Genomic DNA, 60,948 nt, shown 5'->3' on the forward strand with positions numbered 1-60,948 from the left:
GCCAGGCGTCTGCTTGGTGTTAAGGCATGGCAGATCTGCTGAGAGGGCAAAAGAAAACTGCTGTCACTGTGGCACAAGAGGGTGTCTGTGACTTAAGGACAATGGCATCCTAAAAGCTATTGCTGAGTGACTGTAGAGAAAAGTGTTGGAAGTGGGGCAAGAGCAACTCCTTGAAAAAATTAAATTTAGGACCACCCCGTTTTAGATCCTCAATCAGCTTTTTAAAAAAAGAGATTTCATTCATTCATTCATTCATTTATTTAAAAGCATTTCTCAGCTGCTTAATATATTTTAAAGATCCTTAAGCAGTAAACAACTCCCTGCTGAGTTTCAGACTCCTGTTTAAAAGCATTTTATTCCAAGAGGCGTTTGCATCATGAATGCTTCTCTGAAGTTTTAATTTTTAAAAAGAAACAAATAAATAAAAATAAACAAGCATGAAAAACAATAAAACAGTATCATAAAAATAGACACAAAATGGAACTATTAATCCACTGGCAGGAGTATATTGGTGATTTTCTTTTTGTCCAGATGTGCTGATGGCCACCAACTTGGCTTTAAGAGTACAAATTCATGGAGGGTACAACTATCAATCACCCTGTGCTTTATAGATTACAGCAAAGCCTTTGATTTGTATATCATGAACAACTATGAAATGCTTTAAAAGACATAGGGGACCCACAGCATCTGATTGTCCTGATGTGCAACCTATACTCTGGAGAAGAGGCTACTGTAAGGACAGAATATGGAGAAACCGATTGGTTCCCAATTGGAAAGGGTGTGAGACAGGGCTGTATTTTATCACCCTGTTTGTTTAATCTGTACTCAGAACATATCATATCAAAAGCGGGATTGGACCAAGATGAAGAAGGTGTGAAACTTGGAGGGAGAAATAGCAATAATTTAAGATGTGCAGATGATACCATACTCTTAGCAGGAACCAGTAATGATTTGAAATGAATGCTGATGAAAGTTAAAGAGGAAAGCACAAAAGCAGGACTATAGCTGACCGTCAAGTAGACTAAAGTAATGACAACAGAAAGTTTATGTAACTTTAAAGTTGACAGTGAAGACATTGAACTTGTCAAGGATTATCAATACCTTGGCACAGTCATTAACCAAAATGGAGACAATAGTCAAGAAATCAGAAGAAGGCTAGGACTGGGGAGGGCAGCTATGAGAGAACTAGAAAAGGTCCTCAAATGCAAAGATTTATCACTGAACACTAAAGTCTGGATCACTCAGACCATGCTATTCCCCCATCTCTATGTATGGGTGTGAAAGTTGGACAATAAAAAAAGCGGATAAGAGAAAAACCAACTTTTATCTTTCAAAAAGCCTTTTAAGTTGACACCTATCCCAGTCTGCATCTGTGTTAGAATTGCTTTTAATATGTTTTCTTTAATAATATGTTTTTAACTCTTTTAAAAAACAAATGTTTTTAAAGCTTTTTTAAAAAATATATTTTTAATGTTGTTTTGTTTTAATGTATTTTAAGGTTTTTTTATGATGTTTTAAAGTGTTTTTAGCATTTTTGTTTGCCGCCCTGGGCTCCTGCTGGGAGGAAGGGTGGGATATAAATCAAATAAATAAATAAATAAATAAATAAATAAATTTGAAATGTGGTGCTGGAGGAGAGCTTTGCGCATACCATGGTCTGCAAAAAAGACAAATAATTGGGTGTTAAAATAAATTAAACCAGAACGATCACTAGAAGCTAAAATGATGAAACTAAGGTTATCATACTTCGGACACATAATGAGAAGACATGATACATTAGACAAGACAATAATGCTGGGAAAAACAGAAGGGTGTAAAGAAAGAGGAAGGTCAAACAAGAGATGGATTGATTCCATAAAAGAAGCCACAGACCTGATCTTACAAGATCTGAACAGGGTGGTTCATGACAGATGCTCTTGGAGGTCACTGATTCATAGGGTTGCCATAAGTCGTAATCGACTTGAAGGCACATAACAACAACAACAAGGCTATCAGTGGCTACTAGCCACAATGGCTATGTTCTACCTCCACTGTCAGAGACAGTATACCTCTGAATGCAAGTTGCTTTCAGTGCTCTTGTGCTCAGTGCCTGCTTGTGGGCTTCCCATAATGGGCATCTGGTTTGCCACTGTGAGAGCAGGATGATGGACTAGGTGGGCCACTGGCCTGATCCAGCAGGGTCATTCTTAATACATGCTTGGGGAGCGGGAAGAGGCATGCAATCGTCGTTGCTGATCGTGAGAGAAGAACCAGAAGGGGAGGCGGGCAGCAGAGTTGTTTGAGATTAAATGACTCTCAAGCAGGGCATGATTAAGAAGAATCAGACCAAGATCCATCTAACCCACCCATGGGTGCAGTTAAGTAAATTTAGACTCTGGACTTAATGGCCTGTCTCTTGCCTCCCTTCTTTAGATGGCCATTTGTATTTCTTCACTTACTTCAAAATGTGGGAAGCCAGCCCTGCTGATTTGGGGGCCCCTTCTGCTCAGTGGGGCCCTGGACATCTGTGCCCAAGGCCTGTCTTGGCAGCATCGCCATACTTTTTTCCAGCACTGGCTGGGCAGATGCTTCTGGGAAGCTCATAAGCAGGGCACAAAGAGAGATATGAAATCCCAGGAGAATTTTCTTAAAAAAACACCACCATTTTTTTTCTCCTTTTTCTCCAATTTTTTTTTGGAAAAGCAAAACCCCACAAAGGCTTTAGGGGGAAAAGTGGGGCTGTTTAAAAAAAAAATCAATTTTTTTCTGGGCCTTCAGACTTCTAGGCATGAAAGCAATGGACTTCTCCTGGATTTTTGTCCCTTGCACCTAGTATTCAAAGGTATACTGCCACTGTGCCATGGAGGTTCCATTTATGGCAGCCCCCCTTTTTTAAAAAAATGAAGCTTCTGAGGCAGTGGTAATTGCAACATCTTGTGGAGTTCAGCTCCATGAGTTAATTATGCAGAAGTACTAAAAGTTTTTCCTGTTGTTGCTGTTGCTATGCCATTGGGATGCATGGTGCCTTACAGAATATGAGGGCACATCCCTGCCCCAAGGAGCATACAATCTAAAATCTGACACAGTGAATGAAGGCAGAGGTTAACTGGGGTAGAATGTGTTGGAATGTATGAAGTTCAACTCCAACTTGTGGGTTGAGGGTGCATGGGGTTAAAAAGGGTAGCTAGAGAGGAGACCTCTTGGTTGCTAGGCTATACCTATCACTTTGATCTCCTGCTGTCTCTTTCTTCCTGCTAGGCTGATATGCAAAGGATGTTGATCCCAGTTCCTTCCCTCCATCCCAGTCTTCTTCTTTCCCGAGAGGGGAGTTTGTTGCTTCAACTTAGCTAGTTAGCTAGATAGAGGACTCTTTCCTATCAAGCATGTACTTCCAGAATAAAGTAGTTATTTCTTATTTTAAAGCTTAAAGCCTCCGTCTGACTAATTTGCAGGGAAGGTAGAATCTTAGCAAAGATTCAAACACACACATAAGCTCGCTCAAAACTCTCAGTTCCACTACGCAACGCTGCAGGGTCCTGCAGGACATTGGGCCCAGAGTCCTATAGAATGTGAGGTGATTGCAGCAGCCTCGGATTTCAATCGGCTTGGGCTCTGAGACTAAAGGACAGGCCCTTCTTGCTATTCCGTTGCTGGGTGCACCCTGCTGGTCGGGTCCTTCTCTGTCACGGCACCACAAGTCATGAATTCTCTCCCTCTGGAGGCACCGTTGGCCCTTACACTATTGGGCTTCTGACATCTTGTAACAACCCATCTGTTCACCCAAGAGTTCAGAGGAAATGGACCGTACAGTGTCCTAGTTAAATTACGGAGCGCTGCTTTTAGACAGAAAGGGTTGCAGCTCAGTGATAGAGCATCTGCTTTGCACAGAGATGGTCCCGGGTTCAATCCCCAGCATCCCATGGTAGGGATGGGAAAGGCTCCTGGTTTGCAATCCCCGTGAGCCGCTGCCAGTCAATGCAGACTATGGGTCGAGGGCCTATTTCAGCCCAAGGGCCACATTGCCTGATGGACAACCTTCCAGGGGCCGCACGCCAGCTGTGGGTGGAGTCAGGGGCAAATGTGGGTGGAGCAACAGATGCTTTGCATTCCTGCCATGCAAAGGTTTCTGCAGGCGCCTCTTTCCGTGTAGGAAAAGAAGACGCGTTTATGTCCAAGGCACATTCCAGCGGGGGGGGGGGCACTGAAGGAGAGCAAGGGCCAGGGCGGATTGTGTCACGGGAAAGAGCATCGCTGGGAGAGCATCGCCGAGGGCCAGATAGAAAAGTCTGGAGTCTGAAGCTCCACAGCCCCGGTGGACCCAAACCTGGGCCTGCTGGGCTAGCTGCCTGACTGGGTACAAGGCCGTTCCTCCCTGCCTTCGCATCGGCATGTAGGGCTTTTAACTTTCAACCTGGGCTGTTGTGTCATTGTTCCTGTTAAAACTGCGTTTGAGGGACGGCGGTATATTTGCAACTGTGGTGTTTTCAACCCCGTTTTGTAGGCCGTCTCCTGGAGGATACGGGGGCAAGGCGGTTCACAACGTGGAACGAAAGAAGAAAGCTGTTGAGCCCAACCAGCGCTGAAGAAGACGCCCAAAGCGCCCGGCCCCCGCCGACCCGGAGCTCTCTTCGGCAGCCCCCTCCTCCCAATTCCGGAGCTGCCCACTCTCTTCCCCCGAGCTGGGCGGGGCGGGGCGGGGCCGCCGCCTTCTTTGCGCCTGGCCCCTCCCCGGGGGCAGCTCCCTTCTTCTCCTTCGACGGAGGACGCGGAGGCGCCCCTGGACGCGCGGGGCTTTCCTTGCGCACAGCGCGGCGTCGCGAGTGGCCGCGCTCGGAGCATTGGTGGGGGACTGGAGGGAGCAGCAGCGTCCGCCTTTTGTCCGGGACTCCGCCGGGATGGCTCTGCTGTACCCCTCCCCAGCAGCGCCGCAGCCCGCCGGGCCGCCCACCGCTCTTAGCCGCTCGCTCCTGCTGCTGCCGCTGCTCTCCGAGAAGCTGCTGAGCCCTGACCTGACCGAGGGGAAGAGCCGCCCGCAGGGCTGCGACAACGGGGCGCTCCTCGACCGCTTCGGCGTCCTCGTCCAGGCGCTGCTAGCGGTGGTGGCTTTCAGCACCCTTATGCGTAAGTGGCGCCCCGGCCCCCCTCGGCTGTCTGTCTTTCCCCTTTTGTTTTCTCCCTCTGGTCCCTCTTTCCTTCCCTTTTTCCTCTTCCCTCCTTTTTACTTTCTCCCTTTGTCTTAGTTCTTCCTCCCCCCCCATTTAATTCTTTTCCTCTTCCCTTTAACTTTCTTTCTCGTCTTCCTCTTTCCTTCCTCCTTTCTGCAGCTTTTCCTTTCTGTTTCTTCCATTCCTTTTCCCCTTCTCCCCCCCCCCCGCGCCTGTCCCGCCACCCTATTTGGTGGTGTTCAGTGTTTGTCCTCCTCTGAGTAGACCCATTGAAGTGAATAGATGGGGCTAGTTGAGATTCATTCATTTCAGTGGGTCTGCGTTGAGCAGGGCTTAGCTGCATGTAGCCCGTTTAGTTTGTCACCCGATCACAGTAGAGACCAGACTGCTAGGATCCTGATCTCCATTAGCCAGGAATGCTCCTTTGAGGAAAAGCCAGATGTAGCATGGGGTGGCACTAAACTTCCACGGGCTTTCAAAAGCATCTTCTGTACCAAGAGGGATTATTTATTTATTTAAAATATTTCTATCCCGCCTTTCTACCCTACAACAGGGCACTTACGGCGGCTCCCAATGAAATCATAATGAAAATGCAAAAAACATTAAAATAGATGAAAGTGCGTAAAACAGGTGAGAAATGCAGGGGAGTAAAGAGGTAAAACTAAAAAAGGAGTGGGTGGGAATAAAATCATGGCTGCAAGTTTCTTGTTTCTGCGCATGCACTGTGACTGCGCCCAGGTTATGGCATCCGATCTGATCTTTCCACTACAACCCTTGTAGGGCTTTCCTCTCTCTGCCCCATCATCTCAGTTCTTCCTAGCTATTGGCTGCCCCAGACTGACTCTCTTTTGCAACCCTCCCTCCCTCCTGCCATCTTGCAGCTCAGGCTCTGGGACAGGTACTCACCCCCTCAGTGTCTGGTCAGTTGTCTCAAAGCTTGGGTCTTGCCTCCTTTCTTAGGGATTGAAGGAGCTTCATAAATAAACTGCCAGAAACAATTTTTCTTATGTAAAACAACCTCCAAGTAAAACCACAAGTGACTAAAACGCAGAAATCATTCTGCCATAACCAAGCATCCTAGCCAAAAACTAATCATCCAAAGGCTGGAGAGCTACCTGAAGCCATGTAGCGAAAGGGCTTGGAGCACCTTGCTTGGGAATGTAGGACCTGCCTTATCGTGAATTGGATCATTGGCCTATCCAGTTCAGTATCATATACAGAGACTGGCAGCAGCTGTCCAGGATTTCAGACGGGGGGTCTCTCGTAGCCCTACCTGGAGATGCCAGGAATGGAATCTGAGACCTTGGGGTATGGTCCTTCCCCTTGCTTGGCAAGGCATTCCACAGAGTGGGTGCTACCAGAGAGGATGCCATCACCCTGGTTGCTTTCTGCTGTACAGCATCAGCGTGAAGGATCTGGAGCAGGGTCTCGGATGATGTTTGGAGTATGTGGCGAGGAATGTATTGTAATGGTACAGGAGCCAGTAAAAAAGTTGGCAACCCATTATGGTTTTACTGACTGGCTGAGGATGTCACTTGCACCAGGTATGAACAGCAAGATCCCCTCCATCCTGTGCTCATTCTTCTCTTATTAAAGAACTGGGCATGTTTAGCCTTGAGAAGAGAAGACTGAGGGGAGATATGAAAGCTCTCTTCAAGCCTTTTGAGAGGTTGTCACACAGAGGAGGGCCAGGATCTCTTCTCAATCATCCCAGAATGCAGGACACAGTAATGGCCCGGATTTCAGCTGAACATCAGGAAAAACTTCCTAACTGTTAGAGTGGTACGACAATGGAACCAGTGACATATGGAGGTGGTGGGCTCTTCAACACTGGAGGCCTCCAAGAGGCAGCTGGACAGCCACCTGTTGGATATGCTTTAATTTGGATTCCTGCATTGAGCAGGGGGCTGGACTCAATAGCCTTATAGACCCCTTCCAACTCTATGATTCCCTGATTGAAGTCATAGGGAGTTGCTCGTACTCAAAGACTCCCTATACTCTGAGCTTGACCATCTTTCAGATCTGTTTGGTCTGCCTTGAGATTAGACTGGCAGAGGACTGAAGGTTTTATATTGCATTTTAGTCTGACTGAATTTTAGGATGGCTTAATTCTGTTTTAATGGGCTTTTAAAAAAATGTTCTTTCTTTCTTTCTTTCTTTCTTTCTTTCTTTCTTTCTTTCTTTCTTTCTTTCTTTCTTTACGTGACTGATTGACTACAAAAAAGTCTCTAAGCAACTTACCCTTTACCTTTAGAAAAGGCAAACTGTAAAACATCATTTGGGCTTGTTGCAACTCCACCCCAAGCGTGAATGTTTTACCTTCTGCTCCTGTTTGAAAACAGAGGAGCATTGTGGAATCTTTTGTGGCATCCCTTTCTCAGTTCTGTCGCTAATCAAGAGGGCTAGACACTTAATTGCTTACACGATCTTCCACAGTTCTGGGGACCTGTGGCTTCCTTGGGGGGTCAAATGGGGCCTCTGAGGGAATGGGTTACCCACTCTGAAACTTGTGTGGGTTTCGGGGGAAAAGCTAATAGAAAATCTGAATGGTGAACTTTGCCTATTATCCTAGGTTCTCTTCTCCTAAAACATCTCTCCACACCCGGCACCCCCTTCGTTATATTATTCCTTGCTCTGCAAAGGCCTCTTGCCAGATGCACAGTCTTGGCTTGGGAAGCCCAGCGACTGTTTGTTTTGCCATGTGCTCTCCCCTAGGCTCTGCCACACAGCTGTTTGGTCCTTCGCCTTGCATTGTTTTACAAAACTGAGCCATCTGGATAAGCAGCGTTGGTGAGGCTAAGAATGTGAGGAGGGGAGTGAAGGGGTGCTAGCTCATTGGCTGAGTTGGACAGGCCCCTGCAGGCAAGCCCTGGTGTCTGGATCTGTTTTCCCCACCACCCATCCCCAACTGAGGACTGTGTTTTGAGCCGGAGGTCTGGATAAATGGAGAAACGAAGCCTTTGTGCCTTTTCCTTTCATGCATCCCCAGCAGGAAGATGTAGAGCCTGTTCTCTTCCTCCACAAAAGAGTTGTGCAAAGTGGCTTAGGAGTAAAAAAGCAAGCATTTAAAAACAATCATAATCCAGTCATTGATCTGCAAACTATGGAAATGGACTGCCTTCAAGTCGATCCGACTTATGGCTACTCTATGAATAGAGTTTTCATGGTAAGCGGTATTCAGGAGGGTTTACCATTGCCTCTCTCTGAGGCTAGTCCTCCCCAGCTGGCTAGGGCCTGCTCACCACAGCTGCGCAAGCCAGCCCCTTCCTTGTCGCAACTGCTAGCTGGGGGGCAGCTGGGCTCCTTGGGACTCTGCAGCTTGCCCACGGCTGCACAGGTGGCAGGGCACGTAACCCCTGAGCCACTCACTGTAGGGGTGATCTTTAGCTGGCCCTTGACACCCAGGAGACACGAGCGGGGATTTGAACTCACAGACTCTGGACTCCCAGCCCGGCTCCGGTGGCAAAACAAAAGCAGATTACGAACAGCACTAATGACTGATAAATTAAGCAGCATTAAACTTGCCACAGTCCTCTAATGTTCCAGCGCCCTCTGCATTAGTGTGTGCGCACACGGACGCACACAAGCATGGGGAGCTCTCCACCTTTCTGTCTGAATCCTTCCATAGGATTGCCCAGTCTCAACGCTGCAGTGATGGCAGAAGCCAGAGCTGGAAGATGTCTCCTCTCTGCAAAAATTCGTAAGTGTGCAGGACCTCCCTTGGGTTCTGTTAAAATGGAAATGGTCTGCCTTCAAGTCAGTCTGACCCTGTGAATAGGGCTTTCATGGTAAGCGGTATTCAGAGGTGGTTTACCGTTTCCTTCCTCTGACGCTGAGAGGCAGTGACTGGCCCAAGGTCAAGGCCCAAGTGAGCTTCATGGCTGTGTGGATTCAAACCCTGGTCTCCCAGGTCCTAGTCCAACACTCTAACCACTACACCACACTGAGATGATGTCAAAACAAAGGGGAAGGGCAGTAGCTCAGTGCTGGAGTAGCATCTGCTTTGCGTGCAGGAGGTATGAAGTTCAATCCCAGCATCTCCAGGTAGAGCTTGGAATGTCCCCTGTCTGAAACCCTGGAGAGCCGCAGCCAGTCAGTGTAGACAGTACTGATGTAGGTGGACCCATGGTCTGACTCTGTATAAAGTAACCTCCTGTGTTTCTCTGTCCCCTTGTCCTCAGGCTTCTGTCTGTTCCACTTGTCTTTTGCTTAGAAGACTTCCCTGTTCCCTTGATTAGAACACTGAAAGCTGCTTCAGACCCTTGGTTCATCTCTTTCCCTCAACTCTTTCTTCCTAGGTTTGTTGTTGGCTTACAAATCTTCTTTTGTTTTCACCAAGGCTTGGTGTCAGGTGCAGATTGAGCACTCTTCCTTATCCATGATGCCTTTTGCCATCCCACCCCAGATGCTCACCAGGCTACAAAAGGCACGAGCAGCTGGAAAACCAACCCGATTTTGGAGAAAGAAGCCATGGTTTACTTGACCTTCTGGGAGATAACTTGTAACTTCTTAAACAAACCATGGCTTAGGGTTATGTGTGAACAAGGTGCTGTGGGGCAAACAGTCCTTTTCTGAATCAGTAGTAAGGTACCCACAAACTCAAGAGTGTAACTGAAATGTGTTTAAATGGTTCACGGAAGGACAATGCTCAGTTTCAGGGAGAGGAGAAAACTAAAATAAGACTAAATGGCAGTGGGGAAGCTTCTCATGTGAATATAATGGCTAATAATGTTACTAAATAAAACAAAACACCTGTTGGGAAATAAAACAAACTACAAATTCAATGTGGAATGTTCTGCCCTTAGAAATAAGGCATGCACCAACGATCAGATGTTTTTGGCTTCTGCTTTTTTGTTTACCCAAGCATTATTGGAATATTGATATTGGTCACCTATAATTGTATTTTTTATTTTTATACAGAGCTACAATTCCCAGAGTGAACAGTCAGTCTCTCTTCCCAGGGAATTCTTTGAATTCTGTAGGGGGAGTAGGGGTCTCCTAACAACTTTCAGCACCTTTAACCAACTACAGCTCCCAGGATTCTTTGGAGGAAGCCATGACTGTTGAAAGTGGAATAATACTGCTTTAAATGTGTAGTGCAGATGGGACCTAAGTAGCTAAGATAGCCTTATCCTCCATGAACTTGTCTGTCCCCCTTTTAAAGCCATCCAGGTTGATGGCCATCATTGCCTCTTGTGGGAGCAAACTCCATAGTTTTAACTGTTGTGCGAAGAAGTGCTTTTTTTTGTCTGTCCTGAATATTCCAACATTCGGCTTCATTGGATGGCCACGAGTAATGAGGGAGACAAACACACCCCACCAGGGACGGCATTCCACAAATGGGGAACCACCACCGAGAAGGCGTCGACATGGGGCAGCACCAACCAGGCAGTTCCACCAACAGCCTCCTCTGCCTTCTGTAGGGCCCAAGATGATTGGCATTGAGGGAGGCGTATGACGTCCCTGTAGTTAAAAACTGTTGCCACTTTGGTTTTCAGTGGGGAACAGTGAGCAGTTATTTCTCCCTTCTGTTCTCTGATACTCTTGGAATGATTTAGAAATGGCTGACGGTGTCGCCCGGGGGAGTTGTAAATAGCATAAAAGAGAAATATATTTGAAGCGTAGATGCAGCCTTTGAATCTTTTGTTCTGTTGTGCATGGTCACGTACCATTCCGTTGGGAATAGGCTGTTGGGAGGCGTCGATTGTTTTGCTTTAAACTTGTTCACAGCACGGTCTTGAAAGCCACTTTCTTCCCTTGGTGTGCGACCCCTTTCCCCTCTCTTGCTCCCCTTCCTGCAATGTCTGGGATCCATATTTAGATTCCCACGCCTCTTCCTTCCTCTGAACTTGTCTCAGCAATGGCTATTCTTGGCAAGCCTCTAACTTCAGTGGAACTGGACTTGGGGGGGGGACCATGAATTCTTTGATGTGTGCTTCCTGATGTTGTGCCTCCCTTACATCAAAGATCAGACCAGTCCTGCATGTCCAGTGTGTGTGTATGAGCATATGTACGAGTGTGCTGACAGCATGTAGACTGACCTTATTGTATGGTGTTTTGGTGTTTTAACTTGTTGTAAACTACTTTGATGTTTTTAATGAAAAAGCGGTATACAAATGTATTTATAAATAAATAAATACGAGTGAGGAAGGGAAAGAGGTCTGTGTGCCTGATGTCCAATGTATATGTGTGTGGTTGTGACAGTGGTGGAGAAACAGATGTACATGCATTTTTCTCTGTGTGTGTGTGCGGGGGTGCATGTGTGTGTTTTGTTTTGCCTCACCCACCACGAGGGACGGAGGAAAAATTCGATTCGGAAGGCGAGCCTATCGAATTTGCCCTTTCTGAAGCCATGTGTGGACCGAAATCCAGCTATCCTACCAAATTTGCACTTCTCTGAATTTTTGCAATGTAGTCCTGCAGCCAAGTCATTTATTTGCTTGTTTATTAAATTTATACACCACCCTTCCTCCCAAAGGAGCCTTGGGCAACAAATGTGAATGAAAATGCATATCCAAGGGCAAGGTGAGCATAAAAGTACATGTGTGTATGTTATGTGCCTTCAAGACTATTATGACTTATGGCAACCCTATGAATCGGGGACCTCCAGTAGCATCTCTTGTAAACCACCCTGTTCAGATCTCTTAAGTTCAGGTCTGTGGCTTCCTTTATGGAATCAATCCATCTCTTGTTTGGCCTTCCTCCTTTTCTACTCCCTTCTGTTTTCCCCAGAATTATTGCAACGGTGTCTGTATTAGGCAAAATTGCATACAAAATGGTATATTGGGGGAAAACTGCACTGAAATGATGAATTTTCACGAGGACTTTGATGTGGAGAACTGAACTTATGATTGGAAAAATGATAAGCGGAAATGGACAGATTCACCCATTTCCTACCCTTGGGCTGAAATAGGTTCCCCAACCCTGCCTTGCAGACCCATCTTTTCTGCCAACTTTTTCTTGAATTGTTTTATTGCACCACTGATGGGTTTTCATTGTAGTCATGTGGAGGAGTTTAGTCGTTTTGGGAGTGGGTGGGCATTCTGGCTGATCTCTATGAGAACAGGTTGCTAGACTGGATGGGCCTTGGGCCTGATCCAGCAGGCTCTTTCTTTCCTTCTGTGGGTCTCTCCCCAGCACCTTTTCCCTCTCCCAACTGTCCTGGGCTGGCTTTTCTCACCTTGTGTTTCACCTGGATTCCGTACCCTTCTTTTTTACTTTGCCTGGCATTCTTTGCTTCTGGAATAATTCAGCATTGCAAGAACCTGAAAAAACTGACACTGCACTCCAGTGAACACTCAAAATGGGAATAAATGCCATTGAGCACCATGCAACGAACTTCGAAGTATGAATCATATCAGACAGTAGCTGCTATCCTAAGCAAAATAAGGCTGCTGTCCCATGCAATGTACTTAAGAACATAAGATGAGTTTGCTGGGTCAGGCCAGTGGCCCATCTAGTCCAGCATCTTGTTCTCACAGTGGCCAACCAAATGCCCAAATGGGAAACCCAAGAGCAGGACCTGAGCTCAACAGGCAGATGCTCTACCGCTGAGCTGTGGCCTTCCCCCCACCTGAGGAGGTGCATGCACCTTCCAGGTTGCGATTAATACCCTGCTTCTCTCAGTAGCCTGGTTTGAGACACCCCAGTGGCGTTGAAGAGCAGGCTGGAGGCTTCCCCCCGTCCGCTGTTCTACAGTAGCCGTGCAGCTCCAGGAGTCGGCTTGTCTAACTGTTTGGGTGTCTCTGCATCAGGGCCTGCTGGGGTTGAAACTGGGCGGGAGCCTTGGGGTTTATGTCTGGCTGCCCAGTGCGATGAGCCATTGAACTGGAATTTGCAGCCTTTGCGTAGGCAGGTTAGCAGGAGTGGGGAACAGTTTTAAGCTCAAGGCCAGCATTTTCTCGGGGGCAACCTTCGGGGGGGGCACACGCCACTGTGGTGAACAGAGCCAGAGGTAAAAGTGGGTGGAGCATTGGATGCAGCTCTTAACCTTGGGTAGTAGACTATGTTTCAGCCAGACTTGTGCTAGGAATGGAAAGTTCTGTCAATTTCGGTTCTCTCAGTTTCTCATTCTTCCAATCTTAAATTCAGTTTCCTGCATTTCTGCAACAATTTGCGACTTTTTAAAATCCTAACCCTAAGAACCTGGCTGGGAGTCCAGAGTCTGTGAGTTCCAATCCCCGCTCGTGTCTCCTGGGTGTCAAGGGCCAGCTAAAGATCACCCCACAGTGAGTGGCTCAGGGGTTACGTGCCCTGCCACCTGTGCAGCTGTGGGCAAGCTGCATAGTCCCAAGGAGCCCAGTTGCCCCCCAGCTGGCAGTTGCGGACAAGGAAGGGGCTGGCTTGTGCAGCTGTGGCAAGCTGAGCAGGCCCTGGCCAGCTGGGGAGGACTAGCCTCAGAGGGAGGCAATGGTAAACCTCCTCTGAATACTGCTTACCATGAAATCCCTATTCATAGGGTAGCCATAAGTCAGGATTGACTTGAAGGCAGTCCAACAACTAACCCCCATGACAATTCTCCAGCATCTTAATGCAAATTTCCCCTAACAAACACATTTTTGTAGGCAGTTTTGACTAGTGTACACAGTTTAGCAAGCCATTTCTTGTCATATAATGCATTTTTGTATGTTATTTTCACGCATACATTCAGTTTTATGCACACTTTCCCCTAACATAACGTATTTTTGTAAACATCGTTTGGTTGGAGAACCACATTGCAACATTCAAATTAGTGTGAATTTTGAAGGGTGGCTGTGTTTCATTTCTCATATTGTTTTGAAAAGTGTGGATTTGATAGATTCGGCTTCAAATGCAATCTGAATCAAATTTCTTGCTCATCCCTAACGTCTGCACAGACACTAGCGATGTGCTAGAATTCTACCCAATATGAATTTAGTACTGAATTTTCTATTCATCTGCTTATTCTCTATCATTGCTCTATTGGAACCACTAGTCTCTCTACTGTATAGTATATAATACCCTTTCTTACTGGAAAATGACACATTGTGGCCTAGAGCCGCTGAAGCTCGAAACACAGTTGTTGAGTGTGATAAGATGACAACTTTAAAAGGAAGAGAGATAATGATGTGGAGCCATGTTGATCAGGTCTTGTCAAGCCTCGTTAGATTTAAGAGACTTATTGGAGACGGTGTAATTATCAACGGCAGTAAAACGGCTGTATTAAAAGCTGAAAGTGAGTATGAGAGAGAAATAATTAACTGCTTAATAGGGCATTAATTCGGAGACAGCTCTGCATTGGAGAACACCAAGCAAGATTACAGGGGCTTAAGGAGGCTGTGGGATCCATTTCATTTTCCTTGACCTAACAAGTTATGGAAGGGAGATGTCACATGCACATCAGAGCAATTCTGCATTGCAGCTGTAAAACCAGCATTGTAAAGTATAAGGGGGCATCATGAGGACAGCATCCTCACTTGAAATTTGGTAACTTTGGAATTCAAGTGGTATTTCTTGTGTACATTTGAGAAGGCTTTTAAAAAACAAACAAATGCTAAATCAAGACTGGGGATCCTGTGGAATTCCAAATGTTGTTAGACTCCAACTCCCATCATCCCTGGCCGGCTGAGTATGATGGGAGTAAGGATGGAAAGATCTGTGTGTTTCGGTTCTCTCCGATCCTCATTTTTCCCTGGGGCTGATGGGAGTTGTAGTTTAAAAAAGTAACTTTTCCAAGCTCTGGATTCACATGGTGGTGATGAAATGCCTTGTGATACCATTTTACTACAGTAAATTTGTTATTACTAGTTAATATACATTTGCCATTTATGAAGGAGTCGGACAGTAGAAACATAGAGGAGTCGGAGTCGAAGGTCTGGCGTACCGACTCCACAGCCCTGTTTTTATGCACACTTTCCCCTAATATATGCAGTTTTGTAAACGTTTGTAAATGCAAATTTTGAAAGATGGCTGTGTTTCAGTTCTCGCATTGTTTCGGAAATGGCAAATTTGATAAATTCTGCTTGAAATGCGAACTGAATCAAAATTCTCTCCAATCCCTAGATGGGAGTTGGAATCCAGCAACATCTGGAAGGATACAGATGTTCCCTGTCCCCGACAAGCAAGGCTGTTGGGTTTGGATGTAACACCAAACCATAGTTGAAAAAAGCCATGCTTTGTAAGGTAACAACAAACCGCAGCTTCACATTGTAGTTTTTTTCCAGAAAGTAAACCATGGCTAGTCTGCTGGGATGGGTTCGGATGTTCAGACACACTACACTTCACCTGAACAGCCTGGTGTTTATGTACAAACCAGGCCAATTGCTGGCTAGCCAACAGCTACAGCTGAACATATGAATACTGCAAAGATGTAGGAGGATTTTTCCTTCTCAAATCTGGTCATCTTTGATGCAGTTGTACAGTAGCTTCCGGACCCGGTCACCTTTCTACATCCATCTTTTATTGTCTGTCTTTGCAGTAAAACGATTTAAGGAGCCGAAAGGAGAGAGGCGACCCTGGAGGATATGGTGAGATATATTTGTTTTTTCTAAAAGAAAAATGTAATTGGAAAAAATCTCTCTGAATTCTCCTCATCCCATCCCATGTTCAGTAGGTGCACGGAAGACAAAGTCTGGAAAGGGCCAATATTATTCATATAATTGCCCCCTTGCAGCTGTTTCCAGAGCCTATCGGGTGGGAAAGCAGTGCGTAAGTTCAACATGTAAATAAAATAGCCACTGTGATGGAGGGGCTATGGGGAGCCAGAGGGAGGTCAGCAATCTTGAGGGGCTACAATTAGTCTTCTGTGCCTTTTTTTAATAGACCCTGATTTTGGGGGAGGTGAGACGATTTGTGAAGCTCTAATTTTCTAATAATAATGGATTTCTAATCCTTATTTGTGGGATCAGTGACAATGAAGGGGATTGCATGTGTCCTACATTTAAAAATATATCTATCTATTTATATGTTCCTATGGTGAGGTTACTCCTGTGGGCTACATAAAATGATGCAAATTTTAAGACACTTTCTTTTTGGCCTCTCAGTTTTTTCCATTCATGAGGAAAGGCAAATGCTACAGAGGGCTGCTCCAACCACTGCTAAATCTTATTTTAGCCACTCCTCTGACTATTGAGATTTCGGCAGACAATGCACAACTTAAGCGCATGCTTTTGCAACCGTGGAGGGCTAGAAGGCCTTTTTCTTAAAAACAACCAGACAAACCCATAAAGCTGGGATTCTTAAGCTGTGTAGCCAAGCACCACCTTCAGTTTCCGACCACGGTGCTGCTGCAGCATCCACGCATGGCCAAAGCTATGAGCATCACCATGGGCTTGAATATGCAACGTCTGGAGACATGTTGGAATGCTTGAATGCCTCTGCTCATGGAGGGTAAAGCCATCAGTGGTAACTAGTCATGACAGTTGTGTGGTCCTTCCAGGGTCAAAGGCAGCATGTCTCTGAATACCGGCTGCTGAGAGCCAACAGTACAGGGTTATTTGCCTTCATGCCCTGCATGTAGATTACCCATAGGCATCCAGTTGGCCCCTGTGGGATGTTGAGGCATAGAGGCCTTTTGGTCCTGTGGGAGCTGTTCTTAATGCTCTTCCATGCCTCGGTTACATCTGTTGATTTTTAAAAAAATGTTATTATGTGTTTGTGGAACGTTCTGCCCAGGGAGGTCTGCTTGGCACCTTCACTGTTGTCTTTCCGGCATCAGTTAAAAACTCGCCTTCACCCCTCTCCTCCCCTCACAAAGGCTTTTGGTAGACTACATTGTTAGTTGTGGAGCCTTGTTTGTTTTATTTGCAAACTTAACAGGGGAGAGGGGGAAAAAGAAAAGGGTATAAAAAATAAAATGGAAAATGGACTGCCTTCTAGTCGATCCCTACTTATGGCTACCCTATGAATAGGGTTTTCATGGTAAGCGGTATTCAGAGGAGGTTTACCGTTGCCTCCCTCTGAGGCTAGTCCTCCCCAGCTGGCTAGGGCTGCTCAGCTTGCCACAGCTGCACAAGCCAGCCCCTTCCTTGTCCACAACTGCCAGCTGGGGGGCAACTGGGCTCCTTGGGACTATGCTGCTTGCCCACGGCTGCACAGGTGGCAGGGCATGTAACCCCTGAGCCACTCACTGTGGGGGTGATCTTTAGCTGGCCCAGGAGATTTGAACTCACAGACTCTGGACTCTCAGCCAGGCTCTCCTCCCCACTGTGCTATACCAGCCTAAATAAAAGGAAAGTGGGGGAGGGAAACAAAAAGCAGGAAGTCATCTATAATCATGACAGCCTGCCTTCAGCTCACATTAAAGGTACAATAACCATTGGTTCATCCTTCTTAAGTTAAACATATAAATTAATGGAAGCCCTCTAGATGTCTAAATACTGTAGGTGTCCACGTGAAATTGACGTCTGTATGTTCAAATGTAGCCAGGCCAGTGAGGTACCTTTTTGTATTGTTTATGAGTTGCATGGTGTAAATGTATTTGTATGTATGTTTATGCTCTTACAGTATCTTTATCTTACAGCATATTTAAGTCACTTGGTGACCTTTTTGTGTAACAAGCCGCAAACAAGTTCAGTAAATAATAATTGTGACATTATGCATTCCAAACTCTTTCAAGGTTTTATGATACATCAAAGCAAGCCATAGGAGCCCTCTTCATCCACTTTGCCAACGTCTTCCTGTCTGATCTTACAGAAGAAGATCCTTGCTCTCTGTGAGTTTGTCTTTTCACATGAATGCATGTGGGTGTCTTCTGGGGCAGTGTTTGTTTGATCTAGGGAGCTGGTGAAGAATGATCTCGGCTGAAAGCTTCAACTCACTGAGTGATCCTAGGTGGCTTGGCTCATCTATAGTGGCCAAACTAGGGCTTGATCATTGTGAGGGTCAACTTTACACACTTTCTTCGCCCCCCTCCCTCCTCTCCATCCTGGTTTGCACCAATTCGCTTCCTGTCTTATGGCAAACCATAGTTTGCTGTACATCTAAACTGGAAATGGATGGTTTGTACAGATCTTAATTTCTTTCCAAACCAGAAACTGAGTTTACCCATTCTGATTTTTGAGGCAAACTATAGCTTACCTGATTTTCAGCAAACTGAATCAGGAATTGAGGGAAAGAATTTAAGTGTGCCAGGGAAGTAAAGAGGGTGAGGAAAGAGTACATGAACCTGTAGCCTCTGCACGATAGCCAAACCATAGTTTAACCATTGCATCAAAATTGAGCTGCTGCCTCCCCCCCCAGCCTCATCTGTAACATGAGAATGATAATGCAGATGTACTTTAATGTGGGATGTTTTAAGGACTACTGAGGCGACGCATTTGAAATGCATTAAGCATTTAATAAAATGCCATTTGATTGCCGTGGGCGTGATCCAGCCAAAGCTCAGCAATGTTCAGTCTTATCAGTCTCAGTGGCAAAGTTAAACCATGGGCGTAAAGCTGTCCTGCTGAAATCAGTAGAAAGTAAAAGTGCTTCATTTGGGCTGGATCGCATTCCAAATATGTTCTGTTGGTGTTGCAGGTTCAGACCTCCCAATAGCTGAGGCACATTTTTTTCTCTCTTGCTCTGAACTAAATTTGGATGCACACTGCTCTTGAATCATAGAATTGTAGAGTTGGAAGGGTCCTATAAGGTCATTGGGTCCAACCCCCTGCTCAGTGCAGGAATCCAAATTAAAGCATTGGCTGTCCAGCTGCCTCTTGAAGGCCTCCAGTGTTGGAGAGCCCACCACGTCCCTAGGTCATTAGTTCCATTGTCGTACCGCTCTAACAGGAAGTTTTTCTTGATGTTCAGTCGAAATCCGGCTTCCTGTAACTTGAGCTTGTTATTCCATGTCCTGCACTCTGGGATGATCGAGAAGAGATCCTGGCCCTCCTCTGAGTGACAACCTTTCACGTACTTGAGAGCTATCATATCTCCCCTCAGTAAGGTTTGGTTACCTTACTGAGTTTGGTTCCCCTCGCAACCAAAAGGATGCACTACAGAGTGTGGCCCTCCAGGGGATACTGGACTCCAGTTCCCATCAGCCCAGCCAGCATGGCCAGTGGACAGACATGGTGGGAGTTGTAGGCCGGCAATGTCTGGGTGACCACAGGTTTCCCTTATCTGGGGTAAAAAGCAAAAAAGACAGACACCCCTCTTGTTTCTCCATGACTGCTGGACTGAAATAACTTTCTGAGTGGAAGGGAGGTATGCTCAGAGCCGTGATGTCAGGGTGCGATGCAACAGGCAGACGGTTCTCTGAACCAGGAGTGATTGAGCCAGTCAGAGTGAAGGAAGAACCATAGCTGGTAGAGCACATGTGTTGCATGTGGAACAGGGGAACCTGTGGTCCAATGTGGCTGGACTCCCAGCTTCCAGCATCCTAGATCATTGGCTGTGCTTGCTGGGACTGATGGGACTTACAGTCCTGCAGCATCTGAACGGGCACGCCACTGGCATAAAATATCCCACGTTCAATCCCTGGCGTATACAGGTAGGGCTGAGAAATGCCCTTCCCTGAAACCTGGGGGACCCACCGCTGGTTGGTGTAGGCAGTACTGAGCCAGTTGGGCCAGTGGTCTAACTGAGCTAAAGGCCAGGGGTGGCAAGCCTGTGTGGGCTAGATCAAGCCCACCAAGCTACGTGGCCTGCCAAGCCCTGGGCCAAATGGATACCTTCCAAAGGTGCCTCTTCCTGTCCTTGGAAGAGCATCTCCTGCCGCTTGCATGTTGCTATGGCGGGCAGGTCAGAGGTGCTCCTTTCATAACAACTTCAACCTGCTGCCAACGGCAGTGCATGAGAGCGGGAGGAGAGGCACCTTTCCAAGGTCCAGGAAGAGGTGCCGTTGCAATGTATCTTCCTCTCTACTGCAGTGCAGGGGCTGAGTGACGAGGTATCTTGCCCAGCCCAGCACTTTGATGAGGGAGAGGGGAGGAGGCACTGCTGTGCGCCTGCATGTTTGTGAGTGTCAGTGTGTCTTGGCCAGACCCACTGCTGGCATGCACCCCTCGGAGAGGTGGCCGACTGTCAGTGCAGCCCTCTGGCCAGGGAAAGTTAGCCACTCATACCTAATGCAACATTACCCAACCCCAGGCTGAATGGCTGGAGGCAAGTCCAGAGCAGTGGGTCACACAGAGGTGCGCCGGGCAGCTTCCTTTGTGGGCAAGCACATTGGAGCCTTGACTCATTTAACGTCTTTCTCACAGCACGCCAGCCTCCCACAGCACGCACCATGTGCTCTGGTGTACCATTTTGGGATGTACAGTCGCTGCTGATCCTTTGGTCAGTCCCAGCTCTTGGCATTCTTTGATAAAAGTTCCCGTTCTCCTACCATTGCAAATCAGATCCCCTCCCTGGAATCTGTTTAACAGAGGAAAACAACGCAAGGGCAAACCATGCATTTGTGGTTTGGCCCTAAGAACCCACTTAAACCTATTCAGGAGCATTAAGCATGGGCTTTTTGTTCTTACCCACTATAGCTACCTAATGAATTTCATCTTGGATGCCACATTGGGGATGCTGCTGATCTGGTTCGGGGTGAAGGTGGTGTCCTGGGTTGTGGAGGGTCGGAAATGCACGCATCTTGTCTTTGGCGAGTATGGTAAGTTGAGGCCAACCCTTTTGTTGCATGCTTTGACCTGGTAAGTCACATGTGTGTGTGTGCGCTTGTAAAATTATTTTCCTGCCCTGATTTATTTATTTATTAGATTTATATCCTGCCCTTTCTCCCAGTAGGAGCCCATTTTATTTGTTTTGATTTATGTGACGAGATAAGTTCGGGGAGGGCAGACTTAAGGCTTGCAGGATATCCTCTTGTGTTCTGCTGGATCCCCAAGATCCACCAGCGGGATCTTGCAAAAGACAGAATTACAGGACATGGTGCAAAAGACAGAATTATAGGACATGGTGCCTTGGAGCACACAGATTTGTTTGGAGTCACAGAGTCCTTCCACATACAAATCTATTCCTTTTCTTCAGCTGTGGATGCCAGGCATTGTTCTCTTCTGCACGAAAGGTTGTGGCCCTTCCCCAAATGGGATTTCTTCTCCTGCTAGTTGTAGGGTCAGGGCAAAGTACAATAAAGGGCCCTGAAGCCTTGCTTTTTGATCTCTGCAGTCCACTTGGACATATTGGGGTATTTGACAAATGCAGATGCTGTAAAATCCTGTGAGGACTACAAATGCGTTTATTCTAAATGAATGCAAAGATTCTCAGTCAGCAAACGGTAATGGTTTTTCATTATTCCTTTTTTTAAAAAAAAATATTTATGTGCCTGCAGGTCCATCTTTGCATTGTTAACATTCATTTTATTGTGTTGTACTAACAACCACCACAAACTGCAACTATAAAGAAGCAATTCCTCTTAAGCTGGCTTAGGACGTTAGCTCTAAATATTTCCATTATCTAACAACTGGGGAGGGATGTGTTGTGATAACTCCCCCCCTTTTGTCTGCTCACAGAGACACTTCTGGGGTGTCTTGCACATACAGTTCCACTGGGGGGCAGCAGCTCCTACCAAATGTAAAATCTGACTTTACCAACATCTCTTAAGCCTTGGTTGCCAGGTGTGAAATAGATGGTCTCGCCTGATAACTGTCGAAGAACATGCTTCTCTCTGTGGATTTGACCCACGAAAGCAAGGTGGAACCTCCAGCCTGGGGGCCAAATGTGGCCTTCCAAGCTTCTCTGTCTGGCCCTTAGAAGTCTCCCCAGGCCACACCCCTCCCTGGCTCTGCTTTGCATCCTGAGTGTTTTTGTGCCCTTGAACTCTGATAATGCCCCTTGCTTGTCAGGGTGGAGGATAGAGAGGGGTGGGTGAGTGTGCATAGAAACAGTAAAAATTACATTCATGGCTCCACCTGCTTTTTGCCTCTGGTCCTGCCTGTCACTGGCCTGTGGCCCTCAGACGGTTGTCCAGAAGTGAATGTGGCCCTCGGTCTGGAAAAGGCATTCTTCATTGCTTGGAAGTTCTGAGAGATTTCCAAAGTGTAGGAAAGTACTTGAGCTAACGTTGGTATTTGAACATGAAAACCAGGGCAGCTTTGAGAATGGAAGACTTTGTGCAAGTGGTCCACAGCCAGAAAACGGTAGTGTATTAGTAATCCAGAATATCACAGGGTGGTGAACCAAAACTGGGCATTTTCCGCCATTGCCCCTGTGCTGTGGAATCAATGAGTTGCTTTAGATGTCTTTGTGAAGGCCTGTCTTTTTGCCCAGACTTTCCCTAACCTGAATTCTGGTTTTTATCTGAGCTTAGAATAGTGCCTTTATTGTTTTTTTATGTTGCATTTTTGTTTCTATACTTTCTGATATTTTTTTTACGTTGTGTATTTTGTATACCGCTTAGAGAATTTAAAAAAACATTAAGCAGTTTAGAAATGCTTTTAAACTATAGAGCATGTGCTAACCCCCTTTCCAAGCTTCTAGTCCTTAAGATTGCAAAGAGAGGCTTGTTCAAAGTGTTTGGACTATGTGTGGTTAAAATCTCAAGACCCAAAAGAGAGGCTAGAGGCATAACATCAGTCAGGAGGAGTGGGGATTTCAGTTCCCTATATATTCTCTTAAATTTAAAATATTTCTGTATGCCACTTTTCTGGGCAAAGCCTATCCAGTTGGCTGGGGTTGGAGGGTGTTATAGTCCAAAACATCCAGAGGTCATCAGGTTGGAGAAGGCTCTTCTAGAATCTTCCATGACCTACTTGTATGTGGGCTGTGGGAAACATGAGTCTCTTGTTTCAGCTGGTGGGTTTTTGACGCAAGAACCCGTGTGTGGGTTGAGACTGGCCTGTTGTCATGGTGGTGTTCAAACATTTCCATCACAACCCTTCCCATTTCTCAAGAGCAGCCAAAAATGAGTTCTTAACCTTTTTGTTTTGTTTTGAAAATAAATAATTCTCTCTCTCCCCCCCCCCCCAATACACACACCCTGTGGAGATTTTTGAAGCATGAGCAATTTAGTTAGGGAAGCACCTGCCTCCCTTGAAAATCCAGCCTGGTGAATTTGCCAGTGAGTGAGATGTTCTCTGTCCTGATCATTGGCAAGGTGAGGCTCTGAGAGGATCTGCAGACCTCAGGAGGCTAATGTGGGTGATGGTGGCACGTATCTGCGAAGTCTGTGGGTCTCCAAAGGACAATGCTAGACTGGCTTTTTCCAGGCAGAAGGGGCCTTCTCTGTCGTGGTTTCTCATGTGAGGAATGCCTTCGCCAGCCAAGTGCACCAGTCTCCCTAATTAACAACATTCAGAAGGAATTAAAAGCATTCCTGTTCACCAGGCATTGGATGGCTAAAAGATACTCCTCCTAGCAACCTTGAAATTCTTAGGTGTGAGAATGTGCAATTAAATGTTTTTAGATGTTCTTAATAATAAAACTCCCATGAATTCTAGATGTTGCCCATGTAACAGTGCGGAGGTTGAATCCATCCTGCATGTTCTTTTGCATTGCAGTTTCTATGAAAGGGTCAGGAAGGACTTAATATACTCTATTATCCAGTCTTTCCCTGGTCATTCTAGCAAATCTGTTATGATTATATTGCTTCAAGGCACCAACAAGTCAATTATGGAGCAAGTGGGCCAAATTCTTGAACTTGGCTATCCGTATTAGACCATTAATGATTGTTTGATAGTCTCCAAACCAACTGTGTGTTATTTGGTCCTTTGTAATTTTTTTAAAGTATTATTTTATTTATTTTTAATTTTTTTAATGAGGTTGTAATATTACCTGTTTTTATCTGATTATTCAATGGTCTGTTGACTGTAATAAAATTTGGTTTGATGTTCTTAATGTTTTTACATATTTTATTTTTAATTGAGTTTTCTTCCTTTGCTGGCCGCCCTGGGCTCCTGCAGGGGGAAGGGTGGGATGGAAATTTAATAAATGATATAAAAATAAGTTGAGAAATGGTCACACAGGTGGACTGAGGCCAGCCGGAAGTGGTAAAGCCAGTGGACCGAGGGTACCCTGGATCCCAGGTTTTGGCCTGAAGGCACGTGAGGCCGCTCCATGCTGAAGCTAAGCAGGCCTGGTCCTGGTCGCTGTCTGTCTGGCCTCCTGGGAACTACATATCCAGCACCTTGGGTGCCACAACAGAAAAACAGTGGGTTATGAATGGAAGGAAACGATTAGTTTTGGAGAGCCACTAGATGGCTTCTCTTGGCAGCAAGGAGCCAGTTGTCTGTGGCCAGCACTAGATACGGAGGCTAGAACAGGAGCTGAGTCAGGGAAGGGCCATAGCTCAGCAGTGGAGCATCTGCATTGCATGCAGAAGGTCATAGGTCAATGCCGGGCATCTCCAGGTAGCTCTGGGAACATCCCATTTCTGAAACCCCAGAGAGCTACCAGTCAGTGTAAATCAGAGATGGAGGACATCAGGCACCGGGGCCCAAATGCCCTGACTCCTCAGGCTGCACCCCCTCGCCAACCACACTCCTTACCAACCCAGCTTTGCACCTTCCCTGAGTGTTTTTGCCTCTCTAGGGTGTGCTTTTGAACTCCGGCAATGATTCTTGCTGGCCTGGATGGGGGATAGAGAAGGCTGTGTGAAAAAATTAATGTTGGTTGCTCTATGAACTTTTCCTCCGGGCCCCGCCCACTGTTGGCATGTGGCCCCAAGAAGGTTGCCTTAGAAGGGAATGCGGCCCCCTAGCCGCAGAAGGGGTCCCCCACCCCTGGTGTAGATAATGCCAAGCTAGATGGACCGACAGTCTGACTCTTGCTAAGGAAGCTTCCTGTAGTCCTGAGATCTGGAGCTGAGCCGGGGAATTCTGAAGCAGGAGACTGCCAGTTCTTCCTCTGCTGGGTCGCTGCTTGCAGCCAGATCTTCTCCCAAGTAGACTCTTCTTCCCAAGCAGGCCCTGGTGAGCAGAGACATCTGACAGCCGACACTGCGCTCCATTATTTTTAGCATTTGTTGTCCGTCCTTCACCCAGGGGTCCCAGGGCAGGTTACAACAACCTCAAAGCACAGCGTTGAAAGCAACCAGAATCACAAAATTGGATGAGTCCAAAAATATACATCTTGGGTGTCAAAGGCCAGGGGAAAGAGGTGCGTGTAACTCTGCGCATCACAACTCTGCGCTTCCCACTGTTGCTCTTGCAACCCAGGGGGTGGGGTGGGGAAGAGGTCAAAGGGGTTCTTGGTTGAGAAATCCCTGAAACGGGGCTCTTCAGGCTGCCCTGGGACTACTGTGGGTTCCTCCGGGTCTTCAGTTGGAGCGGGGTTCCCATGAGTCCCCAAGCTGCCTCTTCTGAAGAGGTCTCTCCAGGACAGGACAGGATACTGGCACCAGCGGGCTATCGTGGTTACGATGCTAATGTAAAACTGGGGAGACTTGGGTTCAAATCGCCAGTCAGCCCTGAAGCTCAGCGGGTGACTTTGAGCTAGGCTTTCAGCTTATAAAGGGGTTAATGTGGGCTAGTCTCGGCATCCGTGCATTCAACAAACCTCAAGAAGAGTTCAATATATGTAGAGCTGTGAAATAGGATTCCAGCCCCATCGGGGTTGTCCTAGCATAGCCTTTATCAATCCAGTACCCCCCCCCGATGTGTACATACATACTTACAATAAATCTTTATTATGCACACCGAATGCAGCAGCGAGGCTTTGTCCATGCGCTCTTGTGACCTCTTATGCATTCTCTGGATGTGCACCTGAAGGGGGTTTATCTGAACCCCCATTTTCTCAGTGCCTAAGGGGAGGACCATGTATGCTGCCCTGATCTTCTGGAGAGGCAGGAGGGAGACAGATGAAATAAAAATGTAATAAAATGGTGTAAAAAGTTGCTCAGCCGGAAGAGCTCTCTTTCCTGCTAAAGCAGGATGGGCAAGTGGCCCACCTGTCTAATACGTGAGCCTGTTGTTTGTAATATGTGATGCAAGGACATCATTCATCACCAGTGCACGGTCTCCTTTCCCAAACTAGCCCTTACTGTTGGGCAGAATGTTTTCCCTTTAAATGGAAGCGGCCTTTCAATGTGGCTTTCTGCAGAGGAGAGGCAGGATTGCCCTTCTCTGGGCTCTTTCAGGTTTTTGCATCACTGTCAAATTGCTGCTGCTGTTCTCTTTTTCCACATATGTGTGTGTATGTGTCTGCACAGTTTGCACAGAGACTTAACAAAACAAGACACTTAATGTATGTGGGCTGCTGCCTGCTCAGTGCCTTGGAATCAGCCTGGATTAAAAATAATCCCAGTGCGCAAAAGAAGGGCTTGGAGAGAAAGCAGCCTGCTCCCTTACAAGGCAGTCAAATTCCACAATCTGCCAGGAGGAGACGGCGCCCTGAACAACCGAAGCGTGAGGTGAGGTAGCGGTGGAGAAGTGGGCTAGCAACAGCGCACGGATAAGCCAACATCTTCTGTGCAAGAAGAGGCGGCTGGTGCGCCTAAGGGGTAGGACGGAAGGCAGAGAGAGCAGCAGGAGGTGGGGCCAGAGCCAATGGGAGGCCACCTCCTGACTTGGTTGTAAGTGAGATGGCAGGCAGGTGGGGGCAGACTGAGGTTGGTGGGGCACTGCCCCACATGCCGTATCGGAGCAGCTGCCACTGGGCAGTCCATGATGCCTCTTGGAGTTACCACCTAAAGTTAACTGAAAAGCAGAGTTGGGGGGAGAGGGGAGGCCTGGCCTCGTGAAGGCTATATGACAGGGATGGGGAACCTGTGGCCCTCCAGGTGTGGGCTAGGGATAATAGGAGTTGTAGTCCAGCATCACCTGGACGGCCACTGGTTCCCCACCCTTGCCATAGAATAAAGAGCAAGAACACAGTTTTTGTTCCTTTCGTGCTTCTTCATTGTTGGCCTTGCCCTCTCAGTCTATTGTCCCATCAGTGGCTTCCCCTGTCAGCCACTGCCTCCATCGTTAAAGGCCGCTTTGTGTGTGCCATGCGGACTCAACAGAGCGCTCCAGTGCATTCCAGCCATGCATGGTGGAGATGGTTTTCCCCAGAAGCACAGGAGCCCCCAGGCGAGGTGTTTCCTTTTCACGACTCTTCCGACTCGCACACCTGTCCTCTTGGCCTTGGGATGTAGGCAACACCTTTCCATGGCTCCCTCAAGGAAACTTTGGCTTGGTGGAGGAGAGAGAAGCCACCCCTACCTTTTTCAGCAGGCACGTAATGTAACGTGAGAGTAATGCACCTCATTTTTAAGGGGGATGATGTGCTGAAAATTAGAAGTGTGGTGCATGTGAAAATTTTGAGTGTTGGAGAGGTGAGAGGAATGCACCATAGCTCAGTGTTTGAACACCCGCTTTGCATGCAGAAGGTCCTGAGTTCAGTCTCCCGCATTTCCAGATAGAGACAGGGGAAGACTGCAGTCTGAAATCCTGAGTATCTGATGCTGGTGTAGATAACTGGTGTAGATAGCACTGGGCTAGCTTAGTCTGACTTGGGATAATGTATGCATAGGTGGGAAGAGATCGAGGCTCTGCATGCCAAAGTCTCAGGTTTCATCCCTGGTACATCCAGCTACAAGAATTGGGTAGCAGCTGATGGAATTCTTTTCTTGGGGCCCTGGAGAGCCTCTGCCAATGAGAGCAGACAGTATGAGGCTAGAAGGACAAAGCAGCTTCCAGTCTTCCATCTTCCCCGCTTCCCAAAGAGGTTGACTGCTCTGGTAGAATATATGAACCAAAATTAGTCTTGGGCCCTCCTATAGCAGGGAAGGGGGACCTGTGGCCTTCCAGATGTTCTTGGACCCCAACTCCCATCATCCCTGACCCTTGGCCATGTCGGCTGTGGCTGATGGGAGTTGGAGTTCAGCAGCATTGTTTTGATTTACAAAGCCCTGCACAGCTCAGAACCCCAATATCTTTCAGGGCCCCGCTCCTGATACAGCCTTGCCTGAACCCTTTGGTCTTCATTGATCCCCCCATCTGGGTGCCCACCCGAGGGAGTGAACCCTTTGGTCTTCATTGATCCCCCCATCTGGGTGCCCACCCGAGGGAGGTTCAGAATGTGGTGACAAGAGAGAGGGCCTTTTCAGTTGTGGCTCCACACTTGTGGAATGCTTTCTTAGTGAGGTCCGCCTGGCACAATCACTGATGTCCTTTTGGCAGCAGGTACAAACTTGCCTCTTATTCTCAGGCATTTGACAGATTACAATGATTTTGCTGTCTATTAATGATCTAGTTTTGCTGCTCTTTAATTTGGTCTGTTTATACATTATTGTATGGTTTTCTTTTATGTTATGTTTTATGCTCTTAAAATTTTGCACGTCATTTGGTGGATGCTCCTTGTGTGGCAAATGACGTATAAATTGAATTAAGTTGTAATCCTACTGTCTAGAGGGCACCCCCTTGCTGGATCGTCACCTTGCAGTGGTGAGTGGGCTTGCGTGTTCCAATGAACCCTGTGAGCGATGCCGTCGGGAGTCATGTACTCCCAGCAGGGTCGCTGTCGGAAGGCAGAGCTGGGGTCCCAATCCCGGGGAGCTGGATCCCGGAGAGTTGGGAGAAGAGTATTCGGATGGATGGCAGAGGGAAGGGGGAGGAACTTCCCCCTTTGGAGCGAAGACGAAACAGAGGAACTGCCAGTGATAAGGTCGCTTAGCAACGGGGAGCCTGAGCCCTCCCTGGACATTCTCACGCCTCCCCCTCTTTCAGGCTCAGAGCAAGAGGGGGAAGAGGGAGGGCTGCTCACAGCCGAAAAGCGGGGAGGCAGTTTACCATCAGCCCCTCCCCTATCCCCCATCCTGGAATCGGAAACTTCAGAAGAGGAGGGGATGATGCTTCCCCCCTCACCGCGCACACGCAGACAGCTGAAAAGACAGGAGAGAAGGGGGGGAAGGCGGGCAGTACCTGAGGGGCAGTTAAGGAGGAGCGAAAGATTGCGCGCCCGTTTGGCCCCTTCTTAAAGAACAGGCGGGAAGAAGTCCCTTGCTCTGTCAACTTTCTCCCAATGCCGCAGGACCTGTATCCCTGTATTGCTTCATGAGAAAACGCAGTCTTTGTTTGGACATTACCCTAATAAAACACGAATTAACTACAACCGCTGGTCTGGTTCCCGAGTCACATCCTGGGCTTGACAGTCGCCCATGGCGGTAAGGTCAAGGGAGAGGAACCAGACAAAGAACGATCCAAGAATGTCCTCAACGGCAGAACAGGCGGAGGATAACAATGTGTATGTTACAACAGCTGCGAAGGCGGATGAAGGCTGCAGCAGATAAAGGACTTCCAATCGTCGTGGTATTCATTCCATTGGATCAAAGCCTTTTTCTGTCAAGATTGTGTGTTGATCGTGGTGCGCTGATCTCCCCACATAAAACAAATTCATGCACAGGCTTCTTCCATAACAAAAGTCCCATGGCGATTGGCAAATGGTGATGGGGGCAGGACTGTGAAATCCAGAAGCCCCTAGTCATGGTCTGGTACATTGGCGGTGGATACAGATTCAGACAGATCCATTGTTAATGACTATATTTTGGAAGACAATCTTACTCGGTCACGAGTGATCGCCAAGAAGAAGAGAGGCCACAAGTTTTCACCCCTGCCCTGCACCGCTAGCGGAGGTTTGTCCAAAAAAAGGCTGTATTTGCATGTTTTGTGTACATTTGTTTTCCTCCTGTGAAAACCTCTCTGACCCGCATTCCTATCTGGCTCATATTCTTTTGACCCCCAACTATGCAAGAATCCCCATAATCTCTTGACCCTCCCCCCAGGCGTATTCTGGCACAAGCGAACTCTCTGTGAGCAGTGTCAGCGGAGAGGGCGGAATAAGAAACCTTGTGGCTAATGTGAGACTTAAACTGCAGGAACTGGGCCATCGGTTCCTAGCCTTTTTTTCACGCCAACCTCTTGAAAATTGCTGAGGGCCTTGGTGGGCCACGTAATGCTGTTTCTGCCTGTTGCAGCAATTGTAATGTGCTGTGGCAGATGCTGCATGCTTTTTCTACATTGCATTTTTATTTTGTGCTGCTTTTATTTCGTGTTTGTATGTCGTGCGATGTTGTATTCTGTATAATTCAAATTGTGATACAGTAAAATGCAGCAGGAGAAATAAAAGAATCAAAATTATACAGCCACAAGAGTGGCTGTATACTATAGTCAGCGGGGATTTTTCACATTCCGCAATGTTAAATGGAAAATATCCCCCCATGCCATTCTGAGGCTTCCCATAAGCTCATTTCAAAACAAAACCTTACAAAACCTATAGTTCTGAACTCAGAAACGCTTGCTTAACAACCCTGTCAATTTTCATGGCGATACACAAAACAGTCAGAGAGAATTGAGAGTTCAAAGTCTAAAGAGAGAAAAAAAACTCAGAGCCCTTTTGGACTTTTTTCTGCGAGTTCTCATAATCTGTTGAAATTAATTAAAAATCAGCCATGTTCACAGAGTACCTGTAATCCTAATACTGACCTTGCCCCATACTCTGACCTTCATCTTCTGCAGTTTAAAAGTTTAAAAAATGCCTGGCTGATTTTTAATTAATTTAAGAAATTTTGGTTGGAAGCCTATTATAACGCGGGGCATGCTCAGTAAGGACCAACTGTCAGTGTTCTAAAAGCCTCACAGCTGCTGGGCTTGGCTAATCAGAGGGCCACACCCACACCAGACTTGATTTCACTTGAGACCGTCATGGCTTCCCTCAAAGAATCCTGGGAAGTGTAGTTTGTGAAGGGTGCTGAGAGGAGGCTCCTATTCCCCTGAGAGAATGGTTAACAGTCAGCCACTCTGATTGAAGGTCTGTGAGAGAAACAGGGTGTCTCCTAGCAACTCTCAGCACCCTTCACTAACTACACTTCCCAGGATTCTTTGAGAGAAGCCATGGCTTTGAGAGAAGCCATGATAAATTCGTTTAAATTGTTTTTAAAAGATGTGTTTTTAAATTTGTGTATTTGTTTTTAGTTATTGTAAACCGCCCAGAGAACTTCGGCTATGGGGCGGTATATAAATACACTAAATAAATAGATAAATAAATAATGATTGTCCAAAGTGTAATAGAGGCCTGGTGTGGATGTGGCCAGGGACAGCTTTGTTTTAAATTTGGGTGGGAGGTAGGGTTGCCAGGTTCAGGGCCTGAGACTGATCCTGTATCTTTAGGAGAAGAGAAAGTCAGCCAAGTGCCAGTGTTTTTGCAACATTGTAATGGGAAAAACCACAAGGTAGAATTGTCCCTGCCCAACTGTGAAAGATACAGAAGACGTCTTGGTTGGCAGGCCCAGCCTGGTCAGTTTTACCTATCCTAATAATGATTGCATAGGAGTATATCCGATTCAACTCAATAATCATACAAATGATCAGACCTGCCTTTTCCCTCCTTCCCCTCTCCTCTCCCTTTCTCCTCCCCTCTTCCTTCTTCCGCCTTCCCTGCCCAATCCAGCCCTCCGTCCCTCCCTCCCAGTCAGTTTTACCTATCCTAAGCATGATTGCATGGAAGTAAATCCTACTGAACTCAATAAACATGCAAAGGACCACATCTGTCTTTCTTCTCCCCTCCCCCTCCTGCCTGCTCCCATCCCAGTCCTCCCCTCTGCCTTTCCACCTCCCCCTCCTCCCTTCCCCATTCCCTGTGGTCTGTTTCACCTATCCTAAGCATGATTGCCTGGTGTGTGTGTGTAAATCCCACTTAACTCAATAACCATGGAAATGATCAATCCATTCTCAGCAAACTTGCACAGGATCCCATTTCTTACCTCCCGGATTAAAAAGCAGGGAAATTCACTAATAGGCAAAAAACCTTGCGGTTTAAGAATGTACCTATAGCCCACAGATATTTCTACCAAACTTTAAAAAGCAGGGAAATTGGGCAGCTATAGTGAATGCACCAGGGGAGCAGGAGACCTGAACTCCTCTCTGAGATATTGTACTGCCCTACAAAGTTGTCAAAATGCAAACACAATTTGGGTTGGTCTTTCACAGTCCAATCCACTTCCTGTGTAGCTTGGAAGAATTTGGTAACGTGCCTCTGAGCATATGGTGAGTGGTGGCAACACCTGTAATCAGCCGAAATAATAGAAAGAAGATATGTCCTGTGCTGATCTTGTTTTAGCCGGGAGGAAGCAACATTATTAAGACAGTTGATATAGTTCAGATGGTCACTTTAAATATGTCTGATTTACTTTGCAATTTTAGTGAAGTTTTCTATAGGAAATCATTTCCTTTTGCTTTTGTTTCTATGAATATGTGAAGTACAGCAACACTTTGCAAAATTTATACTAAAAAAACTCCAAACATAATTGTGGAATAATGGCACTGACTTCTGCAAAATAGTCTCCAGTGGACCTCAGAAGTGTCTCAATTTGCACATGATAAAACAGTGGGAGGTGAAATATATTCTAGCAAAATTCTAGGTGTGCTCTATGTTTTCAATTGATCGTGAACACCTTGCCTTAAATGAAGTGGTTTAAACATAGCAGGCTGAAAACATGCATCCTCTTTTTTCCAACAACTAGAGTCATTGCTAAAGTAGCAGCATATTGTAATCAGTCTGATTTTACATTAAACTGCAGTTTCAGGTCCAACTGTTAATGCACCCAAAAAGAAATAGCCTTTTTTGTTTCAAACTGGAGGTTATGGTCTGTCTTCACCATCATATGACATTGACCAATAAAAAGGCTTTGAAATTAATAAAAATAAATTTGACACAGATTTCTAGGATGAATAATGAGGGAAATAACATTTTCTAGTTTAGATTCTCTGTAGAAACATTAGTAACACAGGAAAGAAGCAAAGTAAGAAGAACACCAACAAACATACAAAAATATAATTCTCCATCTTTGGAGATGGCAGGTGTTGCCACCACTCACCATATGCTCAGAGGCACATGTTACCGAATTCTTCCAAGCTACACAGGAAGTGGATTGGACTGTGAAAGACCAACCCAAATTGTGTTTGCATTTTGACAACTTTGTAGGGCAGTACAATATCTCAGAGAGGAGGCCAGGTCTCCTGCTCCCCTGGTGCATTCACTATAGCTGCCCAATTCCCCTGCTTTTTAAAGTTTGGTAGAAATATCTGTGGGCTTATAGGTACATTCTTAAACCGCAAGGTTTTTTGCCTATTAGTGAATACACTTTAAAACATCAATATGAATATTCAGTGCGATGGATGTGTTGCCTCCTGTCTTCAGCCACACATTCACAGGCACGCTGTGGACCACCTGGGTGAAGCTCAGTGGTCTGCAGACCACAGATTTAGACCCCCTGAACTAGGAAGTTAGTGGCTTTTTTTCAAGCATTTTTCTTGCAGATGCTCTTGGATTTAACTTCTCTGCAGTCCGTTCAGCAATCCTTATTTCCTAGTTAGGCCTAAGTGCTAAAGGAGCCCCATCTGTCTTGTCTCTGTCTCGTCAGCTTTCCCAGTCAGTGCACGTGCAGCCTTTGGGGAGAGATGATCTTTTTTTGGCTGCCTCAGGACTATTAAATGTGCAAAGCATGAGGTTTGTTTTGGCTTCTTTTCAGCCTCTGCCATATATGGGCATGTCTGCTTCCTCTCAGCGCAACCGAGGGAGCGGGATAGGTTGGATTCTTTACATGGAACAGCCGCTTCAATTTCAAGCAGCGCTCGATGCAAATGAAAAAGGAGCACGTGCGTAAAATACGTACAGAGTACAGACAGCCTTGCTTAAAACCTTTGAAATGATTTGCTGAATCAGTTTCTCCTTCTGTTAAGCTCAGTAAAAGCTAGGGTTGTTTGCTGATTGGCCTGGCTAAAATTGGCTCCGGAAACGCTTCTCGTTTGCTCTCTTGGGGCAAATAATTCTATTTGGGTTTCTCGGTATTTTCCAAATTTGTCATTTCTGATGCATGCTTTTTTTGTTCCTGAATTGGGGGCTTGGCAAGTGAAGCTCTCCCCAGGCCCTTGAGATGGCTGCATTTTACTGGCAGGTCAAGACATTCTTAGTTACTACTTTCCAGCAGGGTATCTATGATCGCCTGTTGCAACATAAACAGTAACCTCGTTGCACCTTAAAAACAACAAGTTTATAAGGGCAAGCTTATGTCACAATAAACTGGTTGGTTTTTTAAGGTGCCACAAGACTCTGCTGCTCAGTCAGCTTTGCTAATAAAACAGAATTGTCAATAGAATTTTCACTGCACGTGTTTTTCTTAAATTCTGTTTTCGTCGTTGTATCTGTTTTAAGTTACATGGGCTGGTTGTTTTGGGGGGTTGTTTCTGTATGGCCCTTTGGGCATTTCATGAAAAGCAGCCTATAAAAGGTATAAGTGAATGATAACTTGCTGCTGGTTTCTCCCCATTCAGTATTCTTCACTTTGACATCCCCCTTCTTCTGAAAAAAGAATCTTCTACTACTTACTGCGACCAAGGAATACTGTGATTCCGTAGAAGTGTCAAAAGCACAGGGTGTGGTAATGGATGTGGAACAAAATTCAGTTTCTTTCTTTTTCTTTCTTTCTTTCTTTCTTTCTTTCTTTCTTTCTTTCTTTCTTTCTTTCTTTCTTTCTTTCTTTCTTTCTTTCTTTCTTTCTTTCTAGAAAACAGGTTTCTGGTCCTTATGGTTGTGAAAAGATGGTTGAAAGAGTATGGGTTACCCTGTCCCCAAAAATCAAACATAGACAAAAGAAAATAGGCAATGCCTCCCCAAAAATATGCAATTCCCACACACACACACAAGACACACAACCAAACAATTACAAAAGAAAAGCAAACCCTCACTTTAAAATAAAAACGTGGTATCTGAGGGCTCCATGGCTCCAATGGGCAGCACATTGATAGTCCAGGCCCTAGGCAAACATGGGAATGGATGGAGTAGCCTATTTCTAGGCTGTGTCAATTTCATCTGTGTATATTCATAAATCTGTTCTATTTCCGCATTAATCTGCAATTTTTTTAAAAAAAGTATGAAAGATTGTATATAAATACACATTTGTCTCAAAATATGTATTTAAAAACTTATTTTCTCATTTTGTGTACCTCTGACATATTTCAACCTAAAAATGTGTATTTTAACTCTTTAATGACTATATTGCAAAATGTGTGAAATCTGAAGGATAATTTATCCTGATCCGTGTACTAGCCTTGGAGGTTGTAATTAGATAAGTACTCTTAAAAATGCAGACCAAACAAAATTCTCGCCTCTCTCTAGACAAATGCCTTCAGCCCTGTGGGATTTTCAATTTCCCTGGAATAAAGCCTGTCACATGCTGCTTGGGGAGTATTCCTCTAGGTCCCCAAACAGCTTGCCTTCCATCCAGGGCAGAGACAGGGCTGCTCTTGAGGAAACCCAACTCCAAAGCCCCCCTTGGGCCTATAAACCAATTGCACACAGTTCTTCTGGATCCTGGCCTGTAAATTCTCCCATAAACACTTCATTTGTAACTGTTTTTTGCAAGCCAGAAAATGTTTTGCAGATGTCTTGGTGCCTCTAAATCTACATGATCCTCACTGTTTTCCAGGGATCAGATCTTTAGGGACATGTGCTCTTTGCACTGATGTTACAGTGAATAAGTGACCACCTAGTTCTTGAGCCATTTCGAGGGGTGCAGATTTTGTTTCTTACTTGAATGTATCCACACTGGCTTTCGTATGCCTTTATTCAGTGGTACAGAACCATTTGGCAGTTGCAGGTGGGTAGTTACAGTTTTTAGTTTACTTAGCACACAATTTACATCCAAGCTTGTGGTTGCATCTGGAAATGTTTAGTGGAGTTGGAGCAGCTGGGAGATTTTTTTAAAGCCACTGTGGTCTTGTGGCTTTTTTTTTTCCTGTTAGCTAACCTTTTTTGCTTCAAGGGTCATTGGACGCTAGTGGGTACTTTATGAGCATAAGACAAGCAGAGTTCAAGTGCAGAAAGGAAACAATCCATTTGGTCTGTCTCTCTGCCTCATGCAGATGTAGTAGATGCTGTTTTTGTGCAAGACCCTAAACATTTAAGCCTCTATCTCTGTTTTCTGCAGTATGTGAATGATGTTAATGGCAGAAGAGAGGGTAGGCAGTTATTTTCAGCCAGAGAGCCGCATTCGCTTCTAGTAGGAATAGGGGAGAAATTCAGTTCAGTTCACATTTAAAGCTGAATTTATCAAATATGCACTTTTCAAAACAATACAAGAATTAAAACAGCCGTCCTTCAAATTTGGCACTTATTTGAATGTTATAATGCAATTCTCCACCCAAACAGTGTTTGCAAAAATGTATATACTAGGGGGGAAATAAGCATAAAATGGAAATAACGTACAAATATGCATTATGTTACAAGAAATTGTTTGTGTAAATTCATCAAAACTGCATACAAAATTATATTTAGTAGCAGAAATTTGTGCTAAAATGCTGGAGAATTTTCAACGGGATTTTTTGTTTTGATCGTAAATTGCTGCAGAAATGTGGAAAACTGAATTTAAGGTTAGAACAGTGGGAGAATGGAAATTGACAGATCTTTCCATCCCTACCATCTGGGCAATTTTTTGAGGGCCACATGCCAGTGGTGGGCAGGGCCAGATGCAAAATTGGGCAGAGCAACAAATGTTCATTTTACCTCTGCACGGAAGACAGAGTGTTTTTACACATACTCACACACCCCTCTCCATCCAGACAAGCAAGAGGCATTATCAGATGTCAAGGACCCATTCCAGCCAGGCAAAAACACTCAGAGTACAAAGCAAGGCCCTGGGGGTGTGGCCTGGAGAGAGTTCCAAGGGCTGCATTTGGCCCTGGGCCTGAGGTTCCCAACCTCTGAGTAGAATAATAATAATGGTAACTTTTAGGGGCTGGAGGCCTTCAGCCAATGATCTCAGGCTCATTCTAAATCAGTCTGTGAACTCCAGCCAAATATTTGTAGCTCCTCCAGTGCTGATGTTAGAAGTGGGTCCTGGCATTAGCCATTTGCCAGAGTCTATTGTTGCTGATCTCATTTATGGTGTTCTTTGCTGGTGCTCACATGTCACCCATGATCTTCCATGTGTGCTAACAGCTGGAATCTTTTGGGATGACCTACTAGTATTAATTATGTGCATTTATGAAATCTAAAGGACCTTCCTGGATGCAACAGCCTCTTTTCCTGGAAGCTCCTTTCCTGCATTGCTTTGAAACTGGCTGTGGTGAGAAAAAGTACTTTGTGCATTCTCAAGGTCACTGGCTTCTTTCTGTCACCCTCCCTCCCTTGCATATCTAGAAGCAAAACAGGACAAGAAGAGTCCACAGCCCCTCACAAACATCCGGTGCCCACTTGAACCCAAGTCTTTCCAGTGCAAGTCTCCACATCACTGCACCCCAGTGTCTCTCCAGAATTTGCTCTTTGTGCAGAGGGTTGATGATGTCGGTGAACCTTTGGTTTGCCTCTAAATCTTGTGCAACTTTTGGAAACGTAGCAACCAATTCTGTATCCCCGTAAGAAAACATCTGGATGTTTCTTGAACGAGGCTGAAAGCTTTTCTTCCTAAGAGATGACTTCAGAATACATGATTAATCAACAATAACCTCTGCTTATGAAGTCTCTCTCCCTTGTCTTGCCTATGTAATTAAAGATAGCTTTGCAGGTTTGGTCACATAAATAACAGTGGCTATCATGACTTCTAGTGTTTCAGATCCGCAGAAGTGTGATGCTCCCCGGCTATCTGTAGATGTTGAATAGGCCCTCACTGTGCAAGGCGACATCTGTCTTGGATACCAGGAAATGCTCCTATATCCTTGTGTGTGACCATGACCAGCAGAAGGCACAAGTTGTCCTGTATCTTCACAAGTGTGTCACGTTGGAGATCAGGCAAGGATATTACCCCTGCAGCCTGATCCATATTTTACACCCAGAGCAAAGAACCCCAGTCCTCCAGATCTCTCTGTCCAGTCCTCAGGACCTACTAGGCCACACACCTCACCCAGGGCACACCCTCGACATCCATGCCTTGCCCCTTTCTCAAATGCTTTTGCATGGCTGGACTGAATCCTTGAACTTTGATTGGAACATAGAAAGCTGCCTTGTTCTGAGTCAGACTATAAGTCCATCTAGCTCAGTATTGTCTACAATGACTGTCTCTGGGGTTTCAGGCTTGGAGTTTTTCCCAGCCCGATCAGGGAAAGGTGAGTATTGAACCGGGGACCCTCTGTATGCAAAACAGGTGCTCTGCCGCTGAGTTTCGCCCTTTCCCCACCGTGCCTTTTGCTTGCCAATATGGAGACATCTCCTAGTTGCTTCCAGCTGTAAAGGGAGAAATGATTGTAGCTGTTGGGATGGCTGCCAAGGGCTTCATTGCCAGCTTCGCTGAGTCGTCTTATGAGAGATTGGCAGACATTGAGTTTACTTCCCTCTTTCTTCCAGGTGACCCTCCGCAGGCAACTGCTTGGATTGGCCAGTGCATCCTCTATTTGTTAATCATGGTCTTTGAGAAAAGTACAGTTGGCCTTGTCTTGCTCATTCCCGGCTGGACAAAGGTAAGATGGATGCCTGTTAAACTATTCCGTAAGATGGTCAGAAGGCCTTGCCTCGGGGCAGGAGATGGGAGGACAGGAAGGGCAACAAGCAGTCCTTCCCTTTTCCCCAGCAGGGGTTCTTTCGCTCCCAGGGGTGGCAGAGGACCCAGGCCTTAGTTTGAGGGGGGCAGGGCAGATAGGGGTTCCACCCACAATGGCAGCATTTATTTATTTGTCTGTCTGTCTGTCTGTCCATCTGTCCATCCATCTATCTAATCAATGTCCATCTGTCTTTATCTAATCTTATTTATTTATTTAAATGTTTATAGATCGCACTTTTCATAAAAATAGAGTAAGGTGGTATACAACATGCACAATTGACAGTAACTCTGATAAAAGTATCAGCAAAAGAGGATTAGACAAACTCACAAGAGGATAAGGCTCTCAGTGGCTACTAGCCATGATGGCTATGCTCTGTCTCCAAAGCCAGAGGCAGTATGCTTCTCAACACCAGTTGCCGGAAGCCGCAGGAGGGGAGAATGCTCTTCCATTCAGGTCGTGCTTGCGGGCTTCCTGCTGGGGCATCTGGTTGGCCACTGTGAGAACAGGATGCTGGATCAGAAGGGCCATTGGCCTGATCCAGCAAACTCTTCCGTTCTGATGTTTAAAAGCTAGTTGGGGAACAAAATTCGTGTTTCAATGGCCTGTCTTGAATAACAATAACAGTTTTCAATAGATGTCTGAAAGGAGGCAGGGATGATTCCTGCTGAGCCCCTACTGGCAGGGAGTTCTGCAGGATAGAGCCTGCTACGCTGAAGGAATGGTTCCAGGGTAAAGGCCAGCTGAACCTCAGGGGTCTGAGGAACCACCAGAACTACCTCATCAGAGGATCTTAGTTATCAAGGTGGAGCATAAGGAATCAGATGGTCCTTAAGGTACTTTGGGCCCAAGTTGTTTTGGGATTTGTGAATTAATACAGAACTCTTGAACCTAGCCTGGTGTCTAATTGGCTTCTCCAGAGTGGGTGCCCCAGGTTCCCAGAAAAGGGGGGGCACTAGCAGCAATAGTCCTAACCAACCCTTAATTCTGGGGGTGGGGGTTGGCTTCAATGTCTTCTGTGTCGATGGCATGACCGCCAAAGCACACGTAAACAGGCATGAGGGGTGTCCCTCCCTCTCAGTCCATTGAGCTGGCGTATGCAAATAAAAAAAAAACTTACCCAAGTGGGATAGGCAGGCCCCCCTCAGTTCTCTTTTCCTGCCTAGCTCTGCTGCAGGATATTCGCGTGGCTCATTCTGCTGTGCCAAAGGCTGGAAACCCATTCTTAGCCAACTTGCTATGGAGTCCGATCTTACATTCACATTTTGTAAAACCACATGGTAAGAGTCTTCCTGAGTCTGTGTTATTTTATACTACAGGGGCTGTCACCATTTATTTATTTAAGAAAGCACCTTGCATATAGAAATGCACTGGGGAGATGGCCAGGGAAGAACCTTCAGTTGTGATACCTTTTCTACATACAGGGAACACTTTCATATTGGGAGAGCATTCGAAATAGTCACCTCCCTGTCTACCATATGATTTTGTTGTAAAGCCCTAGGTCAGCTCTCAGTCAGCAGTTTTTTATTTTATTTTATTTAGCAAGATATATATACTGCTTAATCAAAAACGTTCACCAAGCAGTTTGCAAAATAGTAGAAAATACTTAAAAATAGCAATAAAAATAGTAGGCATAATGAAATTATAAAAATATAGATTAAAATTCATTTTAAAAAGCAGTTATGCATAATAAAATTGTATGTCTTGGATGGCATGCAAAGCAAGTACTTTTAGCCTGGAGAGGCTTTTTGGGACAGGTTCAGGTACTTTCATATATGGGTAATTGTAAATTCATAAAACATTTTTCTATGTAGTAGACAAGATGTTTGAAATCTGGGATTGTTTTGAACTGGACCTCCTTGCAACAAAGGAATAGCTTACACATCTCATTTTAATTTTTAATTATTTTTAATAGTGGAAACTTATCACCGTGAAAGAATGCCCTGTAGGTGTCCCTGATTTACATGTTCTTATAAATGCATTTTCAAGTAGCCTGGAAGGGTTGAGTTTGATGTGTAATGCCAGTTTTAAAATCTGGAGATCATTGTAAGACTTAATGATCTGCATAACGAGGCTGCATCTGGCCACACAGTCTCAAGGTGGAGGAAGGTGGCAGATATTCAGATGAGGCTCTCTGCTAGTTGCCTTGCAGGATTCAGGATGTGCCTTTAACTGATTTTGATACTATATTGTACAATTGTTGCAACCCGCTCTGGGACGTCATGGTGAAGAGCGAATTTAAGAAATCTAAATAATAAGGGAAGGCATGAACAACTTGGGTCCAGGATTCTTTGCACCACTGGGCTTAAATTCAGCAACTTTGGGTGAAGACTTTTACGTTTACAGATTTTGCAAGTGCCCTCAACTTCATTTGGTGCAGATGTACCCTTTCCTCTCCAGGATAAGTACTGGGGTGTGTGGGGGGGTTATAGTTCCACCCATTTACAGCAAATGCTGACACTGGATCGGGTTAATTGGCTAGCCCTCATGACATCATAAAAGAAAATCCCTAGAGCAGTTTTGCAAATGTTCATTATGCTGGTGTTTTTTTAAAAAAATAAGGGAAGGTATGGATGTGTTAATGAATGAACGTACATGTAGCCCTTGCAAAGTATTTTTGCAAAACAGTAGAGGGCAGGCTTCCTACATCATGAGTGCAGGAAGGCGCAACAGTGATGCTTCAATCAGTATCCAGTTTGCTGGCATGTACATCTGTTCTGCAAACTGAGGGGCCAGTTTCTTCACCTGCCGCAAATAAACTGGCATCTCAAAGTGTTTAGACCAGGGGTAGGGAGCCTTCTTCAGAGTGAGGGGTGCATTCCCGCAGGAGCAACCTTACAAGGGCTGCATGCCAGTGGTGAGCCAGTCCAGAGACAAAAGTGGTCAGAGCCACAGATGTGACTCTTTGCAGTAGGGTACATTCCAGCCGTGTAAAAAAGGTCTTCTGTACGCCCCCACCTCCCTCCATCTCTCCATCCTACATTCAAGGAAGCAAGAGGCATTGTCTCATTTCAAGGATGCATTCCAGGCAGGCAAAATGCTCTAGGAGAACAAGGAGCTGGTGGGTGTGGCCGGGGAGTCTCAGGGGTCGATTGGAGATGCCTGAGTCCTGAGGGCTCCCTAACCCTGGTTCTGAGTCTCTTTAAATTGTGCTCTGAAGACAGGAGGGAGCCAATAGTATGTATGTGTGCATTTTTTATTTATATTGTTAGTCGCCTCGCACTTAGTGGTCTCTAGGTGACTTACAACACATTTTAAAAATGTACAAAATGAAACAAATTTAAAAACATACAATAACCAAACACGTAAAACCCAAACAGAAAGGACTAAGACAGCATCCCAAAGGCCTGAGTGAAAAGGAAGGCCTTTGCCTGGCGCCTGAAGGTAGATAAGAGAAGGTGCCAAGCGTTCCTCCCTGGGGAGAGCATTCCACAGCGAGGGGGCCACCACTGAAAGGTCCGTTCTCGTGTTGCCACTCTTGAAGGCTCCCGTGAGGGGGGCACATGAAGAAGGGCCTTGGATTACAAACGCAGGGTCCAGATTGGTTCATATTGGGAGAGGCGATCCTTGAGATATTGAGGTTCTGAGCCACGGAAGGCTTTATAGGTCAAAACCAGCACTTTAAATTGAGCCCAGAAACTAATGGGTAGCCAGTGCAGCCATGCCAGAATTGGTGTTATATGTACTTATTTATTGGATTTATATCCCACCCTTCTTCCTGAAGGAAACCAGGGTGGCAGACATAAAACAATTTAACGAGAGAGAAAAACATACTGAAAACAGTTTGAAACATTCCAAACCACAGTGAACAGATTATTTCTTCAGTGAACTTTGAGTTGCCAGGAACAGTCTCCTTCAGCCATCAAATGCCTGGATAAACAGGAATGATTTCAAATTCCTCCTGCCAGTCGATAGTCATGAAGGCAGACACACCTCACTGGGGAGGGCATTCCACAAAATAGGAACTACCACTGAAAAGGCCCTGCCACGGGTCAGCACTAACTGGGCAACTCCCAGTGGCAGCACCATCAACAAGGCCTCGCCTGCCAATTGTAGGGTCTGAGGCGGTTGATACTGTAACCAGGGAAGGTGCTCTTCTAGATTCTTGGGTCCCAAGCTGTTTAGGGCTTTATATGCTAGTGCTAACATTTAGAATTGGGCCTGCTAGCTCCTTGGCAGCCAGAGTAGCGCTTCCAGGACTGGTGACGCATGGTCCCATTGGGCTGCCCCAATTACCAGCCTGGCAGCCCCTTGAATGTAATGTGCTTCTGATGGCTTGTCCATGCCAGATCAGCTGTGTGACCACATGATGTGCCACTTTTGAACAGTTTTCTAGTGTGGGCAGAATGTGTGGCTGGCTAATGTTTAACTGCAAGGTTTAAAATGGGTTGCATTGTTGTTGTTGAGTGGCGTTTGTTGTTGTTATGTGTCTTCAAGTCAATTACGACTTATGGCGACCCTATGAGTCAGCAACCTCCAAGAGCATCTGTCGTGAACCACCCTGTTCAGATCTTGTAAGTTCAGGTCTGTGGCTTCCTTTATGGAATCCATCCATCTCTTGTTTGATCTTCCTCTTTTTCTACCCCCTTCTGTTTTTCCCAGCATTATCATCTTTTCTAGTGAATCATGTCTTCTCATGATGTGTCCAAAGTATGATAACCTCAGTTTCATCATTTTAGCTTCTAGTGATAGTTCTGGTTTAATTTGTTCTAACTTTCACATCCATACATAGAGATGGGGAATACCATGGTCTGAATGATCCTGACTTTAGTGTTCAGTGATACACCTTTGCATTTGAGTAATTTGTTCTAACACCCAATTATTTGTCTTTTTTGCAGTCCGTGGTATCCGCAAAGCTCTCCTCCAGCACCACATTTCAACGGAGTTGATTTTTCACTTATCAGCTTTTTTCAGTGTCCAACTTTCACATCCATACATAGAGATCGGAAATACCATGGTCTGAATGATCCTGACTTTAGTGTTCAGTGATTCATCTTTGCATTTGAGGACCTTTTCTAGTTCTCTCACAGCTGCCCTCCCCAGTCCTGGCCTTCTCCTGATTTCTTGACTGTAGATTTCTTGCAGCAGGCCTCACCTAGAGAGCAAAGGGAGAAGCTGTCTGCTTGCTTGTTGAGCTTCAGAATTAATAATGTTCCTTGCTCATCGCTGAAGCCAACACGCCTGGACCCCAAGGCAACAGTAGCAATGGCTGCATTCTGGATATAGACAGGTCTATCTAGTTCATGTTTAATAGGTGCAAGATGGATTTGCCCTCCAGAAAAGGGGTGTGACTTTTTTTTCTTTTACCTCTTCCAGCTTCAAGAGATTCTTCTGGACTACATTCCTGATCCTCAGCTGGAGCTGGTGTTGGTGATGCTTGTGGTGCCTTTTATAGTCAACGTGAGTAATGTTGGAAGGAAATGAGCTTTCTGGCCATTTTAAGTCTGGGATCCGGAAGTCACTTTTAGCTCTTGGGGGATTTCCACTCTGCTATCAAACTGGTGCTGTAAAGGAAGATCTCAGCCTTTGGAAATATGATGTGGTGTTGGGGGTCACATGCAAGGACTCTATCATGCTGGGCCATGTGGTGTAGGAACAGCCTTATACTGAATCAGATCATCGGTCCGTGTAACTCATTATTGTCTACCCTGATTGGCAGCAGCTTTCCAGGATTTCAGATGGGTCTCTCCCAGACCTGCTGGAGATGACAGGGATTGAACCTGGCACCTTCTGCGTATAGATGCTGTGTCACTGAGCTATGGCAGATGGCTTCCAAAGGCTGCTATGGTTTTGCCATCTATATGGCTCTTTCAGAAGCTGGGGAATGGAGGCTAAGTTGGAAGTCCAGTGCAGCTTAAAAAGGCATGCCCTTAAATGGTCTGCCCCAGATGAAGATGAACAAAATATCCTCTCTTTTTGTACTGAGGCCGGAGTGGGGGGAGGGCACAGAGGAGGCTGGCAGGAAGCCCACAGATATCAAAACCTAGAAATTTCTGGGCAAGCAAACCAAGGCACTGCAAGCCAGAAAATGACTTCTGAAACTCTCTGGAAGGAGAAGAAACGTGTTTTTTTAAAAATGTAGGCATTGCATGCCTGCAAAAATCAAAAGGATGTTTTATACAGCCACAAGTGGTGGTGACGTCGTTTGGTTAAGGATGCTGGCTTTTTGCTTATTTGGCAATGCTAAATTATTTTAAAAAGTTGTTGGACTGGAGTTTTTAAAAGCTACCAGTAAAATGACAGGAAATGGATACCTGTGTCCCAGCTGTTCTATCCAATGACAAATTGTGTTTTTAAGAAAGGAAACTGAGAGAACATTCGGGGGAAATCTGTTCCTCAGCTGTTAAAATTGGCGCAACTGTAGGAAGCCATCAGTTGGGGAGTGGCATAGGGACAGTTGGCACAGAATATTACTTTGTTAGCTCACAGCTGCTGTTAAGTTGCAGGTATGTAGCAAACAGAGCTGTACCTACCTTTTTGGAAGAGCTGCCCCCCCACCAAAAAAAAAGCTGGTTTGCTTGAGTTAGAAGCAAACCTCAAGAGACCATCTGATCGCAATTGTGGTTAATGTTCCCACATAGCCATAAACTGCAAGATTAGAAAATTTTGTTAGTATATGGTTCTGCCTTCCCCCATTTTATCCTCACAACAGTCCTGTGAGGTAGAATAGGCTGAGATCCAATGAAAGCCATGGCTGAATGGGGACTTGAACCTAAGTCTCCTCAAGTCTAGACCAGCACTCTAACCACTACACCACACTGGCTGTTAAGAATATATGAAACGTCCTGCTGGATTAGACCAAAAGGTCAGTCTATCCCAGTATCCTGTTTCTCACCATAGCCAACTAGATGCTTCTGGGATGCCCCAAGTAGGGCATGAAAGTACCAGACATCTTCCCACTGTTACTCTCCAGCAAATGGTATCTATAGGTTCACTCCCTTTGACTGTGAAGGTTCTGGTTAGCTGTCATGGCTAACAACCCTTCATAGACACATTCATTGAGGATCAATCTAATGCCCTATAAGCCAGGGACCATTGCCACGTATTACGGCAATGAATCGTGGAATAGTATAGTTGGAAGGAGCCTATAAGGCCATTGTGTCCAACTTTCTGCTTAGTGCAAGAATCCAACATTAAAGCATCCCTGACAGGTAGCTGTCCAGCCCAGAGCCGAAGGATTCAGACTGAGGCGAGGTGATTTCTTTTTCTCTTTTTATTAAAGCTACAGTTACATCCAAAGCGGTGCACTTCATATACCTGTCTACTCTGACTCACTGCTTTCCCTAACTATCCTAGCTAAGCAGTCTCTGCAATGCTTGGGGAGAGTTGACTCAGCACTCGTGCCTTGGCAGACACCGCCTTAAGTAGGGAAGGTTTTGGGTCGTAAATGGCAGCTCCGCCTGAATTTCACCCTTTGAAAGTCTCTCGGGGGGGGGGGAGTGAGTCTCAGACGGCTCATCCGACAGCGGGGCTTCGCTAGGTGACAGCGCGGCTTCTGGAAGCTGGATACTGATTGGCTGGGAAGCATTTGAAGTGTCTGGTGGAGATTCCTGCACGGGCGTGGATGGCACAATCAGAGAGTCGCTTCCCAACTGCTCGGGCGTTGGACTCGCAGTAGTGGCAGGAACTGCCTCTCTGGAAGTGCTGGGCAGGGGAGTTTGAGGTCTGCCTGAACCCTCCCCGCTCGTCTCCCTTCCTCCAGATCCCCAAGGAACCTCGTCCTCATCTGACTCCCCTCCCCGATCTAACTTTCCCTCTGACTGGGGCTCAACGCCGGCTGCCTCTTGAATGCCTCCATTTATTTATTTATTTATTAGATTTATTAGTCGCCCATCTGGCTGGTTGTCCAGCCACTCTGGGCGACGTACAGAATAAAAACATACAAATACATGCAAACATTAAAATCTCAACAATATAAAAAACCTAACCCACCCCAAAAGCCTGTCTGAAGAGCCAGGTCTTCAAGGCCCGGCGGAAGCTCATCATAGCAGGGGCATGACGGAGATCGTTCCCTGCTGTTCTGGATATAAATCCCTGATATTGTTCGTCTCAGACTCTACGATTGGCTGGCTGGTGGTGGTGCCACTGGGGGCTGCCTGGTTGCAGTTGACCCATGACAGGGCCTTTTTGGTGGTAGTCTGCCATTTGCTGAATGCCCTCCCTGGTGAGGTGTGGCTGTCTCCTTTGTTATTGGCATTCAGGGGGATTTTTTTTTAAGTCCTGTTTACCCAGGTATTTGATGGCTGAAAAACACTGCTCCTGGCAACCCTGAGATCACTGGTTGAAAGATTTTAACTGTGTTTAGAATGCTTTAAAAAAAATACTATGGATGTGTTTGCCGCCCTGGGCTCCCTTGGGAGGAAGGGCGGGATAGAATTGAATAAATAAAGAAATCCTTCCAAAGCAGCTTACAATTAAATTACATATTTTAAAAACATATTAAAAAGTCATCAGAATCCTTTTCACCAGGGAGCTGATGGCAGCTCACTCTTTGGGGTTGGGTGGGGGAGAGTCCAGCTGGAGCACATTCTGTGTTGGTCTTCAACCCCCTCCTAGAATTGTGTGTCATGTGAAGAAGTTCCATTTCTCCCGGATCAATTTAATTCATTTTAAATTTCTGTGCTTTCTGGAATGGCCACGATCAGGCAGCGAACCAGCATCTCAGGATCATCAGCTGGGCGTTTTGTTTGACCAAAAACTCAATTTTACCTCCGCTGTCACTATACGCCCTGGCATTGCAGTGGAGGGGGAAATGTAACCAGAAATCATTGTCCCTTGGTTTACAGTGGTATGTACACTGGTTGCCCATATGTTTCCGAGCTCGATTCAAAGTGCTAGTTTTAACTTATAAAGCCCTAAACGGCTTGGGACCGCAATACTTGTTGGAACGCCTCTCCCGATATGAACCTACCCGTACACTGCGCTCAGCATCAAAGGCCCTCCTCCATGTGCCTACTCAGAGAGAAGCCCGGAAGGTGACAACAAGAAAAAGGGCCTTCTCAGTGGCGGCCCCTGAACTGTGGAATACTCTTCCTGATGAGGTACGCCTGGCGCCAACATTATTATCTTTTCGGCGCCAGGTAAAAACCTTCCTCTTCTCCCAGGCATTTTAATATTTTAATATTTTAATACCTTTAATATTCAATGTTGTGATTTTTAACACCTTAACATCTTCACATCCTAATATCTTAACTAATTTAATTTTAATATTTATTATCATGTACTGAGTTTTCTTAGTTACTTCTGTGTTTAATTATGTTTGATTTATGGTATAATGAATTTATTTTAAAGTTGTTTAACATATGGTTTTAATTGTGTATTGGTTGTTTGTCTGTTGTGCACTGCCCAGAGAGCTTCAGCTATGGGGCGGTATATAAATTTAATTAATAATATTAATAATATTAATAATATTAATAATATTAATAATAATAATAATAATAATAATAATAATAAGTCAGAGCCCTGTGGTAGGAGAGGATTCATTGTAGATTCTTCAAAGAAACACAGGATGGCTTTGTTTCTGATAAATCATCCTAACATTTTGTAGATGGGTTCCTTAGAAGTCATGCCAAGAAAGTATGAATTGATTCCCCCGCACCCAAAATGCTGATTTCTTTATTATGATTCTGTGCCTCTCTTTTGATTTTTTTCTGGATTTTTTTGTACTGATACGGAATCTTTCTTACATTTCTTGAAAAATAAAAGGGTTTTTAACCTCTGAAACATTTCAGATTCTCTGAAGATTTTGTTGCTGTTGTTCACGTCAGTCAGATCTTTTGCTAAGAATTTCAGATTTTCCCACCCTTGATAGCAAAATGTTTGCCCATCTGTCTTCAATTATGAAAAAATTTTCCCCCTAAGGCTGTTATGTTCTGGGTGGTGGACAGCTTGATCATGAAGAAGCACAAGCAGAAAGAAAGCCTTGAAATCAGTAGCGTGATGGAAATCTCACGTGCAGCACGGGACGAAGAACACCAGGTAAGGGCAAGAAAGCGTTGTGGATGATCTGTCAGGTAGCCAGTCCCTAAATTCTGTTGCTTGGCCATAAAAGCAGTGAGCTACAGTTTCAGTCTAGGCTGCTGCACTCATTGATCAGTGCCATAACTAGGCAGGTGCAACAGGTGCACAGGCACGAAGGGGGCCCTGAAACGGATTTGCTGAAATGAAAATTATTTATAAACAATTGTTATATCGTATTTGTTTTGTTATTATTTTCCCCCCCAAAAAAATTAAGGGCCCAAAAATAAAACCTTGCATAGGGCACATGAAAAGCTAGTTACGCTACTGTCATTGATTCTGACCATCCTAGTGAATAATTCCTCTTGACTTTATTCCTTGTTATGTTTCCCACCTTTCTTCCGAGAGGCTCAAGGTGACATACCTGGCTCTTAGTTCTTAAAGCCTAGGCATGATGATACAGAGGGAGGCATTCCTTCAGATCACTTTTAAGATCTTCTGGGAAGGTCCCTTTCATTACATCACCGCCATATGAAAAATGTTGCTCAGTGAAGGGCCTTCTCAGTGGGGCATCCCAAGTTTGCTAAAGTGGGACATTTCCGCCCCACATCAGTACACTCAGTGCAGACAATGGGCACTAACCAGGCAGGCCAAAAGCTCCTCAAAGCAAAATCGTGCTGCACTCCCCAAAAGCAGGGAAGGAGGCTCATCCTCTTGGCTCAGGACATCCTCTCGCCGTCCTCCACGTCCTTCATTGTAAGTTCAAAGGAAAAGATCCATAATATTTTCCCCGACAGGTCTTTGTTCTCGGTCTCTGCTGACACAACAGAGGCCGTTGTCTCTGTTTGCAGATGCGTCGTGGTCAGAGGGCAGAACTAGGTTAGTAGATAGCTGTCTGTGCCATTTCCCGTCATTCTTCCATGCGCTCCTGTATGTTTGCAGAGAAAAGAGCTCTTTGTGTGTCTTTCTCTGTGTGTGTATTTAAATTTCAACTCATAGCACTGTACAAATCTGAGGGAGGAGGAGGAGACCTCTTAGCTCACTGCTGCAGTCTCATCGCTGGCTTTCTGTACTGTAGCTTCTCCGACATTCACTGCCTATGTCAGTAATTCCAAAACTGCTATGCAAAATTGCTAGCATGGTGTGAGAAACAAATAATTAATGTACGACACCGTTCAAGGCTCTTCCTGGCTTTGCCCCCCCTGTCCATCAGCTGGTGATTCTGCCGGGCAGTTAACGATTCTGCCATCTGTTTGCATTGACATTAATCCCTCCCAGTCAATGGCAGCAGAATCAGAGGATGCTGCCCACTTTTCTGGGCTCACCTCTTGTCACTCCAGAAAGCCTTCCTGTATCAATGGCTCATACCAACACTGAGCAGTGGTTTGGGTGCTGGATCTTAATTTGGGGAGCCAATCAACGTTAGTGCTTAGACGGCCAGTTCCCAGCCGGTGTAGCAAGGTTAATCAGGTCCTCCAACCAGGGTTCAGAATTGCTCACTATCGACCCAGTGAGACAAGAAGTAAAGCATAGGAGTGATAAAAGCCGTAGGCTTGGCATTGTAACTGAAACAAACCATTTTCTTGGTGCACGGCGTTCATTTAAGGTATATTGATTTCCTGTAGAAGGTAATGATAGAAAATTGGAAGGAATGAAGCACTTTAAAGCTATGTGATATAGAAATATAGTTATCTTTAGAAAACATCATTTTAGAAAAGAATCATGTTAAGAACAGCATTATAATTGCATTGACCAAGCAATCACTTGGAGTGTATTTCCTGTCCTAATTGAAGATTTGGCCTCTTCTTTCTCCCTCCTGCTTAGTTGTGAAAAGGGATGGGTGAGAAATTCAGTTCAGTTCTCATTTCAAGCCGAATCTGTCAAACTCACATTTTCTGAAACAAAGTGAGTACCAACACGACAGCCATCCGTCGAAATTCAGTTATTTGAATTTTGCAATCCAGTTTGCCAACTAAGCAGTGTTTACAAAAATGCATAGTGTGCATAAATGCATAAATGCAAAGTGTGCATAAAAATGAAACCATGAATGGATATAACATATAAAAATGCATTGCACGATGAGAAGATTGCTTGCAAAAATGTGCACATTAGTCAAACCTGCCTACAAAAATGTGTGCGTTAGGAGAAATTCGTGCTAAAATGCTGGAGAATTTTCATGAGAATTTTTTGAAACATTCACCGACTGCTGCAGAAATGTGGAGAACTGAATATAAGATTGGGAAAATGAGAAACTGTGAGAACTGGGCAGATCTTTCCATCCCTAGTTTAAACATAAATTCTAAGTGCCATAGCATGCCCTGATTTCTAACTTTCTTAGCATACTTGGCATTTTGGAATAAACTTCATAGTTAAACAGTCGGGTGTGGCCTTCAGCTGGGTGAGAACATATGAAGAAAAGATTACGGACCTTTAGTGTGGCGGCACCTACCCTGTGGAACTCCCTACCCTTAAATATTAGACAGGCGCCATAACAGGGTAGGGAGTTCCACAGGGTAGGTGCTGCTGCACATCTTTTTGGTGCCTGTTGAAGACCTTCCTCTTTCAAGCAAGCCTTTTAAGTTGAGATCTTATCCCAGTCTGCTTCTGTGTTGGAATTGCTTGTTAATATGCTTTTAAACCTTTTTTTTTTATTTTAAACAACCTTTTTTTAAAAAAAAATCTTCAAAGCTTTTTAAAAAAATGTTTTTAAAGTTTTGTTTTAATGTATTTTAATGTCTGTTTTTATGATGTTTTAAAGTGTTTTTAGTACTTTTGTTTGCCGCCCTGGGCTCCTGCTGGAAGGACGGGATATAAATCAAATAATCAATAAATAAGAGTTTGATGGGCAGCAACCATAAGGAAAGGTCGGGGGGGGGAGAGAGGCAGCAGTAAGCGAATGAGGAAAGAGCACCAAGAAACATGTTAAACTTAATAAGCTCAGAAATGCATGTGTGGGTTCCCCTTAGGAGGGTGTTTAACTTACGTAGGAAGCTGCCTTATACTGAGTTAGACCATGCCTTCCTCTAGCTCAGTACTATCTCTGCACTGACTGCCAGTGGCTGTCCAGGATCTCAGATGAGAGTTCTCTCCCAGACTTACCTGAAGATGCCGGGAGTTGAACCCTGAGACCTTCTTCATGCAGAAGAGATGCTCTTCCTCTGAGCTATGGTCCATCCCCCAAAGTTTTGCCTCTGCTCGTTTATAAGGAAACCTTCTTGGCTGCTACGAGTGGAGTGCGTCCCCCTTTTTCTGTAAAATAACAAGGCTTCAACAAGTTTTGGGAAACACTAAACTAGATGTTCATTAATCAGACATCGCAGAGACAGCAAATACTCTTCTGTTGGGACCAAAGTTGATAATGTACTGTGAAAGCTTTCTTTCTTGGTCTGGATGTTAAGGTGATGATGATAACAGGGAAGCTATTAAGCCCTGTCTCATTAGGTTAGAGCAAGGGTTGTCAATGTGTGGCGCCTTGCAGATATTCTTGGACTACAGCTCCCATAACCCTTGACCGTTGGCCATGCTAGCTGAGGCTGATGAGAGATGGAGTCCGAGCAACGCCTTGAGGGTCATCGCGTCAGACACCCTAGGTTGTCACTACACTTTGAGCGATGGAACTTGTGTCATACTGGGAATTCCTAAGACAGAGCAGCAAATTGAGGATTTCCCTTTGGAAATATAAAAACTCATCTTTATCCCACATTAATCAAACGTGTTCAGGGCTTTGAATCAGTCTGGAATTCTTTGCTCTTATGTGCAAAGCTAAGATAGTCTCTCTCCCAGCCATCCCAATTTTTGTGTCTGTTGCTTTCTCTTTAGCTGTGTGTTTCCTGCTTTGTTGATGGTGCTTTCTTCCTTTTTTGGCAGTGAGATGCCTTGGAGCACACAAAGTGTTGAAGAGTGTCGAGGCAACTTTGATAGTGTTAAAAATTTACGGTATGGGTTTATCTTGCTGCTTGTTCCGGAATCTGCTATTACAGGAGCACCTGAGAAAACTCTGTACTCTGAGACTCTATAGCCTCCTCCAACCTGGTGCTCTCCAGATGCTTTGGACTACAAATCCCATCAGCCAGTATGGCCAGTGGCCAAGGATGATGGGAGTTGTAGTCCAGCAACACCAGGAAGACACCACGTTGGCTGCCTCTCTTAAAGGAAGCGAGGGGAACAGTATACCCTTTGACTGAGTGTTAATATGAGAGTGTTTGTATGAACATTTGTTAATCGCTTTATGCAGAAGGGAAGTCTCAAAGCAAGAGAACAAGATAACACACAAGCAGATAAAATCAATTAAAAGCAAACATCATAACAATGTACAATGCAAGCATTCCTAAAATGCTTATCCAACAACACAATAAGGAGAATAAGTGTCCTGAATAATTCTTTCAATTATATCAATGGCTGTGTGCTTTCTCCATTTGAACCCTGCTGTCTTTGGTGGTCTCCATGGAGGCTTAACCACTTCACAGTCATTCAGATTTCTCACCATTGCTAGTTTTGCAACATCACAAATGAGATTTCCATCGTTAAGAGCTTTTTTAAAGCAGTGTTTGGATAACCATCTATTGGGGAAGCAGCAATAGCGAGTTTCCTGCATCAGCAGAGGGTTGGGCTAGATGACCTTTGAGGTGTCTTCCTACTCTGTGATTCTAAAATTGGTATTTAAGCCCTGCTAAACTAGAAGATCTTGCTTCCTAAATCACTGAATTTTAGATGTAGCAGGATGCAGGTTGACCTGTGGGAAACTTGAAGGGTTGGTTGAGGTCAATCTTAATTGTAGTTCTCCTCTTTTGTTCACTCACCTGAAAATACTTGGCATGCATTATGCTCCCCCGCCTCAAAGAGACGTGGAGACTTCCCCTCCCGACTCCTGGGATCACTTATGGTCATGTACCTCAAGAGTTTTATCAAAATTGATCGTGCCGCTCTAAAAGCAGGCGCCAATGGCTATCAGTCCTGCTTAAATTTCAGGCCCGTCTTTGAAATAAAGGTCTCCATTCTTCACAGCACAAGAGTACAGCAGATGTGAGAAGCATACAGTTCCTGCAAGGGCTGCACGCACTGAATTGGTGCAAGCCCAAATAGCCCTGCGGTCCTGCCAGAACTTCATAATCAGTACTTTTGTGTTTTTAAGAAAATCAAGAGAAGCCTCTCGTTTGTTTTCCTTGGCAATGAAAGAAATCCCTGGGTCGTTGCCCATTCTGGAAGAAGAAGAGGTGTACAAAACCTGCCTAGAACTTGAGAACTCTTCACAGAGTTGTTGTGGGGATTACATGAGGGGGGAGAACCATGCAGGCCACCTTGACCTCTTTGGAGGAAAGGTGGAATATAAATGATATTAATAAAATAAAATAGAAGTAATCCTTTTAGAAACTAGAGACAGGGTGGTGAACTGTCAGCCCGTGGGCCTGATCTGGCCAGTCAAGGCTTTTTTATTGGCCCACCAGCCCTTGACCCAGTTTACTGGTGGCAATGCCTGTCCTTTGCTGTGCGCGAGAAGGAGGAAAGCTATGTTACCTGCTGCCACTTAGAGGAGATTGGCGTTCTCAGGAAACAGGGAAGAAGCACTCTGATGTTTCCTGAGCACTCAGCCATCGCCAGCCCGCGGGGAAACATCACAGTAGGGTGGAGCACTCCTTCCTGTTTCCTGAGCAATCTGCCCTCATTGGCAGTGGATGACACTGTGGCTCGGTGGTGGGCAGAGCCCAAGATGCAGGGCAGTGTAGCCCTTGGACTAAAAAGGGTTAACCGCTCAGAACTAGAGTATCATAATGGTTGAGAACATGAGCTATGAGCGGGGCATCCATCCTACAGCTCACCTTCAAGTTCACTGGGCTGCTTGAAGTGGAGGTTGGTGGCTCCATGTCAGTGGGGCAGTGGAATCCGTTTTGGGTTTTAGTCCGAGATTTCAAGGGGCTGTCCAAGGAGCACTAAAACCCAGAGCAGAGTCCGTTACCCCACTGACATTGGAGCCACCAGCCATTACTGGATGCTTGTAACCAGAGTTAGTGAGTTGGTTTATTGAATTTATCCAGTGTTTCCCACGATAGGTGGTCCCAAAGCGATTTTCTAGAATAAAATACAATGATATTTTTTTAAAAAAAATTAAAAAAATCTATACTTGATGTAGACCCGCACAGAAGATTAACTTGTGGGTTTACTTTGGCCGCGCAGGCGGAAATGGAATATGTCCATAGACAACAGAGGAGAAAGTTTGGATTTTAACGTGACCGTGATTGAACAGCAGCACTAAAAACAGCGGTTTCTGTTGTAACTCAGGAATTCCTTTGTATGCAAGTTAAGATTTTTAAAAAGAATTTTTTTTTTTTATAGAAACAGTGACCGCAGCAATTGTTTATAACAGACAATGCACCCCCTTACTGCCTATACACCTAGGGCGGTCCACACCCACCGCGCTGCCCTTGGCACACTACTGGTGTGAGGCACATGTCTTCTGTTCACCAAACACAGGAGCAGAAGACTTCCGCTTGTGTGTGTGTGTGTGTGTGTGTGTGTGTGAGAGAGAGAGAGAGAGAGAGAGAGAGAGAGAGAGAGATTTACAGGTAAAACTCGGGGGATGACTGGTGGGGGGGCGGTGGCGGTGATCAGCAGCGGCAGGGGAGATAGGCAATGGTGGCGATAAGCGGCGGCAAAAGTGGGCAATAGGACATGCGGTGGGGAAAGCAGGACGCGCAGGGGGACAGCAGGAGGTGTAGGGAGGTCCCCCATGCACACACACACACAATCGTCACCTCCACAGCTCTGCATCTCATTCTGCTGCTGCCTTCTCCTCCACCATCCATTTTTTTCTCTCCGGAGCTCCACAACCCCGACTCTTCACCTCCTTCCTTGTGCCTCCTAACACAGAGCACGAGGGAAGAGTGAGGCTGCGCAGAAGTGCATTGTGAGTGCGGCACATGTCTTGTGTCCACCAGTCACAGGAGCTGAAGACTTCTGCTTGCTCCCACCCCCTCCCACCCCCAAGTAACGTCGAAACCTAACACTAGAAACGTTAAAAGTCAAGGCTGAAAATTAGGGAAATTACTAGTCGTTCTATTTCTTGCAAAATGTAATGGAATTACCCCCTTGTTAGTTAAAAAAGTAATGAATTACAAGTAACTCGTTACTTCCAAGCTCTGGTTAAAACCATGCAGCTTGCTGGGTGACCTGGGGCCAGTCCCCCAGCAGCCCGCTTCACAGGGTTGTTGGGAGGCTGGAGTGCAGGAGGGAAGAGTGTGCTGCCCTGAGCTTTTGGAAGAAAGAGAGACACATTGTATGTGTAATATTTAAACGGTATTAATCTACCATATTGTAATGACTTCATTGTAACAAATGTAATTTCTGATTTACATTGCATGATGTTACATTCTCAATTCACTGCATGTGAAATTATTTGAGAGCTTGGAGTAAACTACACATTTATTGATCTAGAAAGCCTTTCTCTCCTCCCCCCACCGACCTCTAGCCCATCCAAGATGTGTGAACTGGTAGTCATGAGGAGAAGCACTCTGTGCATCCTCAGAAGCTCTCTGATTGTACCTAAATATGTTTCACGATCAACGTCTAATTGTGTGACATTATTCTGGTGTAGCCCCAGTTCAATGTAAACCCAGTTTTTTCCTTAAATATTAATTACCATCTATGCAAAGCACAGTATCCTGAGGGCTTAGTGTGGAGAAGAGCAAAGTTTTTCTCCCTCACTCGTAACACTAGAACTCGGGGCCATCCAGTGAAGCTGAACGTTAGGAGACTCGGGACAGGCCAAAGAATGTGCTTCTTCACACAGCGCATAGCTAAAACAATGGAATTTGCTCTCACAAGAGGCACTGATGGCCAGCAACTTCAATTGCTTTAAAAGAGAATTAAACAAAATTCATGGTGGTTAAGGCTTTCAGTGGTTACTAGCCACAATGGCTATTGTTCTGCCTCCTTTGTTGGAGTCATTTTGCCCCTGAATATCAGTCTCTAGGAATTGCAAGTGGGGAGAGTTGCTCTTGCACTCAGGTCCTGCTTGCAGGCTTCTCATTGATGGATCTAGTTGCCCACTGTGTCAGAACAGGATGCTGGACTAGATGGGCCACTGGCCTGATCAAGCAGGGTATCTTCTCATGTTCTTATTATGGCTTTATATAGCATGCGCTGGGGTATTCTCCTTAATGGGAGGGTGTTGAGTGTGTTTGGATTTCCTGTTTAGCTTGCTGGTCACCATGGACACTGCCTCTCCCCTGCCCCCCCCCAGCTGACAACTGCAGCCTTAGCATAACTAAAACGAGGGCAGGTTCTATTGTTCAATTGTCTGCATTTGCGTATGGGCGGGGAAGGAACGATCAGTCAATTATGTTGGATCCAGAAGAGCTATTGCTGTATTGTTAACTATCCTTTTGTCCAAACCGTTTTTCCAGGGCTGAGCTTTAAAGGCACTCTGCCGAATTACACCTGTGTGGATTTCACCTCTCATACCTGGGGGGTGGGGAATTCCTTTTTAAAAGCAAAATATTAACTAGCAGTTTGTCTGCGTAGCTAGCAAGCAGTCTTGGCTACTGCAGGGATATCCTGCTTGTGGTAAATCTCCAATCAAGTTTGCAATCCGATGCCCACTTACGTGGGAGTAACCCCTGTTGAATTCAATAGGATGTGCTTCTGAGTAGACCTGTAGGATTGTGCAGTAAAATATATAAACTGTAGCCATGCAGGTCACATCAGTTGCTCAGATAATACTCCTGCAGCAGAGTAAATTTTTTTTAAAAATTCAACCAGGTTTTGAGGGTAGGCTAGTGGGATCAAAGTTGTTGACATATGTTTTAATATCTTTTTAGCTTAGTGTTGATTTTAATTATCTTCTGAATGTTTTTAAATACCTGTTTTCAACTGGCTTTTATTGATAATAAGGGCTTTTTTTGGTAACCCACTTAAAGGTTTTAAAACAATCATGGGATGTACAAATTTTGTTAAATAAAGATAAAGCATTTAATATTTTTAGATTTTTAACCTGATTGATCCAGCCTGGCATTAACTACCGTGACTGGGAGTAGTCCTCCCACAGTTTGAGAGGGAACCATGCGTAAACGCTCTTTGAGGTCCTAGTCTTGACAGCAGAGATCTTTTTTGCAATTGGGGCTATGTTAACTGTATTATTTTTCTTCTCTATGGAGCTAATACCAGCTGTGTCAGGGCGGAATGGCTTTAACTTTGCAAGGAGGGGGAAGAATTAAACCACACATTAGCCCAGCACTGCTTTTCTAATCAAACCCAAACCCTTCACAGTTACATAAAGATGAAAATCACAGAGCCCTTGTGTAGTTTGTCCCTCAGCCACAGAGCTCATTGAGTGATGTTGTCATTTTATCTTCCAAGCTGACCTACCTCACAAAGTTGTTGTGAGGATAAAAAGGCTGTGGGCAGAAAGAGAAAACAAAGTATATTTCTCTGAGCTCTTTGGTGGTAACACAGGAGAAAACATAAGTAAAATGCCAGTGTGCCTGGAATCATAGAATGGTAGAGTTGGAAGAGGTCTATAAGGCCACTGAGTCCAACCCCCTGCTCAATGCAGAAACCCAAGTTAAAGCATACCTGACAGGTGGCTGTCCAGCTGCCTCTTGAATGCCTCCAGTGTCTGAGAGCCCACCACTTCCCTAAGTTGTTGGTTCCATTGTTGTACTGCTCTAACATTTAAGAAGTTTTTTCCTATTATCAGTTGAAATCTGGCTTCCTGTAAGTAGAGCCCATTATTCTGTGTCCTGCACTCTGGGACGATCAAGAAGAGATCCTGGCTCTTTTCTGTGTGGCAACCTTTCAAGTACTTGAACAGTGCTGTTATATATCCCCTCAGTCTTCTCTTCTCAAGGCTAAGCATGCCCAGTTCTTTCAATGTCTCCTCATAGGGCTTTGTTTCCAGTCCCCTGATCATCCTTGTTGCCCTCCTCTGAACCCATTCCAGTTTGTCTGCATCTTTCTTAAAGTGTGGTATCTAGAACTGGACACAGTACTTAAGATGAGCCCTAACCAGTGCCAAATAGAGGGGAACTAGTACTTCACGTGATTTGGAAACTATACTTCTGTTAATGCAGCCTAAAATAACATTTGCCAGTTTTGCAGCCACATCACACTATTGGCTCATAATCTGCTCCAGAATTTTCCCAGGGATTGTTGTCAGCCTGACTTGTCTGTAGTTCCAAGATTCCTTCCTTTTACCCTTTTTGAAGATAGGGACAACATTAGCCCTCCTCCAGTCATCTGGCACTTCACCCATCCTCCATGGCTTCCCAAAGATAATAGTGGTTCCAAGAGTTCTTTGGCCAGTTCCTTCAATACTCTAGGATGCAGTTCATCCCTGCAGATTTGTTCAAAGTGATTAGGTGCTCCTTGACCATTTGTCTGTCTATCTCAAGCTTGATAATTTAGTTCTGTCTCAAGCTGCTATCCTGCCCCTTCGACTTCACATTTGCCAGGGGGCTCATAGACCCACCTTTGGGAGAAGACTGAGCCAAAAGCCATTTAAAAAGTACAAGGCATCTTAGTCAGACTCCTCTAGCTGTGCAAAAAATTATGTATTTATTTACCGCTTTCTGACAAAATAGGCTTCTAAGCCGTTTGCAAAGTACAAAACCAGTTACACAAACATTACAATATGAAACATCCCTAGTTAAAATACACAGTAAAACAATCCAATTAAAATATTACTTTATTTATTAGGTATATATCCCGCTCATCCTCCCAGTAACATAATTAAAATACACAGTATGCAATGACCCATTCTGATTGGGAAAGTGGCACTGAAAATTCTGCAAAATAAAATAATGTAGTGTATTAATTTTCTGTCTTTATTTTGCAGGTCCTGCTCTGTCCAGCTGTGGATTTTGACCACTCCGGAAGTGACCAAGACCTGTCGCAATCCTTTTCCCAAGCAGGGAGTCCTGCAAGGAGACAAGTGGATCATCAAATGTCAGTTTAATTGGGGATTATGAACTCAGCCAAAGGGAGGGAAAAGTGCCAACTGAGAGAAGTCAACAAGATGTTTCATGGACTCTTCTGAAGCAACTGCACCCGTCTTTGGGGGTCCGTACAAGTGAAGAATATGTGGCAACTACACATTTAAATAAGGATCACAAGGTGGTGCCATCCCCATTATGTCCAAATATGAGCAGTTTGCCATGGGATTGTCCTCCCTTTCTGGCGTTTCCTTGGGAGTATGGTGTGGGAATTTGATGGAAAGAAAATCACATATTTTTGTTGCATTTTGTTCTCCTGAGCTCAACTCATACAAATGACTGATTAGGTTGAATTAGGTATTCTGGCTGGCCAGCTGGTGGTGGTTTTTAGTTTGGGTCTGAACTGCATTCCTCACAAGAATAAAGATGATTTGCCTTGCGCTGACTCCTCTGGCACACAGTCTGCACAGATCACTCGCATATCTGCACAGATCACTTGTAAATAATCAGGTTGCAAAGATGTATTTAAAAAATGGCCTTGTCTCAACTTTTTTTACTCTTTTATTATAAGAAGTGTAATAAACATTTGATATTTAAACTTTCTTCATATTTGGAAGCCATTCTTGTCCTTAGACTAGTCTCTTGAGAGGGGTCTATTCTGAGTTCTTGTTTTTTGATGTCTAAAAGCTTGGATTATTTCCACATCTGAATGGAAACTATTCCATAGCTGGTTATTCTCAAGAGAGAAGCCTTTTCATAAAATTGGGTTCTGTAGAGAGCATCTGCCGATTTGCAGTAGCAAGGCTGCTTCAGTGTTTTGATAACATAGGGTGACATCATCTAGCTTATTGTGCCAAGTACCCAAGAAGAGGTGAAAATCTAAATTCTGCATCTGAGAGAAAGAAAATTCTAGACACAAAACTGTACATACTAAACCAGGGGTCGCCAACCTTTTTGGACCAGTGGGCACATTTTGAATTTCAGAGAGTGCTGAGGGCGCCAGTCACAAAATGGCTGCCATGAAGGCATGGCATAATACAAAATTAAAGAGTACAGTCATTGCTGTTCTTCTTACACACACCAGTTAAAGGTACAAGAACCCTGCGTTCCTCAACCAAAGCCTAGGCTGCGATCCTGTATCCATTGAACTCATTAGCCCAATCCCATATCCATTGTATTCATTAGCTAAAACACTGACAGGCTGTTCCATTTCACAGAAATCAAGCAGAAGGGTACATGCACATTTTGTTTCATAACTTTCTTTCTAGGAGGGCTAGAGACTTACTTTTTTAAAAAGTAAGTCATAGTCTGGGGCCCCTATGTAGGGCACCAATGAAGGCCTTTGTGGTTGCTATGGCACCTGTGGGTGCTGGAGGGCTACAGGTTCCCCATTCCCGTCTTACAGGGAAGGAACAGAGGGAACATGGGGCAGGTTGTCTAGGGTGACAGAATTTGGGGTACCAGTAAAAGCACCCCAAATTTAACTTGATTTTATTTTAACAGCTAATGGAGAATGAGAGATGCATCAGTTAAAGATTTTCTAGGAAGGCTTCTGCAACAGAGAACAGGATTCAACCCCCACCCCTTGCAATA

At 45.2% G+C, this 60,948-nt stretch overlaps 1 protein-coding gene across 2 annotated transcripts; it reads left to right on the forward strand.

Moving 5' to 3' along the window:
• The first annotated feature begins 4,209 nt into the window (after positions 1–4,209).
• On the forward strand, positions 4,210–59,957 carry LOC133390204 (store-operated calcium entry regulator STIMATE-like). Of its 2 annotated transcripts, XR_009764341.1 has the most exons (9): positions 4,210–5,100; positions 15,580–15,628; positions 17,719–17,814; positions 20,561–20,682; positions 38,283–38,395; positions 43,790–43,873; positions 48,335–48,451; positions 52,298–52,366; positions 59,259–59,344. XR_009764341.1 is itself a non-coding variant. In XM_061638294.1 (8 exons), exons 1-8 carry the CDS (start codon positions 4,875–4,877, stop codon positions 59,376–59,378), a joined length of 927 nt encoding a protein of 308 aa, XP_061494278.1. In that variant the 5' UTR covers positions 4,602–4,874; the 3' UTR covers positions 59,379–59,957. The 2 variants fall into 2 exon arrangements, 1 of the variants encoding a protein (XP_061494278.1); XM_061638294.1 differs by lacking the exon at positions 52,298–52,366 and having other exon boundaries at positions 4,602–5,100; positions 59,259–59,957.
• The last annotated feature ends 991 nt before the right edge of the window (positions 59,958–60,948 follow it).

The sequence above is a fragment of the Rhineura floridana genome, chromosome 8 (genome assembly GCF_030035675.1).
Source record: "Rhineura floridana isolate rRhiFlo1 chromosome 8, rRhiFlo1.hap2, whole genome shotgun sequence".
In the NCBI taxonomy this organism is placed as follows: Eukaryota; Metazoa; Chordata; class Lepidosauria; order Squamata; family Rhineuridae; genus Rhineura; species Rhineura floridana.

Excerpts from the sequence above, each read along its gene's own strand:
- LOC133390204 (XM_061638294.1), top strand. The coding sequence starts at position 4,875 with ATGGCTCTGCTGTACCCCTCCCCAGCAGCGCCGCAGCCCGCCGGGCCG. Across the intron at positions 15,629-17,718 it reads AGGCGACCCTGGAGGATATG|GTTTTATGATACATCAAAGC; the intron begins GTGAGATATATT and ends AACTCTTTCAAG. Across the intron at positions 20,683-38,282 it reads TCTTGTCTTTGGCGAGTATG|GTGACCCTCCGCAGGCAACT; the intron begins GTAAGTTGAGGC and ends TCTTTCTTCCAG.